Raw genomic sequence first — 53,663 nt, 5'->3', positions numbered from 1 at the left:
AAGACCCAGGTCAACGCTGCACCAATGCTGTAGCATTTGCTGTTTTCACAAAAACTCTCAATTAGCTTCAATTTTGCATGCCATCAAGTCAACCACAACATTTAGCTTCATAATAACAAAAATATAAAGAAATAAATGAAAAGGACTCAATTTGGGAATGAAAAGAAATTATTGTAACTAAAAAGTCCTAAAAAGAGCGCGTTATATGTTAAATTCTCAACACATATCAGGTATCTTAAAATATTTTATTAAATGTTCAAACCAATTCTTTAAACTCAAAAAAAAGATTTTATTATTCTAAGAAGTGTGATTTTAAATGTTTTTTTTGTAACGAGTACTATCTCTGATCAGGTATTTCATTAAGTCAATACTTGTGTATTTTCTCTTCATACATCATTTCAAAATACCTGATTCAGCTGTTCTTCAAATTGCTATTATCACGTCACTGAAATGCACAATTCATTTTTTGTGATAATATGCTCGTTTGTATTCCAATTTAATTTCTAAACACATTGAAAATAATTCTTTGTTGATAAATACTTCGTTATTCTTTGATTGCTATATCTGTATATTTGTTCTTACAGATCTTCTTTCATTTTTTTTCTCCTTACATACGTAATCTAATTTTTGAATAACTCCTTAAATTTTCATCATGTGCATAATTGCAATATCTTTTTTATCAAACTCATGTGATCAATTGAGCCTAACTGAATACATTTTCACTAAGCTTATAATGTAATATCTTAGGAGGGACGGAGTGCTTATTAGGTAAACCTCTATGGACTATCAAAACCGATAGCCCTACCCAATAGGACAACCATACTAAATGAGCTTAACTGAAAATGGGTTTGTGTGCTGAGCTGAAAATGAAAAGGAGAGGGGTAGTTGATGTAAGCTAAAAAAAATTAAATGAGAGTTATGTACAAGATTAAAACAATATCAGAATCCTGATCCATCCATTATAATCCAGACAACCCACATAATCTATTAGTTCTCAATTCTTTCAAGACTAATATTGAAAAAAGGCAAAGCTCCTGACAACACTTGTTTAACACCCCACCAACAACTTATTTATCTCTTAAAAGACAAGTGTTTCATTAACACTTGGGCACGCAACTCATAATCTATTGGTTTCTCATTTGGAGATACTGATATTGAAAAGTAGGATATATGTCTCCCTTTCAAGTCTTTTTTTCACAAATCGAGTCTGATAAATTTGTGTAGTCCACACTGTTTATCTTATTGAGCTTATATTGAAGCATTCATTGCTTTATCTTTTCTGCACTGCACAAATTTTATAGAATATCTGTTATTCTATCATAACATTCATAGATATGTTTTTCAAGCTATCAATGATTGAATGGAAGTCCTGGTAGGATGAATGTCAAAAAGTCTCATATATAAAATACATTTGTTGTACTGAATATATTTGTTGTATTCATACCCCAATCTTTTTATAAAAGATTGAAAACGGTTTTATAAGTTGAAACTAGAACTTTTCCTAAATATCTAATCTAACAAGATTAAATAAGCGGATTTGAAAAGATTTGCTTACAAACTCTATGAATTGACGGCATATTTTCCTGATCATTTATTTCGGGGTATGATGTTAATGCTTCTCATTCTCATCATAAGGGGAATTAATTATCAAATGAATAAGTCATTTTTGAAGATAGGGGGAGTTGGTACAAAATAAATGAAAAGTGTTGATTCTTGGAGGAGTAAAGAAAATTTCTGAAGATTATTGTATTGCTATGATTAAGGGGGAGTGAATGTGAAGATTATTTCTAATTTGTTATAAAAGGGGAGATTGCTTGAAAGTTGAAAAGAAGATCTTACCAAGTTTAGGTGGAGCTTGTAAATTATTGAGAATGATTAATAAAAGGGGGAGATTGTTTGAACTTGTGAAAGTTCTGAAGAAGTTTTGAAGATTGTTTGAAAGACGAGTAAGGAAAGAGTTTTCTCAAGGGAAGATTGCTAAAGCCTTAAAAGATCAAATTTGAAGAAGTCAAGATTTCTGAATGAATTTTGAAGATCGTTGTTGTTAGAGCTAAAGTTTTAAAGATCTGAAGAATTTGTTGTTTTTGGACTTGAATCCAAAAGGGGAGATTGTTGGGTCTAAATTGTTGTATTCAAGCCCTTTGTGTTAAATGTGTTTTTACTTGCTTTGTAGTGTTAGTTTGTTCTTTGTATTGTTGGTATAAATAGTGTTAGTCTTGTTAGTTAGTTAGTTAGTTAGTTAGAAGTGTGAAAACAATTGAGAGATTCTGTGTACGTGAGAATTGTAAAAGATTAAATAAGCGGATTTGAAAAGATTTGCTTACAAACTCTATGAATTGGCGACATATTTTCCTGATCATTCATTTCGTGATATGATGTTAATGCTCCTCATTCTCATCATAAGGGGGAGTAGTTATCAAATGAATGAGTCATTTTGAAGATAAGGGGAGTTGATGCAAATCAAATGAAAAGTGTTGATTCTTGGAGGAGTAAAGAAAATTTCTGAAGATTATTACTGATTGTTGAAAATTATCGTATTGTTGTGATTAAGGAGGAGTAAATGTGAAGATTAATTCTAATTTGTTATAAAAATGGAAATTGTTTGAAAGTTGAAAAGAAGATCTTATCAAGGGGGATCTTGTAAATTTTTTAGAATGATTTATAAAAGGAGGAGATTGTTTGAAATTGTGAAAGTTCTGTAAATTTGAAGATTGTCTGAAAGACATGAAAATAAAGAGTTTTCTCAAGAGGGAGATAGCTAAAGCTTTGAAAGATCAAAATTTTGAAGATATTATGTTTCTGAATGAATTCTAAAGATCGTTGTTGTTAAAACTAAAGCTTAAAGATCTGAAGAATTTGTTGTTTTTGGACTTGAATCCAAAGGGGGAGATTGTTGGGTCTAAAAATTGTTGTATTCAAGTCCTTGTGCTTATTGTGTTTTACATGATCTATAGTGCTAGTTTGTTATTTGTATTGCTGGTATAAATAGTGTTAGTTTTGTTAGTTTGTGTGTGAATAGAGAGAGTGTGTAAACATTTGAGATTAACATTTGAAAACAGTTGAGAGATTCTATGTACGTAAGATTGAGAGAGATCAAGAACACCTTGTCATCTTTGAATATCAATGACACACCGACATACTCAAATCTATCTCTGTGTTCTTGAATCTTGATCTGAATTGATGTTATAGAATTGAAAATGGGATCTACATGATCAAATTCCAAGTTAAGTAAAGATTGGTCTAAACTATGATGGTATGGATATATCTGCTCTGAATCCCTGATGACTCTCTGTGCATCTCTTCTCACATTTACTCTTCCTCATCTTCATCTCATTTGTCTGATTTTGTCAGATCTCTCTCTCATAGATCTCATGATAATGGTGAACCTCTCAAATCGGAGTCTTTGTCAAGGCTAAAAATCCAAACTCTGAATCTGATAGTGTTCCTGTTGACTGTTTGTTCAACTCTCTTTCTTTGGAACCCCATGATACTTGCTCATCTAGACCTAAAACTCCTAAGCATTTGAAGCAACCATTGAATCGTCGCTTTACCGTTACTAAGAAAGGCAGGTCTATGGACCAACCGATCAAAGTACAAAAATCGAATGCTCATGAAAAAGGCAAGTCAAATGACAAGTCTGTCAAGAACGAGAAGCCAAAATCCAAATGATGAAACACAATTCTTTGGCTACTGAGTTCGTTCCCCGACTAGTATCCTTGAAAAAGATTCCCAAGGTTTCTACTTCTTCTCAGAAACCAATTCCTGAATCTGAAAAAGGGATTCTTGGTTTAAAATCCTCTTCATCCTCTGTCTCTTCTTCAAAATATTCTTCCTCTTTCAAAACATCTAAGAAGCATGTTAACACAGTTAAACACACACCATCAATATCGATTAAACCTATGTTCGTTTATTGTAAATGTTATAACTGTGGTGACACTTTTCATCAGGCTAAAAACTGTCCTAAGGATATAATCACTAAGCCAATAGAAAAAAGTGAAAAAAGAAAAGTCCCCTAACCCAAGTGGAGCTATTGTAAAATGGGTACCTAAAAACTGATTTATCTGTGTTTACAGGGCTTAGGACACCGACATGTATGGTACTTGGACAGTGAATGTTCAAGACACAAGACGGGAAACAAGTCCCTACTGATTAACTATGTGTCTGAACTTGGTCTTTCTGTAACCTTTGGGGATAATGGCAAAGGTATTACTAAAGGATATAGTGTACTATCTAATGGCTTGGTGACCTTCAAATGAGTAGTCTATGTCGATGGACTTAAGCACAATCTGCTAAGTTATCAGTCAATTACGTGATCTTAGCTTCATTGTAAAATTTGAAGAAAACCAATGTACTATTCTTGATTCTTCTGGCAAGAAAGTACTAACTGGTATCTGAAAGGATACTGTCTATGTGTTTGACATGGAATCACCTAGCACTACCAACACCAACATCTGTTTCTACTTTGAGGCTACTATAAGTCAAAATTGGCTATGGCATTAAAGGTTGTCCCATCTCTACCTCAAGACCATCAACAATCTTTCTGGAAAAATCTGGTAATTGGACTTCCTAAGATGTCGTATGTCAAAGAGAAGTTGTGTGTTGCTTGTGAAAAAGGCAAGCAAACTAAAGCAAGTTTCAAGTCCATGATGTGTTCTTCTATTTCTGCTCCTTTGCACATGCTTCACATGGATCTATGTGGTCCTATGAGCGTTCAAAGTTTTGATGGAAAACACTATACTCTTGTTATTGTAGATGAGTACCCAAGATATAATTGGGTTTTCTTTCTTCAACACAAGAGTGATGCAGCTGAAGAAATTATCAACTTTGTGAAACGGATAGAACTCTTGAATGCTCAACTTGTCAGATTGATTCAAAGTGACAATGACACTTAAATTAAAAACATTGTTCTTGAAAGCTTCTTTGATGACAAAGGTATTTCTAAAAATTTCTCAGAAGTTCGGATTCCACAACAAAATGGAGTTGATGAAAGAAGAAATTGTACATTATGTGAAGTTGCACGTTCAATGCTAAGTGAAACAAGTTTTCTGACCTACTTTTGAGCTGAAGCTATCAATAATGCTTACATTACTCAAAATAGGTCTATAATTGTGAAAAGACACAATAAGACTGCTTATGAAGTGTTCCATGGTAGAAAGCCAAACATCAGCTTTCCTTCATGTGTTTGGAAGTGCATGTTATATTCTCAATGATAGAGATTAGTTGGGAAAGTTTGATCTTAAATCTGATGAAGCCATCTTTGATGGATACTCACCCTTCTCTAAAGCCTATCGAGTGTACAATATGTGTCGTCAATGCATAGATGAATCTGTTAATGTCATATTTAATGAATCTGGATCGGTGCCTACAACATCATCATTTCAAAGTGATGATCTTGAGCTTAGCCAGTGGTTGGAATCTCACTCCTCTATTAATTCAACTCAAATTGGTGGACTTCTACAATTTAATGGAGATGATGTTCTACCTGTTGAGGAATATGAGAATGAAGATATATAATTCAATATGTAGGACCAGGAGTGGCAAAGTCCTATAGCACCTGTCCGGGAGCTGCACTTCTGCCTGGGCCGTGAATTCGTGAGCTGCTCCTTAGAGATTGTTGGGTCAACGACCTTGGGCCTGGTCAAATCCCATTTTTAAAGAGCCTTTTGTCTTATTAAGTGGCTCCCACTTAGCAAACTCCCTTAGCCTATAAATAGAAGGCTTAAGGCTTGAGTTTAACTTACCAATTCACCAATTTACACACTTTTACTTACTTTCTTAATTGCTTATTTCTCAAATCTTTGAGTTATAAACATTTGCTCTCTAGAATATTATTTTCGGTTTCATGATTTCGGTTTTCTTGCTTCCAACCAAGAACTGACTTTTGTGAAGTGAAGTTGTGATTACGTTTTCAAGTTTTAATTCAAGTGCTCGTATTTAATATTCATCTCATTTCTGTTCTTATTTCCAAGTTACGTTACATTTTCTGATTTTTGTTATAAGTTACGAATTAGTCGATCTCTGTTGCTTTACTTTGGATTTCATCATTTGTGGCTCACGACTAATTTACGTAGACTAAATAATCTGTTTTTAAGAGTTTTCTTTGTAACGAAACTTGTTTTGCAAGTTTTGTTACTTGTCTTCTAAGCTTCCTCAAAATCAAACTCTATTTTCAAGGTTTTCATTAGTCATCTCTCTATCTAATCAAGTACTTGTCATCCATCATGTCTTAGTTTAATATTAATTAATAATATTTAGTTATTAATTATTACATTTCAGTCTTTATATTTCAGTCTTTTACATTTCAGTCCTTTACATTTCAGTCTTTACTTTACTGCAATTTACATTTCTGTCATTTAATTTCCAGCAATTTACTTTAAGTCATTTATATTTCAGTCATTTAATTTCCAGTACTTTAAATTCCAGTATTTCCATTTCCTGTAATTTACTTTCTGTAATTTACTTTCTGTAATTTACTTTTCTGCAACTTACTTTCTGCAATTTACTTTTCCGTATCAGTATTTATTTTTCAGTCCTTACATCCTTCAAGAGAAGAAACCGAGCGATGATGGGCTAACGCCTTAGCTTGGGGTGTAACGGGAAATTAAGACCAAAGCCGATGTGAAAGTACAAAGGTGTCTTATTAGCATTATAGTCTACTATTTATTTCAGGTGCTTAATATTTCATTTGATGATTACATTAAAATTAACTGACAACTAATTTTGTGTATAAAATTGTATTGACTTTCAAAACCTGAGGTAATAGGAGAAGGCTATAAATAGCTTTAGTGTCTGACAAATGTTATACTCCTACGGTATAGGATGGTAACACTGTGTTATGCTAGGATTCACGACGTCTAACATAAATGATATCGTACCGATAGCACGTTGACCGGTGTGTGGTCTTGGGCCGTCTGACCCGATAGTTGATATTGTGACAGTTATATAAAATCATTTATTGATTTTAGATAATTGTGACAGGAATGCTATGTCACYTTTTTGCTGAATCATTTGTTTAATGTCTTAATCAACTGTTGCACYCTGTGCTTCTTTTTAAGATTGATATTTTCCTAGTTGTTAATTAAACCTCCCAACTTTAGATAAATCAAATCCCTCGTTTCGCCATCTGAAATTAGGTTTTATAAACTAAACTTTTGAAGAACTTTACAAGCTATCTTTGTGGGAACGATATCTGGTACTTATACCATTATTACTTGTTACGAGACGACAATAGTTCAAGGTGTATACTTACGCCGAGTTCTATTTTTGTGTTGAAATCTAAGGTTGAATAAACCGACGAGCATCCTGCCACTAAGTAGACTAAAGATCACCCAGTAGAGCAAATTATTGGTGATCAACAAGCAGGTGTCCAAACACGTCATGGTGTTGGTAACATTTGTTTGTTTGTCAAATTTCTATCTCTCATCGACCTTAAAAAGATTGAAGAAGCACTTGATGATCCTAGCTGGATCAGTGCCATGCAAGAAGAATTGTTGCATTTCGAGCATAACAAAGTTTGGAGACTGGTTTAGCGACCGGCCAACAAAACATTTATTGGCACAAAGTAGGTCTTCAGAAAAAAAAAATGGATGAGAACAGAAAGGTGACTCAAAACAAGGCATGACTCATTGCCCAAAGATACAAGCAAGAGGAAGACATTGATTATGATGAGACATTTGCTCTAGTAGCAAGGTTGGAAGCTATCTGAATCTTCTTTGCCTATGTTGCATACAAGAACTTCAGAGTTTTCCAAATGGATGTAACAAGTGCTTTCCTGAATGGAAAACTCATTGAAGAAGTCTATGTGAAGCAACCTCCAGGCTTTGATGATCCTAAACATCCAGGGTATGTTTATAAGTTAGACAAGGCCTTGTATGGTCTTAAACAGGCTCCTCGTGCGTGGTTGTAAAGTTGATAAAAATAGTACAACTGGTAGCTGCCAGTTGTTGGGTGAAAAGTTAGTCAGTTGGACTAGCAAGAAGCAACACTTTGTGTCCATTTCAACAATTGAAGTTGAATATATTGTTGCAGGTAGCTCTTGTGCACAAGTCTTATGAATAAAAATCAGTTAGCTAATGACAATCATTTGTTTTTATAAACTCCTATTTTCTGTACAATTCAAGTGTCATTGCTATCCCAACAATCCAATTCTTCTCTCTTGTACAAAACACATTGATATTCGATATCACTTTATCAGAGATCATGTGATGAAAGGTGATGTTGAACTTCATTTTATTCCCACAGATTATCAACTCGCTGACTTGTTTACCAAGCCTCTTGATGAAGCTAGGTTTAATTTTTTAAGAGTTGGGAATGTTAAATGTTGATAATTGAAATTTTGAGTATTCACTGGCTGATTTTAGTAGCTTGTGTGTCCTCTGTACATTTTATGTTGTCTCATTACCATTTCCAAAATAGTTTGTGTCTGGCTTTGTGTGAGCATCGTTGTTCTTTACAAATATTGATTTCATGGTTGTTCTTTACAAATGTTGGTGTCTGAAAATGATGAGTTTTAAACTCGTTTGATTTTTGAAATCGTATTTCTATTCTCTTTCTAAAAGATACTGTGTGAAATATTGTTAAACTTCATTTTTTTAAAACAACGGATCTATTTTAAAAAGGAGTGGTTTTACAAATTGTAAATGGTGCTCTGTAAAACTGTCTAAACAGAGGAAATATCCTTCTCAAAAGAGAAAGAACCTAGGTGGTAAAAAAAACTCGTTTTTGAACTGACTGATTTTCAAAAATGAAAAATATGATTTTTATAAACCTTTGGTTTTTAATGGTGTAAGATAATGATTTTCAAAAAGTTCATTTATGAAAAAGATAATCGGTTAAGTGGGAAATAATATTTGGCTTTGACATGATTTATTTTCAAAATTGTATTTAGACTGCTCGGCCCGAAACTCTCGCGAAACTCCCAATTCAGCCTAATACATACACCTCTCACCGACCGACACAAACACCAAGTCGAACTCTCTTTCCACTCTCGCCGAAATATGTCTATCACTCTCTTGATATCTTAAACCAAATTAATCCTCCATATTGGTTCCCCCTATTTCCCCAATACCTCTAGACGAAACACCCATATCAGCCTCTCTCCTCTCATACTCACTCATCAAACACATGCATCTGAATACACTCCATATCACCTCGCTCACCGATTCCCTCTCTTTCTTGTTCGGCCCCTCAACCCAAATACCTTCCTCACCACTCACCCGCCGCCACTAACTAATTTTTCTTCACACTCATCTCTACTCTCTCACCGAACACACACTCTCCATCCCCTCTATTCGGACTCTCTCCAAATTCACATTAATTTGAAAATCACTAAGCCAAACCACAAATCGTTTTCTCTCTTGTTCGATTTCCCATCTCATTTATCTCTCTTCTCCCATTGATCCTCCCTCATACACCGATCTCCCTCTAACTGAACCACCTCTCCTCACCAACCCTCTCATATCTTCGCTCACTTACCTCTTTCTACCCTCTCACCAATCTCATTCTCTTTTACCCTCACATCGACCTCGCTCTCTCACCGACTAATCTCTCCTTGTTCGGTTTCCCTCTTCCTCACAAAACTTTTGTTCAATCTACCCTTCTCACCGAAGCCCCCCAACTCGAACACCCTATAGACTGAACCCACCCCTCCCCAACTCTCTTTTTGACACTCTATTTCTCTCTTCGCCTAATCTCTAACCTCATCTAGCCGTCAGCCTCAACCCGAAAATTTTTCGCGGCCCTTCCTCTCTTCCCCGTACATCCCTCAGCCTCCTTCCCCTACCTCTCTATTCGACTTCACCTCTCGCCTATTTCTCACTGCCCAAATCTCTTTCTCTAACTTACAATTATCAAACCGTCTTCCCTCTTCCCCACCCCACATCGATTTAAGTCAGTCTCCCTCCCCTTTTCGGTTTCCCTCATCACACCGCATCTCATTCGGCCCTCCCCTCATCCCACAAACCGAAACCATTTGATCCAAATTTGATCAATTCATCTACCCATTCATCGATTTCTAACTCCCAACCCCTCTATTTTTCCTATTCCCCAATATCTTTTGACAAGACTTGTCATTTTGGTTGACACAATTGACTTTTTGGGTTAGACACCTTTCGGTAACTAGAGTTTAGCCTTACAATCCCTTCTTTCGCTACCATTCATTCTTTTACCCTATATATTTGTTGGTCCCAGTCGAGTCTACAAGAGTATTAGAGAAACAGTTTGTAGAAGGGAGGATGAATATAAACACATAAAACTTTCGTATTTAAAAATATATTTTGATAAAGAAAGATCAATACATATTTTTTGCAAATTGTTTGCGGAAATAGAAAAGGCAAAGATAACTTATCTAAAACAATCTAAGATTACATACAAATATACTTAGCAAATAGAAAAGATTTGCCGAAAAGATAAAGACGGAAGATGTTCTTCTTGGGTAAGAACTTTAAAATTCTTGATAGAGATTCTAACTTGTTTGAAAATAAGCGTATGTGTTCTTTAGATAGATGTGTGATCTCTCTTGTAAGAAGAGAGCACTTGGCTATTTATACCCATTGCATTAAATGCAAATCAGAAGGGTTGGAACACGCGTCAAGCTTTAAGAGAAAAGCTTGTTCTTTGCAACAGTGAATAGTACATTTTTCTATTCATGAGAAAACATCATTTTGTAGAGTTGATGGGCACTAGAGTCGACTAGTCGGCTCCGTGCAATACTATACTCTTAAAAGGGTATGGGTTTGTTCTTTGTGTATGGAAGGACAAGACAAAAACAATCTTGCATGGGAAGCTTCATTTGATCGTTGAATGCTGGAATAACGCTGGAGGTCTCTTCAGCATTCACTGAGGCTTGTGCAGTCTTCACACATATGTTGACCATATTGTAATCATGGAATACTGCTTCGGATCACGAACGCGCCAGTCACTAATCTTCAGTTTCAGTCTTCGACATTCATTGAAGGTTCTTTGGTGTGAGTTTTGTCTTCTTGAAGTATCGTTGTCACTGTAGGATTTACAATGCGTGTTTTAGCGATCACTGAACAGACTCAGTGATGATCGTTGAAACTAAAAAGACAGAAACACTAATACTTCGAAAGGTATAAGGGATTATCATCAAATCAATGAGAGAGAGGATAAACAATATTCACCCTTCTTTATTAATTTTCACCAATCCTCAAACCCTCCTCCCAACTACTGTGTGTTTTCAAGATAACCGTGTCTTCTAAAGTTTCAACACCCTCTAAGGCTTCAAAGAGTGTGAAATATGTTCCTCTCAATATTTTTGGTGTTACCTTTCACCATGCAACTATGTGGCATTGTTAGACCACAACGGCAAGTATCCCGATTTCTACATCATTACAAAATTCTTACGTAAGTGCCCTCTCCACACAGCTTTAACCTCATCTCCGAAGATGAGGAAGTTTCTTTTAGACCCTTTTTGGGCCATCTGTGTATATGATGGCACTACCAAAGTAGTGCATGCTTCTGTTCTCTCCACCAAGGATGTGTCATTTACTGTTGATTTAAGACGAGTGTTGGATCTTCCTACATACTCCTCTTATGATGAGATTGTTTCTGTTGATGATCTTCATAATATGACTTATGTTATGGGCTTGTACAAGACCCTACTGTCAAGAGTTAAGGCACTCTTTATCTAAAGAATATGGGTGGTATTTGGAACTTCTTTTTCTCACATGTTATTCAATGATTGAGCTCCAAGACTGGAGGCATAGATCAGTTGCCTACTTCAGTCACCCATCTTGCTCATGCACTCATATTTCAGATAAAGATTGACTTTGTTGGTTACTTCTTTGTGGAGCTCATAAAGAAGATGGGTATTTCCAAGAGTTGTACAATTCCTTTTATCCATTTTCCCTTCATGTTGATTGTTGATAAAATTGGGTCACTTATGCCAACCGATGACAATTCATACGACCTTAAAGTTTCCCAAGTCAGCTTTTGGACTTTAAAGAAGGAATCTTCACCTACTGATCTTTCTTTTCTCCCAGCTATGGTCTTTTTCCCCCTCTATCCATTCGGTTTAGGGAGAGTACTCGGTAACCACAGCAGCTGGGGCATATCCTCATGTTGCACCGGCCACCCAGCACTCCTCTAAGTCGGTGGCCCCTTCTCTCTCTTCTTCAGCTACTGCCTCTAAAGAGGCCACCTCCTCAGTCAAGAGACAGCTGGGAGATAGCTTTTTCCCCTCACCCTTCATATCTGCTTCTGAGGCTACGACTCTGAAAGAGCCTTCGAAGTCTCACTTCGCCTCTCACCTCTCTTAAATAAAGCGGAGGCACTCTAGATTATCCACTTTTGGCTATTCCTCTAAGAAGACCAAGAAGCCTAAAAGGGCTAAAAACACATCTCCAACCATTGACTCTCAACAATGCAAGGTTGTTGAAGTTGGTCCTACTGAGCCTAAGACATATGTTATGCACCCCTAGATCCTAAATTCCCTCTCAATAGGACATTGTTGTACAATTGGGGATCACACATCACTCCACCTCGGCGTCTCTACACGCCCTTGGTGATGAATTGGATACCTCTTCTTTTCGAAGTCCTTCGTCTCCTCCATGTACTCACGGCTTATCACCCAAGATCGACGATCTCGATGATCTTGCATGGATGAATAACCTTTCAGCTACAGCTAACAATGACATCCCCTTTCCTCACTATTTACTTATGGATGTGGGTGGTGAGCCTTACTAGCCTATTACCTCAACTAATATGGTAATCGGCGAGCCACCTCTCGCAGGTGTCGATTATACAGACACTAAGCCTCACGTCGGTGTCGCTGATACAAATATTGAGCCTCCCACCGATATTTTTGATATAGACGTCCAGCCTTAGCTTGACGTTCAGTTATACTTACAGACCAATTTTTTATAAGATTGAAAACAATTTCATACGTTGAAATTGGTTGTTATCTTCCCATTCCCTTAATCTGAAAAGATAAAAGAAATGGATTTGAAAAGATCTACTTACAATTTCATGAATTGACGGCTTTCGCGGAAAATTTCATTCATTCTTGTGTATGATGTAATGATTCTCATTTCATCATAAGGTGGAGTATGAAATAATGAATGAAATGTCCAATTCCGAACATTATAAGGGGAATTTGTTGTAAAGATCAAGGGGGAGTAACATCAAAATTGACAAAAGACTCAAAAGGAGTGCGACTAGAGATGATTACAAAAGATTATTCCGATGCTACAATGTCTGAGAGATATTGAATGTGAAGATCAATTTTACAACAGTTTACTGAAGATAGAATGCTTAAAACTACAAAGTTCAAATGAGACTCAAAGCGTGCAAATTCTTTCAAGTCTGAATACAAATTGGGAGAATGTTATGACTGAATATCAATGTAAAATTGTATTCGTCTTGAAAGTTAATTTTGTCTATAATTGTATTAAAAGTCACCGTGATTGACTTTTCTTAGACAGTTTGACTGTGACTTTGTCTTTATGTTTGACCATATATAAAGGGTAATTTCTTGTAATTTGAGAATGAGCCTTATTGTAATATTCAGATACGTACTATCAGTTTGACCATTCTTGAAGAGTTTACTTTCTCTCTCTACTTGTTCTTCATGATCTTGAACATATTATGAAGTCTGTCATGGTTGATTTGATGATTATTTGAAGATTGATCATATTTGGGACTAATAAAATTTCATCAGTAAGCCATTTTAGATATTTTTTTATTTGAAAAATCACTTACAGCAAATATTTTATTTTTAATTAAAATAAATTTCATCAATAATCTTTTTTAAATGTAATTTTTTTTTGTAAATGTAAGTATTTTTTTGGTTTATTTATTTCATTTTATAGATGTGAGAACTTTTTTGGTTTAAAAAAATATTTAGAGACTTAATCGTTCAAAATATGAAAGTCTATTGGCTTTTTTAGATTTTTTCCATTATTTTACCATATTAACCAGTTATATAGGTCATAAGGATGTATCTAACAAATTTTGAAATGTCCAAGAAGTTATTTAATAAGTTTTGGAATGTCCAATGACATATTTGTTCCAAAAAATTGTCTAAGAATTTAATTATTCTAAACACTAAAGTTCATTGAGTTTTTTTAGACTTTTCTCTATAAAATTCTCTAAAACTTGATGGTAAGAGAGAAATGATTATTTTATTCAATTCCACCAATGAATGGTTGTTTGTTTACCTCTTAATAATTTCATTAAAAGACAGTCTCTGAATCGTTAAGGGATAAATATTGTTTGACCAAAAAAAGTCTACCTCTTAATGGTTCTAAAACTCTCTGAATGATTTTGTATATTGAGTCTCCCTTAACCATTAAGCGCTCTAATTTCATTGTAAACAATTACAAACAATTATATTTCATTTTGCACTATATCATAAGAGTCTCTTAATCATTCTGCACCATATTATCAGAGTCTCTTAATCATTTGCACAAAATCATTCAACAACTACCGAACAACATCTAAAATTGAGTTAAAAAATGTATTAGAATGATAAATTAGAGAATATTATAATAATATAATTTACGTTAAAATCTTAAAAAATAAATATTTTGTCGGAAATGAATTTAATTCTTATTAGTAAATTTATATTAAAAAATTACAGAAAACCGTAGAGATTTTGAGCATTGCATTTGTGGTATTTTTAAATCACCTGTTTAGCAAAATAAAAGAAAACAGAAGGGGGAGAAAATCGAATCAATCCAACAAAAGGGCATAAACCGAAACCCCTGTTGTTGATTTGAACATAGCGCAGTCGTCATCGGCATCTCTGCGACGAGGAAACTTCTTACCTTTTGGTAACCAATTCAACACCTTCCCTCGCTCTCAACATCTTCACAATCTAGCATCAGTATCTGCTAATAAGTGAAAAACCCTTTGCTCATCAGCTATGGCGGCGGCGGTGGTGGTGGCGGCGGCGGCTACATGGCAACCTCAAGAAGGAGGGTTCAAGGAGATCTGTGGACTACTAGAGCAACAAATTTCTCCTTCTTCTGATAAATCTCAGATATGGCAGCAACTCCAGCACTATTCTCAGTTCCCCGATTTCAATAATTACCTCGCCTTTATCTTGGCCCATGCCGAGGTAATTCTGGTTTTTTAATGGTTTTTTTTTTGATATAAAAAGGGTCAGGGCTATGTTGAGGGGTTTGATTAGGTTCATTATTGCTAAGTTATATTACTTTGCTCCCAGTTCATCATAGAGAGCTCACACTATGTAAGGTCCCGTTGAAATAAGGTGGGGTTCTTGCTTGTTATGATCATCTGTAGCTGATGGTTTTTTTCATCAATATTTCCTGATTGATTGGCCTTAGGTGCATTGCAGTGCAGATTACAGTTCCCAACCAATATGTTTTTTAAGTAAATTAGTATACTATAGACCTCTAGCTGAATTCTTTAAGACACCATCTTAAACCTATTGAGCTGTGTTCGTTGAGGAAGAGGCAGGTAGACCTTTGAATGCACAATTGGATCAGGAGATTTGTATCAAAGAGGAGATTTGTAGGAGGGTGTTTACCAAGGTTGACATGGGAAAGCAGGGAAGAGAGCTTTGAGTGAGTGGAATAAACTAAATTTAGCAATACGATAGATGTCTAAGGATGGCATTCATGTTTGGGAACCCTAGATGGCTTGTCTCTGTATTTCCTATTGGCTTTTACAGTCTTATAGTTTCTTCATCCTTCCCATGCTGGCTTTGGATTAAGGGTTGTTGTTTTACGCTATAAATTAAAATAAAGTGATGTTGAGAAAAGCATTCATGGAAGCTGCACATATTTGAAATATTTTTCTCAGTGTTGATAGTGTTAGAAAAGCAGCACTGAAGTTTAGAAATTGGAAATTTGGAAGTGATTATTATTTTTTCTTTCAAAGGTACATCTAGATGCCAAATTTTTCTGAAACCCTGAATCTATCTGCCCACGTCTAAGGTTGTATTGCTCTCCATGGACAGTTTTGTTGATCATAGCTGTAAGAAACTAACTATGAGTCATTGATAGCTGTTGGCTAAGGGTCTATCAGTTGACATTTCCATTTTCACTTTCAGTTCTTGTGCTTATTTGAAATTACTAGGTGAGCCATAGAGCCATTGTAATACTTTATGCTGAAAAGGTCACAATGGCCGAAATTCAGAAACTAAAATCAACAATCAAACATATGGTGTAAATTAGTAGACACTATGCATTTGATTTTTCACTCTATAGATATAAATGATAATCTTATTATCGCTTTTCGGTTGCAATTTAAGTTTCCCGGTTTGATTAGTCTTAATTGGCAGTTCAACATTTGTTTTTGCATGATAGAAACTGTTAGTTACCTGGAGTTGGTCACACTTACTGACTACGTGCAGTTGTTGAAGGCAAGTTGTAATGGAATTTCTTTTAAGATTCTAGATAAACGGTTAAACTTAATTGCTCACTAAGGATTTATTAGTTCGAAACATAAACTAGATAGCTGTTTCTTTTATTTTGTATGCCTAGTACTTAGTAGAGAAGTCTAAGGTGTTTGTAGCTAATAACGAACTTGTGATAACAACTTTCCATTAACCAATAAACTATGTACAACCTGTATTTTACTTGTCCAATAGCAACTCATGTTTTAACAAGAAACTTCACTTCTTTGTCAACCTATTTTTTTTCCCTCTTTGGTGTAGTGACATACATAGTAGTACCCTTGTATCCAGTTATTGTTTTTGAAGGCTTTGGTGAAGTAAAGAATTAATTTTTGTGGAGGGTGGAATTTTGTGCTCCCTGTTATTGTGGAGGCACAAATGCTAATCTAGATATACTGTAAGAAATATAGTAGTAACTAAAGAATCAGTTTGCGAAACTTTTTTTAACCATCAAATAACCTCCTCGGGGTTCTTATACTTTCTTCGAATAGGAAATACAATGCTCATTGAACTGCATTTAAAACTAATATCCTTTCACGTGGATTTTGAGGCATTTAAGAAACAGTTGCTTGTTTTTGGCAAATGCAACAATTTATGCATTATAGAGAATACCTGATAATTTTCTTTAAATTTGTCATCTTTTTTCATATCATTTGATTGGTTTAATATTAATGGTGTTTATTGTCTTTGTTTATAAGAGTGGCTAGGTGAAGATGAAGTTCTTTGATATGCATGTTCTTTGGGTTGATATGACATGTACAATTTTCAGGGTAAGCCGGTGGAGGTTCGGCAAGCAGCTGGATTGCTTCTGAAAAATAATCTTAAAACCGCATTCAAATCCATGCCTCCAGCAAATCAGGAATACATAAAAGCTGAGTTGTTACCATGTTTAGGAGCAGCAGATAGACAGATCAGGTCTACTTCTGGAACTATCATTAGCGTTCTTGTTCAGCTTGGGGGTGTTTTAGGATGGCCTGAGTTGTTGCATTCCCTTGTCAAGTGCTTGGAAAGTAATGACCTAACTCATATGGAAGGTGCTATGGATGCTTTGTCTAAGGTATTTCTTGTTATGCCTGACTTCATTTGATCCTTCACATATACATAATACTTCCGTTCCTTGATATTTGTTATCTTAAGGAAGATGTTTCTTTCTTAAAGGTTTTCGACATTTTATCCTTGCTTCTTTTGTTTCATTATGTACCGTGTGTGTTTTCTCATGCTTGCATGCAAAAAGTGGAATTTATTATTGAAGCGTGATACGGTTGTAATGACTGTTATTATTGTAATCTGTTATATTAGTTAAGATGTTTTTTCCTTGAAGATTTTCTATATTTGATCCTTGTTTTTTTGATTAATTATGTACCTTGTGTGGTTTCTCATGCTTGCATGTGAAAAAGTGGAATGATTATCTTTTATTATTATGGAGTGATTTGATCACGACTTTGTTATGATTGCAATTTGAGAATAAAATGGTAAGGTGAAAAATAAAAAGCGGTTGTACAAAAGGAGATAGCATTATTAGGAACCATACAAATGGTTTCAAGTAAATAGAATTCAAGTCAATATTTTACCATGGGATAAGACTGTGGATGTATACAAATATAAACTAATAAATAAGTGATGGTTGTGATATCTTTGACAATCATGCATGCTCAAGTCAACTATAAGTATTTATCATGACCATGATCCACTTGCTACATATAAATATATCTAGGGTTTTTGAGAGGTTTAATATGATGTCAACAAATAAGTAATACTTGTGGATATGCATTGTTGTGTAAAAGAGGCTTTCCTGCCATACCCATAAAATGGTCACATCAAGTGATTTTTTGCTAGTGTTGGTGTGGTCATGCAAAGGAGGGTTCTTTTCTGTGTATCATAATACGATCTCACTAGGCTGTCTGAAAGGATCTATAACTTACATAGAAAACATGCTATTGCTTATTTGTACCATGTCACGTGACATGTGTATTGTTTGTTATTAAATCAAATTTGAACCAAAGCAACTCTTGTATGATGAGACTTCCACCACTGAACCTCGTGATTAGTGGCAAGATTAATAAACCCACTTACTTTTTCTTACTCCATTTTTGTGAATCCCTCTATGTTGTAGTATCCTTGATTTGAGTATAGAATCTTATGAAATTGAGGTGCCACAATACAAAGCGATCTTACTAATTAGGTTAGGGAGTAGACCTGAATTCACTCACTAAATATTAATGTTGGGCTTTGTCACTGTAAAATAAATCAACTTTCTCACAATGTAGTAAACATCTTAGGACCTGTAGAATTTTAATCTTTGCGGTAGACCTGACATTTTGAGCCATGAGCCAATTGGTTTGTTTACATGTAAGTTGCCACCCATACAAGAGATCAATAACTATTGCCGTTGACATATAAGTTTCTACTTATAGATTTGTACATCTCAATGCACATCAAGTTCTGCAAAGATCTATCACCACAGTTTGGTTTCAAGAAACATTTCTGGGTTAGCTATATTCTAGGTATCAAAATTCTAATCGTAGTGTATACTCCATACAAAGATAGAGCAATGCTTTTCCATGCCCATTTCTAGAGAAGATAAAGTGACTTGACACTTGTTTATACACCAAATATGCATACATGAACCATCCAAGAGTTTTTTTTTGAATTTTTAGGGCAACTTGTCAAAAAGCTTATTATAGAAAAACTCTACCTAACAATCTTGTATTGAGGATGCCCTACTATAAAGTAATCTGTTAAACTGCAAGAGTTGGTCATTTGATTTGTATTTCCACTTTGTGAAAACCTAGAGAAAGACATTCTTCATATCTTATTGATACGGATGATAAACTAGGTTCTTAATCTTGTCGCTATAGTGGTGTCATAGAGCTGGTATAGTGGTTCGCAGTTGTCGGGAGTAGCGGTGTGGAATTGCAATGTTGCTAATAGCTGTGCTATTTGCCAAATCTGACCACAATTTTTAGTTGCAATGGCGGTGCTAAATTGCCATACATTGTTGTGAGAAACATTATTGGTTATCCCACTTCCATTTTCAATGATCGAGCTGACAATACGGTGGACATAGTGTTATTGTCTACCTTTCTTGATTTCCCGATAGTGAAATTATATAATATGTTAAGTAATGTATACATATATAACTACTTTAGACCTTTATACCCGCTATATCAAACCACAGTCCTGACCATGATTTCAAATTTTGACCATTGTAACAACATAGATGATAAATGGGGGATCAATGCAAATGCAAAAGGGGGCACTTTTGTCCACTAAGGGGAATGTTACCATATGTCTAAGGATATCCCTTGGAACAAACTTGTCTACTCCAGTCATCAAGTTCATTGCAACTATCAAAACTACAATATCTAGTTCTTGTTTTGTTGATGTGCATCCACTTTCTCATGCATAACTTCTTATCACCTTACTCTATATTCATAGTTGCCAATTTGTGAATCATATTAAAAGCTATTATTGGTTTCATGATTTATGTCTAATCACGGGCTTGCTTCTACATTTTCAAAGAATATGTATGAATATAGAACACAGAAGGTAAGCATTATACGGATGTAGAGTTGCGATGTATTAACCAAGAGGAGTGGTCTTTTTATATTCATTCTTTACAACTTCACTAACATAGCCATTGATAGCTTATGAATCAATAGACGCTACATAAAATTCCACAAAATAACTACAAACATAATTAAGTTTAGAGTAAATTTCATGTTGATCCTTGTGGTTTACTCAAAATTTGGATGCCATCCTTATTTTAAAATAAGTACACTCGGTGTCCACGTGGTTCGTATTTCGTTACGAGCTGGGTCCCTCAACTTAACTCTATTGAATCCGTTAAATCAGGGTCATTTCGGCCATTTTACCCCATCTTTTCAAGTGTCCTACAACCAATATTGCGTCGCTATTGTGCTGCAATTAACAACATAGATCAAGAAGCTCCGTAGGGTTGTAATAAATTGGAGAGGAGGGGTAAAATCAGGGGAGATGCGTGGAATGTAGGGATTGGCATGAAATGCACGGGATGTGAATATGAAATATGATAATCGTTGACAAATTTATTTAAGAGCCCATTATAGGTTTTATTTATATATGTTTTGGGCCTCCTTGAGGTTATTTCACCTTTATAGTACTCAACTTCTTAGGGGATACTATCCCCGATAGGAGCTCTTTGCATATCTCTGTCATTTTCTTACTTATTTACCCTTTATCGCAAGTCAGTCATACATATATACACATACATACATACATATATATATATATACACACACACACATACATGTATAGAGGAAGGTTCAAATGAGAACGCTAACTATTTAAGAGAACAAGAAAAACGTCGTTAATGTACAAAATCACATGTGAATTTACATTAAATGGAAGCGGACGACTTTTGAGGCCACTTAAGTCGCAGCGCAAAGTCGCCCGGATCATGTATGCTTTGTTACATGAATCATATATGATTTTGTACATTAACGACCTTTTTCTTGTTTTCTCAAATAGTTAGCATTCTCGTTTAAACCTGCCCCTATATATATACATACATATAGAGGCATATTCTTTTGTTAACCAATGCATTGGTGTCAACTTTACAAACTCATCTGAGCCGTTTATTTTTTTGATCAATGGTTATGATTAAATGAAAGATTAAAAATTGATTAAAAAGGAAACATATTAAATGGAATTAAGTCAAGTGTAGTTTTGAAACAAATTATGTCGTATTTTTGGAAGATAATTATAACTCCATTTATCCCTAAAATAAGTGGATTTCATTTAGGTTTCATATTTGGTATGTCACTTTTGGAGATCTGTATTATATATGTGTGTGTGTTTAACATGCTGGTAGTAGTCATGTAGCCTGACTTATTCTTTTAGAGGATTCACATTTAAATCTAAAGGTTGATAGTCTTACACATCGAAATTACCATAAAATACAGATTTGTGAGGATATTCCTCAAGTGTTGGATGCGGAAAATCCTGGATCATCAGAAAGGCCCATTGATATATTTCTCCCAAGATTACTCCAGGTAACACTTTGTTCTTGTTATTATGATTATTCATCTTTTCTCTTCTTCCCCAACTAGTTTGTGACAAACAGCTTCTTGTACTTTCTCTTCGTTCTCTCATGTGTGCTTGCTTGCAGTTGATGAGGTCCAGTTTAGGTCTTTAATTTTTTTTTTAGTTACTCCATCTTGTATGTCTGAACATTTGTTCTTGATCACCATCTCATGGTCTTAAGTGATGTTTTCTCTGTACAGTTATTTCAGTCACCACATGCGTCTCTGAGAAAGCTTGCATTGGGTTCTGTAAATCAGTACATTATGTTGATGCCACCAGTGAGTATGATTTGAGCATTTTATCTTTCTACTAACTGTACTAGCCACTGTAGAAGATACTAAGCGATAGACACTTCAACTTTTTACAGGTTTTGTATATGTCTATGGATAATTACCTGCAAGGTTTGTTTGTTCTCGCCAATGATCCATCATCAGAAGTACGGAAATTGGTAAATATTTCCACCTCTTGTCCAAATGTGGCATCTGAATTTTGGAACTTTGTTCGGTTTTTTCTTCTCAGATCCTTTTACTTCGTTTGAACAATCTGTTAATGCTAGATCCACAAGTTCCTAACCTACTCCAAAAGTTTGTGTTTTTTGTTAATTACTCTGTCTGGTACACTTGATTCTTGTTGGCATTAGAGGGTGTTTTTGCCAGGATAATGTCTGAACTGTTACAAAGTATATATTTCTGGGTTCTCGATTGGAGTGAGCATGGAGGGATGCTGTTTACCTCTTGAGCTGCTTTTAACTTTTATTAAGAAGTGTTTTTATTATATTTTTTATTTTTAACTGTTATCTTGTCAATCATCAGTTGTCACATAGTTTGTCACTTTTCTCATTCTTTGATACTGAGATGGTGTGAACTAACAATTGCTTGTCTTTTTAGATATTGTACTATTTGTATTTTCAATGGAAATCTGTGTGATGATCTGCAGTTTTGTGGAACATTTAAACTTCTCTTTTATTCTTTTTTATGGTTTTGGATTGAATCGAAATTATATTCTTGCAAAGTGCTGCTTTTCATCATTAATAATAACTACTCGCATGGTGGATAGGTTTGTTCGGCTTTTGTTCAGCTAATTGAAGTTCGTCCTTCTTTCCTCGAGGTGGGATTTTGATTTCATTTTCTTTATTTCTCATTCATTATTTTCACATCTTTCTGCTTTCTTGTTCATCAGTGTTCCAACACACATTGGGTTTTTCATCATGTATAATTTCGTGATCACTTTTCTTTGCTTATCTCATACTATACCACTTGATTTTGTCCTTTGCAGCCACATTTGCGTAATGTAATTGAATACATGCTACAAGTGAACAAGGATCCTGATGAGGAAGTCTCTCTTGAAGCCTGCGAATTTTGGTAACCGTTGCCTGTAGCTCTATATCCGATTCTTGAGCAACTTGCTTGTAGCTGTTTGATAGTCTTTTCCTGATTCACATGTCTAATTTCTCTGAACAAATGGCGATCATCAATAAGGGTAGGTAGTTTTTCATTTTCTTCACATTGGCATGGTATTAAAAGCAACTGTTGCGGGGATGTCTGTACATGAGGAAAATGATGACTGCAGAACGTTCTTTGCATTATGGTGAAATTGTATATAAGCTAATGAGAGGGTCTCATTGAGCTTTCAACAGTATGATAATGGTTATCAGGTCAATGAAAGCCGGTACTGATTAAGCATTATTAGCCCGTTCTTAGTTTAGGCTTGTATAAGTAAGGACTGTGTTCACGTTTTCATGGAGATTAAAGGCTTTGTATGAATGTTTTGTAGGCTATAGACATCATCTTATGAATTACCTAACTCTTAGATAGTGTGAGCTTGTAGGTGGCTAAACCATGTTGCTAATGGAGTTATGCTTTATTACAACAGAGCATCTTGATTTTATTTGATATTACTGGAGCTATTCTGTAGGTAGAAGGGAATATTTGGGGGTAAAAAGTGACAGCGCCAATGCCATTATGTATTGTCATTTATGTGGTCAAGTTAAACTAATACTCTGTCGGAAGTTGAATTTATCCATTATTAGTTACATACTCATTAAACTGTAACATATGTCAGCAAGCCCACGGAAAGCTAAACAACGTAGATTACTTCTACGCTTGCTAGTGGATTTCAGTGTGGCACAAATGTTAGGCATTTATATCACTTCATGATCCCTGCCTAGCAATCCTTATATAGTTGCTACCCTTTTGCCAAGTTAACAAGGAACTCAATTATATTAGTGCTAGTCTGATGTATAGCCAATATCATTTTTCTTCTTGAATACACATTAAGCCGCCACATTTTATTTTTCGATTGTTTTTTTTGCTTTATTCTTTTTGTTTTCTTTAAAATGTTTTTTTTTTCTTTTATTTTCTTCCATTTCGTTTTTATCATTATTCTTTTTGTTGTGTATTATTTTTGCATATCATTTTTTTTGGATTTTATTCTGTTTAACCAATTTTTTTTCAGTTTCCTCTATAGAGTATGTATCAAATACAAATGACTTTTTATGTTTTATTATTTTTTGTCTATATTAATGATTGTTCTTGTAACAACTATTTCATTTTTATAGCAATGTATTGGTTGGCTTCAGTATATTCATATTATTATTAAATTACGTGTTGAAGGTATTCATTATTTATCTTTTAGCATTATCAAACAGTAATTTGGTTAATACAGTTTAGATGGTTAGGGTGGTAAATTTCTGTTATAGAACACTTGCCACATAGCAGCTTCCACTAAACACCAATTCCATAGTTTTAACAATTGTTCGGTTTGTTTTATGGGACACCTCCTAAGATGACTCGGTGGCTGCTAGAATCAATGATGGTGATCGTAATTGACTTCAGCAATTGTTAAAAACTGCTTCGAATTTTTTAACACAATAAACCTTCTTGGGTTACAATTTCCATTCTTTGTGAGTCTTGTTCTGCTAATTCATGCCTGCAACTTGATGAGGAATTTTTAGGATGAACATTTATCCATGTGGATAAAGTGTTGCTGAGCTAAAGTCGGAAAACTAGATAAAAAATTTAGGAATATGAAGTTGCTGATTTTGTCAATTAGCTTTAGGAGAATGACTCCTCATATCTGTTCTATGTAATGGTGGACTTGGTACGGTACCAAGTCTTTTACTCCAATACCGTGTACCAATCAATTATAATTGGTACGCAAAATCCTATACTGTGTACCAACTTAACTGGTACCGATTTATTTTGGTTGGTACATGTTGGTAATGGTTTTGTACCAATTTCAAGTTAAATATATGAAAACTTGTCATTTTCTTCAAATTTTGAGTGACAGTTTTGAGTTCCAGGTAACATGTAATGTTTAAGGGTTTTAATTGCAATGAACAAAATTTGCAAACATGCAATTGTTCAAACAAAAAAGTTAAAGGTACAATGTTCAGTATTCAATACATAAAAAATACAAAAACTAATAAATAATTAAATAAGTTGGTACCATGGTACTACCGTGGTACACGACTTCCAATACCATGTACCAACCTAGTTCGCATATTTGGTACGGTTCTACCAACTGACTGTATCAATTAAGTTGGTACCGGTTTAATTGGTACGTTGGTACATATGTTGGCTGGTTTGGTTTGGTACAGAATTGCCACCCCTAGTTCTATGTGTTTTAATAAACTTTTTCTTGTTAAATATATACCTGTTTACAGTTGCATTTTAAATTATCTTTGTAAATAAACATTTCGATCAGACTAACCTCTTTCTGAGGAATAAAAGAAAAGATTTGAAGAACCTGAAAAGTGGTACTTGAGTGTTTCTTTTGTTTATGTCTGACAACTTATCATATCTTTCTAGTTAAAATGCCAAGTGTTCTATCAAAATTTGGTTCGTAGTAAATTTCCATCATTAGGGCAGGATTAGAAAACATAGTCTGAAGCAATATTGTGAGGGTTTAAAATGGTAACCAAATTCTGATATTACCTATCTGTACGTACCAATACATCAGTATGATGAAGTGTTTGTTGAGAAAAGGGTGCTATTCATTTTTTGTTGAAAAAGGAACTTGATGCTGAGATCTTCGAATCTATTTTATTTTTATCTTTTCGATGCCACCATTCTTAAATCTTCAAATTGTCAGGTCTGCATATTGTGAAGCTCCATTGCCACCTGAGAACTTAAGAGCATTCTTGCCTCGTTTGATTCCAGTATGTTAGTCTTTTCTATTTTTTCGTTCTGCATTAGTTTACGTGGTATTTGGAAAAGCTTCTTCTTTGGGGTTTCATGTGTATATGGTTAATTGGTAGGTTTTGTTGTCAAACATGGCTTATGCTGAGGATGATGAGTCATTACTTGACGCAGAGGTCAACTCCTTTTCAAGTCTTGTAGTTCAACTGTTTTTTTTTGGTTTGGAATAGAGGACTATTTTTTGGTAGATTATAACTTAGATTCATAATTGCAGGAGGATGGCTCTCTTCCCGACCGAGACCAGGTTCTGATTTCTGTCTCCATTTATAACTCTTTAGGATCCTTATACATATGATCCTTGAACAATTCTCTTATTTATATTAGCTTCACAGGATTTGAAGCCACGTTTCCATTCATCACGTTTCCATGGATCAGAGGATGCTGAAGATGATGTATGTTTCTGACCCCTTTTTCACTAAGAGTTATATTTCTTTGACAAATAATCTCTATCAGCTGATGTGTTAGCTTGGAGAATAGTCCTTATCCTGGTAAGGGTTGTTATTAATGGCACTTTTCTGGTTCCTTTTCTTGGTTATACTTTGCAATTATAGGATGATGACATAGTAAATATATGGAACCTCCGGAAATGTAGTGCTGCTGCTTTGGATATAATCTCTAATGTGTTTGGAGATGAGATTCTTCCAACTTTAATGCCTTTTGTCCAGGTAATTGTTTTATTCGTTTTTGTAAGGTTTTGACTCTGAGGATATTCTCTACCAGTTACTAAACCTAGTTTGTTGTTACATTTTGTATACTGATGTGATTGCCAACTCTGGTCAGAGTTGAATTGTTCGAGTTGGATCTTGCGTGAAGGATGCAACTAGTTCATCCATATCTTCTTATTCCTCTTATGTTTTCTTGCTTATGTGTCCAAGACCAGTGGGTTTTTTTATCCCAAACTAGTTGGGGTAGGCTAAAGTTTGAACCTAAAAGAATTTATGGAGCAGTGAAACAGAATAGAAAACATGAAGTGGTGACTCCTGAGGGTTCAGCCTTCAGTACATGAATAGTGTCCTTCACTGTGTTCCTATCGAAGGGAAACTTCTGTATTATATTCTACATGCTGCAATTACACTTAATTACTTACCCATGTTATCTGACCTCGACCTCTTCTACAACCTCCTCTCCTAACCTCTGCATTTTTAGGTATGTGTTGGCAATGACTAAACCATCTAAAGTGATGCAACTGTTCCTACTCCAACCTCTTCCCATATATTTCTATTTATAATCCTATACCTTGTTGTATGCCCGTACGTCCACCTCAACATTCTAATTGCTGCAAAGTTCATCTTACACATGTTTTCCTTTCTTGGCCTAACATGTGTCTTTAAGATCTTGTCAGGTCTTACCATCAGCCAACAGAGCCCATGGAGTTTTCAGTAACACATGAATCACAGCTTGCTACCATCTCAAAGCTTTTAGCTCTTTTGCTATGATTAACTAATCTCTTAATTTCTTCATTGTTTGGTAACTGAGCCAATATCCCCAACTACATCCTGTCTGGAGATGCCATATATTTGCTTTGATCCCGAAGGAAAGAAGGAAAGAGAAAACAACTTCATCCTCTTTTTGACCTAAAAACGAAACTCAGCAATTTTTGGTTAACCATGGGGTTGATCAGTCTTGTGTTTATTCCTATAACTCAGGAATCTGAAAATGAAAATAGATGTACTGGATTGATCTTTAACTGAGCTATTTTGCAATTGGCTTACTTTTTGTCATGGAAATCATATAAAAGTTATGGTCTGTGCAGTCTAAATTATCCACATCAGATGATGCAAGTTGGAAAGAGAGGGAGGCTGCAGTTTTAGCTCTTGGTGCCATAGCCGAGGGTTGCATTAATGGTCTATATCCTCATCTTTCGGAGGTAAGCTCTATAGTTAAGATGTTGATAAGCTTGAGATTATAGAAACAATTGCATGATGTTGAATACCTAGGCAAACCCATACTGGTATTATTTGTAATAAAGTTTTGGATGCTTCTCAAGGACCTATTAAAGCTACAACTGAAATGTGTAGTGCAATATAAAAATGTGTCTTTCAAAAATGCTTTATCGCAACCTTAGGTTTGCATGTAATAAGAGTTGACTGTTTTTCTTGACACATTGAGCAATCAAATTTTCTTACTTCATATTTGTAACTCTCTTCCACAAAAGTGCAACGATACTATTGCCACAACTTAGGTGCTTCTCTATCCATTTATATATATATATATATATATATATATATATAGGGAAGGTTCAAACTAGAACGATACCATTTCACTAGAACGCGAGAATACCTGAAACAGGCAACCATCTCATGTGATAAACTAGTGATACACACATGATGGACATGGGCGCAAGTCGCCCACACACTATTTCATCCCCATACACTATCACATGTGATGGCTGCCTGCTTCATGTGTTCCCATGAAATGGTACTATTCTAGTTTGAACCTCCATCTATGTATATATAGTCCAAGATTTAATTTAATATTTTAAAGATGTTTGAAAATTGATTTGTTTGAGTGGACCAAATAGTTTCTTAATGCATGCTTGAAAGAAATGTTGCACTTTTGTGGGATTGGAGTTTTTGCTGGGAAAAAATGGAAAAAAACCCCAATATTCTTTGCTTAAGTAGAAATGTTTCTTTTTGTCTTATTTTTGTAATATCTGAGTGCTCTTGAAGTTGAAAGATTGACAATACTTGAAATTTCTTCTTGCAGATTGTAGCCTTCCTCATCCCCCTTTTGGATGATAAGTTTCCTTTGATACGAAGTATTTCGTGTTGGACACTTTCGCGTTTTAGCAAATTTATTGTCCAGGTATAATGATGATTCATTCTTACACACTTAGAGTATCACTTGCTTTTGTGAAAGCACATTATTTTCGAAGTTCTCTGAATGTGGAATATCAAATTTGTAATGCGAGTTATTTTATTTTCAATTTGTCATATGGAGTTTTAGAGACAGTACTCTGGACACATTAGTTGTAGGAAGCATCTGCTGAATCCAGGTGAACAAGGTGAAGCTTAATCATGGAAGCAACTAATCTGCTATTTAAATCTTCTTCCTCTTATACAAGATTATAAGGTCCTTCCCTTGTATACAAGTCTCTGCTAATTTTTCTCTATGTTCTGACTGACACCCCCTTACTGGTAGCAGTGCTACAGCAGTCAGGTTGCCAAAAGTTGAAACAAAGGGATGAAGGCAGGTCAGCCTGCCCAAACATAAACCAGAATAAATAGCGTCTACTTCAACTAGTCTGGACATGTTTTTTAGTGCCGTTTTTAGAAGGTATACATAGACGATTGCCGTGTCTTGTGGCTTAGGAAGATTTTACGAGGTTTATGGTTGGAGGATCTGATTATGTAACCTTAAGCACCCAAATTCCATTCATTGTTATTTTAGGTGCTTGAGAAATTTAGTATTGTCTTCGGTACGTGTGACTATTTTGATTTGCTTCAGACACAGTAGATATTTTTTAGTCATTTATAACTAGTGGATCGAGTTAAGAGGGTATCAAATGAGTATTTTCTACCATTCTACAAGAATTTTTAATGGACTTGGAAAGTGTCAAAAGTATCTTTCTGGGCACTGAGGTGGCACATAAGTACATCATTCTATGAGGGCGGATGCATTTCCATGATATTTTTGCTGAGGTAGGATTGAGAGCCCTCTTGTATAATTCCCAATATAGAAGCGAACAGTTGGAAATGTGATCCATATCACAGAAAAGGCTTGATTTTGTTTTTTTTTGGTGAAAGCAGGAAGATACTGTCTTTCTAGTACTGCAGTGTGGAATCTGTATATTGTGCTATGTTGTGTTCGAATTCTGAATTCATACAAGATTGGTGTGTAGTTCAGGACTTTGGTGATTTTTCATGTGGCTTAATGCATATGTTAAGGTTGTTCACATATGTACTATATTGTTCTGCTGTCTGGAAATGATACAGTATATTTATCAGCCCTTCCACTTACATGTTGTATATGCTGTTTATTATGATTTGCCACTTTGGTTACGTGAGAATCGGTTATTTGGTTTTCCATTTCAGGGCATTGCTCATCGGGAGGGACATGAGCAGTTTGAAAAAGTTCTCACAGGTCTTTTGAGAAGAATTTTAGATAATAACAAGCGGGTTCAGGAGGCTGCTTGCTCAGCTTTTGCAACTCTTGAAGAGGTTGTTAAGGATGCAGTGAGTCATAAATTAGTTTGTCCGAAAATGACATGTATAACTAAATGCATTTAGTACAGGAAGCCGCTGAAGAGTTGGAACCACGCTTGGAGATCATTTTACAGCACCTAATGTGCGCATTCGGGAAATACCAGGTTAAAATCTGCTGTTGGCTTGTGTTGATCGTGCATATGGAATACACTTTTCTAGTCTTCTCATCTCCCTCTAACTCTTATTTGATGTTTCTTGCTTGATGTTATGTAGAGGCGGAATCTCAGAATTGTTTATGATGCTATTGGTACTTTGGCAGATGCAGTTGGAGGGGAATTGAATCAGGTAATAATCACTGTAGTAGTGTCTTGTTTATTTGTGATCTTTTACAGTCTTGCCTGTAGTATATATTTTCTTTTACTTCATTGCTTCATAAATTTAAAGCTTTAAAGTATTCCGTTTATGTGATAAAATCATCGTGATTTGCAGCCTAAACATCTTGAAATTTTGATGCCACCGTTGATTGCAAAGTGGCAGCAGCTTTCAAATACAGACAAAGACCTTTTCCCACTTTTGGAGTGCTTTACATCCATAGCACAGGTATTATTCCTGTTTCCTGTCAATTCTCCTCACCAGCTATGGTATCTACCTTGGGATGTCAACTATATGGATATGGGGCAGAGGGCCACTCCCTCGTGTTTGTTCCAGCCCTACTTCTCTGCTACTGCACATCTGCCCCACCCTTGACTACCTCAACCCATATCTGTCCCAACTCTGGCTTGTTTTAATAAATTTTTAGCACTTCTCTTTACATTTGAAATACAATTTGTATAGAGTGTCAATTGAAAAATACTAATCAAACTGGAAAAACAAAATGAATAAAACAACAAAAATATTTTAAGTTTATACGCAAAACAAATTATGTATGTATGCGTATGTTGAAAACCTAAACAATACTAGTTGAGACTAAACCTAAATCTTATATTAGGTTTTCAACATCAAAATACAAAATATAAATGCAAATGCGGAAGGACACAAACACACACATACATATGTATACATATATTATCCATATATAATCTTTTATACGGCAATATGTGTAAGAAGTGGTTCTTCCCTATACCTCACATCCATCTTGAATCTGAATTAGGTTCTAAAGTTTATTCCCATATCTGCCAGGCTGTCCCCACCCCCACTTTCATCCCATATCCACCCCCTGTGTGGTGGGATGCAGCAGGACCCTGCAAAATCCTGCCCCGTTGCTATCACTTCATCTACCAATTTCATACACATGTACTACTTTGAGTATGATCTGGGTTGAGCTGTGGCAACTGGTTAATGATGATGAGTAAAATACCTAACATGTCGGTTTGCAATTTAGATAAGTCTTCCTGAATGCATTGAGTAGGAGCCTCAAGTATTTTGTTCTGCTAGAGAGTTGCGGACATGTAAATAAGCAAACATTAGCAAGGAGATTTGAAGACAACGGGTTTGAATTCTGAGACCCATTTAATGTGTACGAAGAATTGGGAGCTAGGGAGATCAAGAATCAGTTACCACTTTAACCCCACCCACCCCAGAAACAAAATTCTTCCGTAACTAGTAAGTTTGACCAGGTTCTCATGCAAATTGTTAACCGTTTTCACATGGTTGCAGATACCATTCAAGTTCTCCTCAGTTCCTGTTTGCATCTTCAGTCAATACAAATTTAAATGTAGAGTAGGGGTGGGAAAAGGAATTGGAGGGACAAATAGTTGGTCGTAAGAGTACCTTACAACTGAAAGGTGCTCATCTGTTCTAGCTGGAAACCAAGAAAAAACGAAAGTTTGAGTTGGTACTTTTAGTAGCACTTCTCTACTTCTGTTTCAGAATACAGTAAACTAGAGCCAACGTAACTTGTGTTGTTCATGACCATGTACATGGAATAGCATACCCAGACTTCTTCAAGTGGTTTGAGTTGGATAAGTTTCTTATCGACTTCCCTATTTCAGAAACATCTATATCTTCTGTTACATCTATAATCCATGACTGCCATTGAATTCCCTATGTATCATGTATCCTCGGTCGAAGGAGGCAAGGAAGAGGGATAGGACAAGGAGGATGTGGGATGAGCAATTGAGGTTAGAGATGGCGATTTACTGGCTTTAGACATTCCAAGGACATGATATCTTATAGGAGCGTTAGGAGACACGACTAGGGTGGGGAACTAAGGGTGTGGATTTGTGGCTAGAGTAGACGGTAGGTAGGGAGCCGGAGAGGTAGAGGGTAGGAGATAGGGTTAGTAAGTTGGGGTGTCTGGTTTCCCACACAGAAAACTGCTGCTACTAACAAGCAACCATGCATGCGGAGGAACTTGCCGTTGAAGTCTGTAACTGAAGGATGTCTATGCTGATTCGTGTATCTGGTCAATTTACCTTGTTAGTTAATAATTAACTTTCTAATGGCGATCTTACTTATTGTTAAGCCTCCTTTTACATTGAAACAACATATTTTGAGGATTCTTTGGCCCCGGTCACTATATGACTAAATTGGTTCTAGTTGCTCTTCGGGACGAAGTGGAAAACGGGAGGGGATTCTCAATCTTGTTAGAAGAAAGACAGTGTTCTGAAAATGGTTGAGCATCGGTAGGTTGTCAAGTGACATGGTGTCTAATCACATAAGTGGGGATTAAGCAGGCACTTAAGCTGAACCATAAGCTGTTCATTTCAGTATATAAAAATGATTATCGGAGAGAGTGGTATTTTTGTTGCAGTATTACGTTGGTTTTGTACTAATATTTTTGGTCTCTTTCTTCTGCATTTGAATATTGTTTTAGTTTTTTCTGTGATTCAAGTACATTCATGTACATTTGAGTACATGCTTTCATCTATTTTTATCAAGTAGGATGGGCAACTGCCAGGTCATGATTGCTAGGTAATAACAGGTTTCATTTTCTTACAGGCATTGGGTAGTGGATTCTCACAATTTTCTCAACCTGTTTTCCAGAGATGCCTAGACATTATCCAGAGCCAACAGCTTGCCAAGGTTGTGGATATAAGAATTTCTCTCTTTTATGAATCATTCATGTCATATACAGTTGATAGTTTATATATTTGTATGTCCTTTGGGGTATTATGATATTTCCTGAAAGTACACATGACATAGCATTCATTCGCAATGTATTCATTGATACATCTTTCACATGTGGCCTTTAGTTGTATTTTTTTACCTGAAAGGGGCACATTGTTTTGATAAGATGGGTCATATAACTAACTAGCTTGCCATTGCTGTGACAGTAAACGCTATTATTCATTTTACCACTGATTGTTTCATCTGTTTGATTTTCCACCTTACATTTTTGTGAAACATTGTAACATCTCAAATTGAAAGTCATTACCATGGTTGAATTGGTACTTATATTATACTAGTGAATTTTATACGGCTCATTTTATTGTTAGGTTAGATTTTAGCCTTGCATACGTTGTCTGTGAACTTTCACTTGATAAGCAGCTTCTCTGAGTTTGATGTACTCTTGCAGGTTGATCCAGTTTCAGCTGGGGCTCAGTTTGACAAAGAATTTGTTGTTTGTTCATTGGATCTTCTCTCCGGACTTGCTGAAGGTCTTGGTAGTGGGATAGAGAGTCTGGTATTCACTTTTTGTTGACTTGTTGCAATAATGAGTAATTTATTGCATTGTGTATGGCATATATGATGGTAGCTTGTTTGCTGTTTGCTTTAGTGCTTGAAACACCATTTGCTTCTATTTTTCAAATAAATGTCTAAAATTCTTATGTTGAGATATGTATTCAGATGTTGGCTTGTTTATAGCTATTCCACATATCTGGTCATGTAGCACTTTGTGCGAGTGATATGTTGCACTATACTAGTTCTAGGCTGGTTGTGGTGGCTAGAAAAGGATTATAGTTTCACGTGGTTAGTACATGTTTCTGAACATAAAATGCACTCCATGGTTATAAGCTAAAGTTCTAGATATGTTTTTGAAAAATATGGTTATTGATTTTTACAATCTGATGTAGTATGCTATGTAGCTTCGTAGTTCTTTTTAAGGCTTGTATTATATTTCAATTCTTTTTGCAAGATGGATAGGACAATAAAACCTTCATCTGGGTTCATTTGTATCCTTAAATGGTTGGAACATTTCACCACCCACTAATTAGAACTGTTTGTTTCTGAGGATGCACGTTCTGCTTTGTTTCCATAATTTTTTTAATACAATTCTGAAATTACTAAATGTTGTTTGTAAAAAATACTTGCAGGATTGAATTTTATCATTTGAAATGATAAGCATTGCCATGTTTCTTCCACAGGTTTCACAAAGTAATTTAAGGGATCTCCTTCTGCAATGTTGCATGGATGATGGCACTGATATCCGTCAAAGTGCATTTGCATTGCTTGGAGACCTTGCAAGGGTATGTTGGGAATATATAAGCTGTTCTTATTAAAGCCTAGTTGCAAACTATAATTTATATTTACCTTTGTTTCATATGTAAGGCAATTAATTCATTGTGATATGTATTTACCTTTAGATTTTTATTTGGGATTCTCTTTGTTTGACCCATAGTCTCTATCTGTTACTTATTTTTGTAATAGTTACTGAAATAAGCATGCTTTTCATGTTACCAGTGCCTGACCCCACATATAGACCCTGGCGCAAAAACATTAATTTTAGCCCCTTGCTTTGTGTCTCTTGTCAATCGAAGGGGTCGGTGCCATTTCTCTACAACAGTAGGCGGTTTCCCTCTCCTTGGATAGTCATCTGATTCATGGCAGACAAGTGGTGTACCTTGTTACCTGCAGTACTCCAGGCCTTGACTTTCACCCTTCACCTGGTCGTCTGTGCCACCTAGACCTGTCGCTTCACCCTTGTGGCTTGAAGTTATTCGCATTGCTTGAATGAATCGTTTACAACTGTTGGTGAGAATAGTGGCATGTCTGTCTCCTGTAGAACTCACATGGTTCCCATTTAATGTTACGAAGCTCCATTGGCAAAGAGAACAGCATGGCAATGACAGCCTACAGCAGCTTTCATGATTGTGCTTTTCTCGGTGGAGTGTTGCCGTTGTGATTCGACTTAACAGAATTTGTGCATCTGTCACCACTCTTTTTGACTAGGAGCAAAGAGCGGAGGATTGATTTTATTTGTAGGTTTTGATTTACTTTTTCTAATATTTTTGTCTGGATGGTTTGAGGAGCATTGTGCCTCAAGTTGGTTTCATGGGCGTGATAAAAATTTGTGGAGATTGTGGGAGAAGATTTATTTTAGGTTTTGGTAGACAATTTGTTGGAGCAGGACTACTTGCAACTGTTCTGGTATTCAACTCGATTTTAGATGCAAGTCGTGCAGGATAAAACCGGAAATTTGCAGTTTCTAGATCTGCGACTGATGTCGCCAGATTATAGATCTCATATTTGTGAAGTTGTTCATGTTCAATATACGTTCTCTAACTTGGGTAATTTTAGTATATTACAATGGTCATAAATTTTTGCTATTCGTTTTTGGTCTTGATTAGGGTTTATGTTTGTCCTTCCCTTTGGCATGCTTTGTACAACATTAATCATTGTCTCAGCTAATATCATAAGAATGATTTTTGAGAACCTTAAGTTTGAATCTTAATGGTCTGTTACTTGGAAGTTTTTAAAAGTTGCACTTGTTGAGATCAAGAGGACGCAATCACTCGTGCCCAGTGGAGTGACTGCTGGCTTGTCCTGAAATCTATTAGTTATATCACATTGCCAAGTAATCTACTTGTTGGTGTTTTTTGGATCAGGTTTGTCCAATTCATTTGCGCCCTCGCTTACCTGAATTTCTTGATATCGCTGCTAAGCAACTGGTATGATGACCTTTAAGCTCCTTTTTTCTGTGTATTTGTTTCTTAGCATTCTTATAATTGATACTGTTGTACACGTCTTGCAGAATACACCCAAGCTGAAGGAAACCATCTCTGTGGCAAATAATGCATGCTGGGCTATTGGGGAATTAGCAATTAAGGTACTTTCTCTTTAGTATGATACATTTGTGAAGCTTCATGTGCAGCCATTGAAGTTGCCTAATTTGTATATCTAGGAAAATATGCTTCTTAAGTTTTCACTTTTATTTGAGTTTTTTTTATAAATGAATGCCTCTATTCACATTTGTATTTCAAATGCTTCAGGTTAATCAAGAAATTTCTCCGGTGGTGATGACAGTAATTTCATGTTTAGTTCCAATCCTTCAACATGCAGAGGTGAATTGTGTGCTTTCTGGACCATGCGTTTAGTTTGTTTTTATTTTCAAGTTCTTTCTCATTTTTGTTCTATACATTTCTGTTTATTTACTCAATTGTACCATCTTTTTCTTGATTCTGAGCAGGGGCTTAATAAGTCACTCATTGAAAATAGTGCCATCACCTTGGGTAGACTTGCCTCGGTCTGTCCTGAGCTTGTATCACCCCACATGGAGCATTTCATGCAATCATGGTGTATTGCTTTAGCTATGTAAGTGGTTGTGTTCTTCATTGCATACAGTGAACTGTCCATCTATTTGTTGTTTTAAACCAACGGTAAAATAAAACGACGCAAGCCTATGAGGATGAAGATACATCTTCAATTTAAACTAAACAAAAGAAATCAGGAGGAATACTATCTGAGGGTTGGGTTCCTGTGAGAATGGAAGTTATGGTGATAAGGGCAAAAAGGGATCTCCACCCTTGGATCAATCCTAATTGAAGATCAACACTAATGCGGTGCACTGAGATGCACCAAATCAATTCCCGTGATAAGTTCAATTCATGGGGTGGGGGTGAGATTAAAAGTGATCAAGGATTCAGATCCCTTCTTACGCTTCTCGCTTTAACTCTTATTCTCACACGATTCTTTGTTTGCTATCCGATACCAATTATGTTGATAAAGTATATATTACACTAGATGAGCTTGGTTGGAGCTTATTCATGGAAATAGTGTTTAAATAAATCGTTGAATGGAGCTAGGTGGTAAAGTGCCTATTGCTTAATCACCTAAGCATGGATTATTTTGACATTTAAGCAGAACCATAAGCGATAAACCTTGATATATGGAAAGTAGTTATTTTAAATACATAAAAAGTATATGAATTAGAATTTCGATGGTGTATCATTTTGTACAATTACTTTTCTAGTCAAAGGATCTGAAAGGTTTACTCTGGGTTGAGAAAAATCAATTGATGAACACTAGTTTAGAAATTTCAAATATTCTTAGTATAGTTCAGAAATTTCAAATATTCTTAGTATTTTGGAACACTTAAAATCATGAGATATATATTGTCTTGAACAAAAGGCTCTTTTGATAGCTCGAAGTAAAACTCATCAAGCAGGAAGTCATTTTCATCTCTGTGATGATCGTTACTCTCATTCAGAAAGTCGATGCCACCCACTGGTTACCATCTTTAGTGGGTTGAACTCTTTTTCCTAGTTCATATGTTTTCGGGATCGTTCAAAATCAATAGTACTTACGTTGTATTCAACATATGTCACATCACTTATGCATATATAGGAAAAATATTGAAATCTATATTTCTATAAAACAACAACCAATCCTAATGCTGGCTGTTGGGAGGAGTGCTCCCAACCATCGATCGTAGGCTTTTGTTGTAAAGTTTAAGATACTTTCTTCTTGATTCTTATTATTGAGCTTCTCTAACTTCTTTGCTAATGATACTGCAGTCCAATTTTTAACCTATTATAGGATCTATCACTTCTATAAACTGTGTCAGTGTCTGTCATGTTCACTTTGATAGGATCCCGATCCATTGCCCATGTATTGGAGTGACAACTGTCTGTTGCTCACTGGTATAAATGCACTTGCTATACTGGGACAATGTGAGGTGTTCGGTCTTTTGCTATTGTACGACTCTAGTCCTTGGTTGTGCTTTGTGAGTTGAGAAACAATGAACTCAAATAACAACACCTTGACAGTTGAGCAAGTATTACTCCAAAGTGACTTGAGAAAATTAAATATATGGAATACTTGGTACCATTCTTGAAGTTTATCATCTGTTGGCTTAAAACAATATAATTGCTTTATGTCAACAGGATACGGGATGATATTGAAAAAGAGGATGCTTTTCGGGGTCTCTGTGCAATGGTATGGACCTGCTATTGTCGAGTTTTTTTGCTTGGCTTTTCAAGCAGAAACTTATGTCCGGTCTTTGCAGGTTAAGGCGAATCCATCTGGGGCTTTGAGTTCACTTGTTTTCTTATGTAGAGCTATTGCTAGCTGGCATGTAAGTTTCTTTTTTTTTCCCTTTCTTATTACAACCATAGCTTTATGGCAAAATAGACAAACACGTCATTGTACTTTTTCTTATATCATTTAGATGTTTATGTTCTCACAATCGAAGTGAATTGTGAGTTGAGACAAGAGGACGTGAAAGAACAATCTGATGGAGGAAATTAAACCGTTGGAACTATTATGAATGATTTATGTTAGTATTAGTATATGTATTTATATACCTTTTTGCTCTAGTATGTAATTGAGGAGAGTGTGATAGCTTGGTGATGTGTTCTATCTATTTTGCTTAGCTTAATAAAATAGTTATTTTGATAGAAAGAAATAGATATTTGTGTATATATATATATATATATATATTGACCTATGCTTCTGTCTTCTTTTTACAGGAAATAAGAAGCGAGGAGCTACACAATGAAGTTTCGCAAGTGCTCCTTGGTTATAAGCAGGTATATGCTGTGCTTCTTTTGTGTTGAATGTAGCATTATTTTGTTTCCATGGTTGATAAAGCTTCATGTTATATGGTCAAAATCACTTTTTACAAGCCCTGTCTTGTAGTTATTTGAGTAGAGGTCATCCCACCTTCGTTTGGATATAATGGGTTCGTTTGTTTTGGTTGGTTTATTATAATACGGTTTTTGACTGTTGACAGATGCTGAAGAATGGAGCGTGGGAGCAATGTATGTCGGCTTTGGAGCCACCTGTAAAGGAGAGGCTGTCCAAGTATAAAGTATAGTTTGTGGTACATTTTTCATGCATTCTTTCGGTCATCGGCTCTATCGTGTTGTGCATTACATCTTCATCTTTGAATGGAGGAAACCCGAATTTTTGGTTTTCACCATGGCATGGAATACTACAGCATTAGGTTGGTTGGTTACATGGATTTGGTGTACAGAACAGGGGTGTGGTTTTACGAGTGTTCTGCCCTGGCATTGCATTTCGGATTTCTTTTTCGATCATTGATTTCTGCTACATTTTAGTATTTGTGTTGGTCAATTTTCTATTGATGCTCTGGTGGATTGGTTTCTGGGTTAGTTTTCAGAACTTGTATTTTGAATGTAATTTATTGAATCAGTTCTTAATTTTGAACATCTATATCAGGTGATGCTGATTTTTTTTAGATGGTTTGGTTTTAAAATGCACTTTTTACTTGGCTTGTGTTTGTTAGTTTGATACATTAGTCATGTTTGGTAGAAACGAATGACGATGGGACATGAAAAATTACTCGATTCCGTCACAAAATAGTTTTTGAAACTTACTAGAAAACTATTTGAAGTTATTCCTCCATTATAAATAGAGGTTTCAGGATTTCATTTGGGAGGAGAATAACAATGTAGAAAGCTTAAGTTATTCCTCTTTCTATCTTATTTTTTAGATAGTTGTAGTTTTAGTTTATTTTTAAGTAATTTCCAGCACTTTTCGCCATTGTGGCTATAAGTGGCAACAATTTGTAGTTTATTTCTCAATGCGAGTAATCTTTAAGTTTTCTTCTTATATTTTTATTAACTGTTAGATTTGGTCAATTGAGTCAAGATTTTAACTCAAATGCAGACAATTCGATCACTTGTAAGTGTTGATATTAGATCTTAGACCCAGAGATGTGCAGATTCAGAAATACGACTTGACTGATGCAAGAAGATTTGAGAATTTTTTTATGACCACATAGCGATATTGGGTTTTGCATGATTCAGACTAAGTTTCAAATGTTGGTTAGGATTGGTGTTACAAAGAGATTTGAGTATCGATCTCTATACCGGTAAAACTAGGACTCTTGGAACTCAACTTAGTTGGATCGATAAGTCGGTAGTTAGCAACATTAGTGACTTTGTGGAGACATGTGATTGTTCTCTGTGGAAGTTCACTTTCAAGGGATGATGACTTTTATAGACGTTTTTGTGGCAAATGTCTTTGACCATAATGTTACTACAAATGACATAGGGAAAGCGTACACAAATACTTTTTTTTTCTTTAAATTAATTATTTTTACTTAATTGTTAAAAGCACCAAGCTTGCTCAAAGATATTTTCTTCTTCTCTAACCAAAATCATTGTATTCTCAACTCAATACTCGAAACTATGAAGTCCGAAACCTGTGGATACGATCTCGGTATTACTACCACTTTATTACTTATAGAGATCATAATGTTCGTGTGCACTTCTACATGTGGCAACAGAGGTGGCCACTCTTATGGACCAAATACTATTTCTGCTATCAAGTCAGGGTTTTCTTTGATTCTTTTTGCCCTAATGGAAGGTTTTAGTTGGGATGTCCCAAATTTTAATACTTTCGATTATTCCTAAGAACAACATCCTAATTTTTGACAAATATTTGAGATGATGACGTACCCTTCATTTTCACTTCCCTTATGAATACATTTGACCAATCAAGGGAGGGGAATTTTGATCATATTTGTGATTTTCATGTGAATTATCCTCACTGTGGCTTCACGTCCTTTGTTCCCATCTACCCACCCGAGCATGTTTTGAACAACCCAAACCATCTCACTCTTTTGAAATGTTTTCCCCAAGCTTAATGGAAAGTTTTACGATATTTCTGGAAAATTTCACATCCTCATTTGAAGTCTTGAACACTAAGATGGGAGAAGTAGTCGACGAGATGGACAATTAAAATCAAGGCTCCTTACCAAGTGAGAATGAAAAGTTAAAAATATATTAGGTAAGATGAGAGTGATGTTGAGAAAGAGTTGGATATTTTTGAGGCAAAATTTCAGCATATGAGCAAAACCTTCTTTACTTACCAATAGTTTATGGGTGCTTCAAGATGCAAAAATTCCTAAATGATGTTTGCTCATGTTGTGCAATCTTCTTTTTGTGACGACAATGCTCCCACAATGGACGATAGGGAGGATTCGTGTGATCAAAAGCTCGAATATTTTGTCTAGATCGTGTTCTTTGGGTGGGGAAGTTGTTAGACGAACCTTTGTTATGGTGGAGGCGACTATTATATTGAAACACTTTTTGAAGATTCACTCGGAGGGGAGGGGAGGGGAGGGCAGGGGAGGGGGGGGGGGTTAATCAAATCCTACATAATCATGATGCAAACTTGTCTTGTCTTCTTACTCCGAGCTCCAACTTTATGTCTTCTGTTTTACATTTGTGTGTGTGTGTAATTTGAGTATGTTCATTTTTGACTAGTATCAAAATTTTTGGGATAAGAAAAACAAATAGAAGTCTTTTTTTTGTAAGGGTGTCCGGGCCAAAGCCAGACTAATCCCCGACAAATTTGGAGGCTAAACATGGCCCCACTTAAATGTCGCCAACACTCCCCTCCCAGGGCTCGAACTTGGGTTCATGACTATGCCATGCCCAAGCCTTTACCACTAGGCTAGAAGGTCTTTGACAAATAGAAGTCTTTTGCATGTCATATCCTTAGATTTTAAGTTTCATAGTTTGAATAATCTATCCACAACTAGTAAATTTCTAGAACTAAGTAACCACTTCATCGATTTCTACATTGATCAAACTTTGAAATTTTATAAATGATATAGACCATCTTTATTAAACACTTGGTCGATACACTTTTCCTTTATTACCTTATCTAAGCCTTTGAGTTTTAACATTTCCTCAACAATGACGATTGTCTATTGTAAGTTTGGGGGGATGAAACACATGTGTTGAATATACGAGCGCGATCTTCTAGGGTAGGCATTCTTATATGCTAATTTCCTGATCCTTCGAAAAACTGGAAAGACCAAAAAAAACACACTCTGCCTCATGTGCCCTCTAATCACATAGCGAAAAAAATGAAACTGGGACATAGAAATAGTGGAGTTTGACACATTGAGGTGGAAATTTGGGCAAAACATATCAAATACATAGTAAAAACATTTTTTTGTGTAACCTGAAAAATACAAATTTTGGGGGAAGATGAAAAATATAAGGAGAGTAAAAAGCCTTAAACACTAACCCTTTAATAGGCATGGCAACAGGGCGGTGATGGGGCGGGTTTTGTAATCCCCGGGACCGACCCCGGTTTTTAGTAAGAGCCCCCGGCCCTGGCCCCAGTGCCTGGTGAGTACGAGGATTAACATCCTATCCCCGGTCATACCCTATGAAAAATACATGTTAGTTTGAGTCCACCGAGGATCCCCATCCCCGACCCCGGTTTGGGTAACATCCCCCGGCCCCGTCCCCGGTTTGAGTCTACCGGGGATCCCCGGGACCCGTTTTAGCGAGAAATCCCCGTCCCCATTCGGGTGAACCGGGTTCCCCACCGGGTCAGGGCACATCACCATTCTTACTCATCAAAGCCTTATAGATCCAAGTCTGCAAAGTAAATTATTGTAAGATGGGTGAATTATAGTTTAGCATATGGAAATCAAATTGCTATAAAAAGAATAGAGTGAAAAGATTAAGGAAATCTATGAATACTTTTAGTCAAAAGGTTTTGGAAGAAAAGAAAAAGAAAAATAAAAGGATCCTATTTGTGATACCTAATCTACTTGTGTGTTTGTAACTTCATTTGTTTTTTATTATTTCCTTTTAGTTACTTAGGGACAAGTAAAAAGTTAAAGTTTATGGGTGCGATAACTCTTATTTTGTGTGTTTTTACACATCGTTTGTGTGTGATTTTCTTCCCTTGTAGTTTGTATCTCCCATGTATATGTTCGTGGTTCTCCATTTTATTTGTTTATCCTCATTTGGAGCTGTTGAAGATAAAAAATTGTGTATTGATGGTTGGACGCATAGTTTTTGGGTTAAATGTTGGACTGTGGAAAGTGGTTACTTTGTTCGTCACTATGGTGAGTGATGTAAATCCAAGGACAACTAATATCATTTTTTGCATGTATTCTTTTGCCTATTTCAACTGCATTATGACATTCTTGAAGGTCAAACTCTAGAGACCAAGGAAGATAAAAAGAAGACAAAAGCTAAATGAGAAAATCAAGTAAAGCTAATCTTGATGCAAGGAATTGTTCATGCACCAATGCCTACGTAAAAGCTTAAATGATGGAAAACAGAATTTGAACTTTCATGAAAGAGTTGAGTAAGAAGACAAGGAGCCTTTTGGTTAAAGAAGGCTTGAGCTCATTGAAAACCTTTGTGGATAAAACCCTCCACCACCTTTTTCATTCTCCATTATAAATAGAGGCTTCAGAATTTCATTTGGGAGGAGAAATCTCTCAATGTAGAAAGCGCTAGCTGTTTCTATTTCTACCTTATTTTCTTAGATAGTTGTAGTTGTTGTTTATTTTTAAGTATGTAATTTCCAGCACTATTCGCCACAGTGGCTAGTGGCAACAGTTTGTAGTTTATTTCTCAATGCTATTAATCTTTAAGTATTCTTGTTATTATATTATGTTTTTTGCTTTAAGTATTAGCTAGGCACCCCTTTGGGTGTAGGTGTGAGCGAAATCTAAGACTAGTAAGTAACATTTTGGTGTTGCCATTTTTACTAACTCATAGACTTGGTCACTTGAGTTGAGTCTTTAGCTCAAACGCCGACACACTGATCAATTGTAAGTGTTAAAGTTTGATCTTAGACTTAGAGATGGGAGGATCCGAAAATATGGATTGAGTGATGCAAGAAGATTTGAAAAATTCTTTTATGACCACGTAGAAATACATGTTTTTGCATGATTTTGACAAAGGTTCAAATATTGGTCGGGATTAGTGTTACAAAGAGATTTGAGCATTGATTCCCATGCTGGTAGAACTACGAGTTATGGAAGTCAATGTAGTTGGATCAGCAAAACGTTTGTTGGAAAAAGTAGTGACGTTGTGGGGACATGTGTGGAAGTTCATTTTCGAGAGATAGAGACTTTTATAGATGTTTTTGTGGCAAATGTCTTTGACCATATTGTTACTAAAACTGTATAAGGAAAGCTTACACCCATACTCTTTTATTTTTATTATTTGTTTTTACTTCATTGTTAGAAGCACCAAGCTTGATCAAAAATATTTTCTTCTCTAAATGAAATCATTGTATTCACGACTTAGTACTCGAAACTCTAAAGTCCGCTCCCTGTGGATATGATCTTGGTATTACTACCACTTTATTACTTATAGCGATCATAGTGTCCGATGTGCACATGCACCGCCATTATGGCAACACAAGTGGCCACTCTTGTGGACCTATACAATTTCCACCATCAGTTATATCCCTAGAGTTTGTTTTCTTTTCGTGAAAAGTAGTAGGTTATTTTAAAAAAAAGCACAAAAAAATTTCACAGCTACGACCTGATGCATCAAACAAAAGCAGACCTAACCCGAAAAAGTAAATCTAACAATGAAATGACCCATCCATTATACACCAAGCACTTAATGCCCTATATATTTGTAGATGGATAGAGAAAATATGAAAGAAGAAGACTAGAAATGACAATTCTATCTATTTGTACAATTTGGGATACAAGTAGAGATGCACAAGCATGGGGTTGGTGTATTGACTAACCGGTTCTAGTCTAGACTGGTCTTTTTGAAGAAATTAAAAGGACTCACCATAACCGATTTGAACTTGTCCACTTAGTTTATTTTTTTTCATTATTAAATAATTTATGTTAATTGTTTTTTATGGTGTTCGGTTGACAAAACGATGCCGTTTATATTAATAAAATAAACTGGCAATTAAGATTGATTGAGTAAAATAGTAAATTTTTTAATGGTATATAAAATATAAAGTCACATTTAGATATGACCTCATACATTGCAGAGCCCTATGAGAGTGCTAAAATGAAGAACATAATGTTTTTGGATGAATGTTGTATGTTATCATATTCATGTTTAGTGTGTAAAAAGTAGTAGAAATATGTTGTCTCTCTCTCTCTCTCTCTCACACATACACATATATACACATATTCACATGAAACCATGTGAGACCAAGTGGATTTCGTAAGACCCATGAGACCGATTCGAGTTCATTAGATTAGAACCTAAAGTTGATTTTCTACGTTGACGATTAAGACATTGGTATTTTTGTAATTTATTTTCACAATCAGTGACAATGTCGTATCAGTTGTCTTTTTAGGTCCTCCAAATATCATCAACCCTTTCCAACTTCCCACTAGCGATTTCTTCTCAAACTTCTTGGTGAAACACACCAACCACCAAAGAATTCGATGACAAGAATCATCTGATACTCAGAATCTACTAAGCTATTTAGAACACGATGAAAATCATCTTCAATATTGTGTGAAACAACAATAAATAGTATTTTATCAAAATAAACCTATTTTGTCACATCAAGAAGATGAGACAATACCCATTTATCGCGTCAAACAACCAAATAAATCATTTATCGCATAACACATAAACTTGCCACACCAATATATAGAAAACCATATTTTTCTCGCATCACTAGGATGAGACAACCCCATTTTCTCACTTCACACAAATGCGATAACCCATCTCATCGCATCCATACATGCGATAAATACCTCTTGTTGCATCAATAGGATGTGATAACCCAACTTCTCGCATCAATACGACGCGACAAACACCCTTCTCGCATCACAAGGATGCGTTAAACCAAAGCCATCACATCATGAAGATGCGATAACAGTTCTTCACAAGATCAAAAATCCCAGTTTTTACATATAGTTGATTATGCCACCCTTATCCCATAATACACCTCTTCTGATTATGCCACCCTTATCCCATAATACACCTATCCTGATTATGTCACCCTTATCCCAAAATACACCTCTTCTGATTATGCCNTCTTCTGATTATGCCACCCTTATCCCATAATACACCTATCCTGATTATGTCACCCTTATCCCAAAATACACCTCTTCTGATTATGCCACCCTTATTTCAACCATTTGATATAAACATATCAAAATACAAAATTATGCTAAAAATAGTATTATAACAGTTTCAAAACACCCCATATAGAGAACCATACGGTTCCGTTTTAACACCGACAAAGGAAATATTTAAGATAAAACTCACCTTGAATTCAGAAAGGATGCAGATATGAAGATAATAATAAACATCAATTTATTCAGTTAAGAATGACATAATCAATTCTTCTTTCTTCCCTTTTGGTTTCTGTTTTGCTTCAGACTCAAACACACACAAAAAAGATTTTTACCAACTTTTTCCCTTACTTTTTCACCACCCTAATGAGATAAACAAAATAAGCATAAATAATTATGAGGCGGTGGTGGTGATAAAACATTTTAACCACATATTCAAAACAAACCCCTTAACTTTCTATCTTTAATAAAAAACAACTCCGAATTTTGTAACCGACAAACCCGATTATCACATTATCCTCCCCTAAAAAGAATTACGTCCCGGAATTTATTTAATAACTGGGGATATTTAGCTCTCATTTCAGACTCTAATTCCCAAGTAGCCTCTTGACCCTTATGAAATCGCCACTATATTTTCATCAGATTGATTTCTTTATTTCTCAATACCTTTGTCTTCCGGTCAGTGGCGGCCTCCGGGGTTTCCACATAGTTCAACTTGTTATCAATCTGAACTACAAGTAGTGGTACGACCATATTTGGTTCAACCAAACACTTTTGCAAGTTTGAAATATGGAAAGTGTTATGAATAGCGGTTGAGTTCTTGAGGTAACTCTAACTGACACACTACTGTAGCAATCCTTTTATAGATTCTGAACGGCCCAATGTACCTTGGACTGAGTTTCATTTTTTCCCCCAAATCATACAATACCCTTCCATGCAGAAACTTTCAACATCACAAAATCTCCTACCAGAAACTCAATTGGTTTTCGGCGTTTCGACATAGCTCTTTTGTCGGCCTTGAGCTGTCTTTATTCTTTATCAAATTTGATCTAACTTTTCAGTTGTTATATGAACAATCTTCGGACCAACCAACTATTTTTCTCCCACCTCATTCCAACACAACGACGTTCTATACTTTCCCATTATTCCTCAAAGTTGATGATACATGCTCTCAACATATCTTTGAGGGTCTGAAGCGTTCTTTCACTCTGCTCTTTCAGCATGAGGGTGATACGCTGGACTTAGCCGAAACTAAGATCCCATGGGCTTTTGAAAGCTCTCCCAAAACTTTGAAGTAAACTGACTGTCCCTATCTGAAATTATTGATAAAGAAACACCATGACGAGTCCCAATCCTCGATGTAGATCTTTGCAAGCCTTTCTAAAGGATAATTCTCTTTAATCGGTACAAAGTGCGCATATTTCGTCAGACAATCTACGATAACTCAAATGACATCATATCCTTTTGGAGTTCGGGGCAGTTTCATAATGAAATCCATTGTGATATGATCCCATTTCCACATAGGAATTTCCAAAGACTGTAGATTCCCATATGGTCGTTGATGTTCAATCTCTACATGTAGACACGTTGAATATCGTTCTACATATTCTGCAATATCTTTCTTCAATCCCGACCACCAATAGAGTAGTTTTAAATCTTTGTACATTTTATTGGTACCTGGATGAATTGAATGTTGAGATATGTGACTTTTGTCTAGAATTAATTCACGGTTATTCCCAAAACATGGCACCCAGTGACTATCTTGGAAACATAGAATTCCTCTATCGTTCTTTGTTAGGGTTACTAACATTCCTCCAACTCTTTCAGCTGTGATATTTTATTCTTTAATTGCTTTGTTTTGACATCTCAAGATCTCGTTAAAAAATGTTAGAGATTAAGTTTGCTCTTAACGCAGTGGCTTTAATCATCCCACTTTTCTCTTTTCTGCTAAGCACGTCAGCCACCACATTTGCCTTCTTGGGGTGATAAATAATTTCACAATCATAATTGTTCACTAATTCGATCCATCTTCTTTGTCGCATATTCAATTCCTTCTAGTTAAACAAATGTTGAATACTCTTATGATCAGTATAAGTCTGGCATTTAGTCCCGGGAAAATAATGTCTCAAAATCTTTAAAGCAAAAACGGTGGCAACAAGCTCCATATCGTGCGTAGGGTACTGTTTCTCGTGATCCTTCAATTGTATGGAAGCATATGCGATAACTTTTCCCTGCTACATCAATACACATCCCAGACCCAACTTCGAAACATTAATATAAACTACGAAATCTTTTGACCCATCTGGTAGCGATAATATTAGAGCACTGCATAATCGATCTTGTAACAACTGGAAGGCTTTAATCTGTTCTTCTACCCCTTCATAATTAACACTCTTTTTTGTCATTTTAGTCAAAATTATTGCGATCCGTGAGAAGTCTTGAATAAATTTCTGATAGTAACCCGCCAAACCCAAGAAACTACGGATCTTGGTGGGTGTTCTCGGTACTTCCCATCTTTCAATAGCCTCAAACTTTGCAGGATCAACCATTACCCATGGTTCGGAAACAATGTGACCCAGAAATTGGACTTCTTTTAACCAAAATTCACACTTAGACAACTTTTGTGTATAATTTCCCCCTCTTTAAAAATTTGAGAATCAGGCGAAGATGTTCAGCATGCTCAGCTTCTGATCATGAGTATATAAGAATATCATCGATAAATATAGTAACAAATTTATCGAGATGTTCATAACATACCCTATTCATCAAATCCATGAACGCTGCTGGAACATTAATTAATCCGAACGACATAACAAGAAACTCGTGATGCCTATATTAGTCCGAAAAGAAGTTTTAGCAATATCTTCGTCTCAGGCTTTCAATTGATGATATCCTGACCAAAAATCAATTTTGGAGAAATAAGTGGCTCCAACTAACTGATAAAATAAATCATTGATTCTTGACAAATGATATTTATTCTTTATAGTCTGTTTATTCAATTCTCGATAGTCAATACACATTCTCATCATCCCGTCTTTCTTTTTAACAAATAAAACGGGAGCACCCATGGAGATGTACTCGGTCTAATAGAACCTTTGTCAAGCAATTCTTTCAATTGGGTCATTAATTCCTTCAATTCAGATGGTGGCAAATGGTATGGTGTTTTGGCCACCCGTGTCGCCCCGGGCGTTAGATCAATTCTAAATTCAGCTGATTGATTGGGAGGTAAACTAGTCAATTCACCAGGAAATACTTCAGGATATTCACAATCTAATGAGATGAATTCCTGTTTACCTTTCTCTTTCTTTGTATCGACCACATAAGAAAGAAAACTTTGGCTTCCCTTCTGAATACACTTTTGAGCTTTCATAACATATATCATGCTTGTGTGATAATCTCGCCGATCACCATAAATCAAAATTGGCCCTTTCCCTGGTAAATCAATGTGTATCATATTTTTATTACACACAATATTCGCCTGATTTTTTGCCAACTAATCCATTCCCACCACTACATCGAATTCCCTTATCGGCATCGGAAGTAATCGGAGCGGTAACACACATCCCTCAAACTCAATTAGGCAGTCATTAAACACATAGGTAACAAATACTTGATTATTGTTAGTAGTATCAACCACTAAGGTATAGTCAAGGGGCACAAATTTCATATATAAACACACAACAAATAAAGGCGATACAAACGAATAATTTGCACCAGAATCACATAACACCTTTGCATATACCAAGTTTATGAGAAACGTACCTGTTATCACTTCAGGAATTTTCTCTGCCTCCCCCTAGACATCTAAAAAGAACGCCCTATTGCCCTATCAGATTCACCCCTTCTAATGTTGATTCCCCCAAGAGTACTTGGAGTGTTTCCACCAAGAGTTAATCTCAAATTCTTTAACTGAGGGCACTCTGGCTTGATGTGATCAGAAGATTTACAATGAAAATAATGTTGAGGCATCAGACCATTTCTAGACAAATTCCCTGGTCCCCACACCTTGTTGTGTTTTCTTTGATCAAAATTATAGTCACCTTGGTGAACACGGTGACATCTTTGACATAGTCGTTTACTGAATCGCTGAACCGGATGATTCTCTGTTTTCACAAACTTTAGTTTTCTAAACTCTGTTGAAGATCCCTCCCACTTTCTCTTTTCTAATACCTTTTCTTCCCCTTGCCTATTTTTATTTATGTTAGTTGTTTCAGCTACGTCTAATGCCAATGGGAATGCAATGAGATTAATTGCAATCACTGATTTTCGGATTGAAGGTTTTAATCCCCAAATATATCTCTCAACCTTATGAGATTCAGATGAAATGTAATGTTTAGCAAAACGAGAGTGATCAATAAATTTCTCCTTATACTTCATTACAGTTTGATTTCTCTGCTCAAACTTCAAAAATTCCTATTCCAGTTGTCTTACTGCCGCTTTAGGGTAGAATTGTTCCTTGAATCGATCCACAAACTCCATCCAAGACATAGATTGTATCATACTGGGTTTTGCCAAAGATTCAACTTCCCACTAATATAAAACATTAGATTTAAGTATAGATACAAAAAATCTGACCCTATCTTCATAAAAACATTTACTTATATTAAAAGTTGATTCGATTTCTTTTAACCAACACATCACCTTTATAGGATCTCTTTCTCCGGAAAAAGTTGGGGGTTTACATGTCAGAAACATCTTGATATCACCCCTTTTTGTATTTGAAGATTGGATTGTGGGTTAATCTCTACTCGTTCTGTTTCCACTTTGGTTGGTACTCCAAGAATAAAAGTCAAAGTATTTCTTATTTGCTCATTTCTTCAGCGAGCATATCCCGAGTAACATACTCCGGATGTTGAATTGATTCCTCATTAATGTTTTCCTGAATAGATTCACCTTTTTTGGATGAACTTCAGGATGACTACTTCTTCCTCTTCCGCATCCCCTTCCTCTGCCCCTGCTTCGGCCTCTTTGTCGACCTCGACCAACTAGTAGATTTTCAGGAACATTTTTGGGTGAACTTTCTTTTTCGTCTAGGCTTATGAGAGCAATCCTTTCATACCTTTTAGATTAAATTGCCATCTGTCAATTTGCAAAATTTAATACACAAAATCACATTCCCCAAATATGATAAGGTATCCAAGCACAAATATGTACTTGTAAATCTAAGATTACATTGGCCAGTTGTAATTTGAATTTACTTTACATATCATTCTTTTAACCCAACATATTTATTCCAAAGGTTCTACAAATGTCAAGGAACGTTAATATGCAAATAATATAGTTTAAGTCTAGGCATCATGCTGAATACCTAAATCTCTTAAACTCAGACTCTGATACCAAACTTGTAATACCCCAAATTCATATTTGTAGATAACCACATATTTCATATGTCATGAAATACAAATTTACACATTTGATCCTAATATATACAAAAGGCTACATTACAAAAGTAGCTACCAAACTTTTCCATAAATATTCAGTACAAGATTTGTATATATAACAAGTATTTAAGTAAGATAACATGACATCATCCCAAATTCCACAAGCAAGAAGTCATAAATTTCCTCATAGTTTCCCCTTCCCCTTATCTTCCGATTGAGCCCGACCAGTAATGCATTTTAAAACACCAAAATAAGGGTTAGACCATGAGGTCTAGTGAGAAATCCCTATGATTGATATTACATGGTGAAAATCACCAAAATACTTTTATAAAACCATATTTATATAAATAACAATAAATAGTGTTTTATCAAGACAAACCTCTTTTGTCACATCAAAAAGATGAGACAACACCCATTTATCGCGTCAAACAACCAAATAAGCCATTTATCGCATAACACATAAACTTGTCGCACTAACATAGATAAAACCATAATTTTCTCACATCACTAGGATGAGACAATCCCATTTCCTCGTATCACACAGATGCGATAACCCATCTCATCACATCCAACACATGCGATAAATATCTCTTGTCACATCAATATGATGCGATAACCTAACTTGTCGCTCAATAGGACGCGACAAACACCCTTCTTGCATCACAAGGATGCGATAACCCAACTTGTCGCATCAATAGGACGTGACAAACATCCTTATCGCATCACAAAGATGCGATAAAATCCTCTCATCGTATCATGAAGATGTGATAATAGTTCTTCGCATGATCAAAAATCTTAGTTTTTACATACAGTTGATTATGTCACCCTTATCCCATAATACACCTCTTCTGATTATGCATCCCTTATCCCAAGATAGACCTTTCTTAATTATGCCACTCTTATCCCAAAATACACCTCTTCTGATTATGCCACCCTTATTGTTGTTTACCCAGAATGATATAAGAACAATAAAATCTATAATAACACTGAATGAATCAAACCTGTCGGTTGTCTATTGGATAAAAATTGTTGTATATAGAAACTGTTTGCCAAAGTCAACACTCTAGTGATTAGCCGATGATTACAATGAAACACATTAATCTATTCTAGAAAATAGGGAAATTATTTATACTTTAACGCTATTTACACTTTAATCTTTTCTACTTTATTACAAACAAATCTTCTTTTTCTCGAACGGTGGCCAAAGTATGTCTCAAACCTTCTCATCATCCTCTGGTACTCTATCTTTTTGTCGATAAGATCAGAGCATTTACCATCAGGTTTTTGTCATGTGGGTTGAGCTTACGGTTCCGTCGCTAGCTCGTTGAACCACATGAACTTTTTCTCTCTGATGTTGATGGAGTATACTATCCCAAGCTCAGGATGCTTTCTAATCAGGAACAAAGGCAGGGACTCTATGCCTTCAAGACTCTCTTTGGCTTCAACAGGTTTATCTTCGGCTGATTACTTTTGATGCCCAACTACAAGTCAGTCACATACCCGATCATTACTTAATGAAGCATAAAGCACTTGATAGCTTCTAGAGCTACTTGCACGTCTTTCAGTCTGATAGTCTAGTTATGGATGTTCAGGTACATGGTCTCGAAGTCTTCAAAAGATAAGAGCCTGAAGTCAGCTTCTGAGAATTTCCTTTCCTTGCCATCAATTCTGAGAACGGTGAAGATTGGAAATCAGACGTTCATGAGTCTGTCAGTGTAGATATTCTTTATACCCACTATCTTGTGCCTTGTTTTGACCATCTCTAGCGGTTGAGCCTTAGCCTTTAGCATGTGCATGTATTCGATGACCTGAATGCTGTTAAGGGGAGTTATCTAGAGAACTCGAACCAGATTTAAGCCAATAATTCTTCTGATGAAGACTTTGAACTTGGTATCTTCAAGGAATGGGACCCTGATTCTTGTTCTCTCCCACCTCCTTACATGAGTTGTTGTTGAAGTACTCTGGCCCGAGGTTCTCTAACTTGTTCATGGTTGGGGAATCGACCAATCTCTTGGAGGTGATTATAGTAAGGCTTCATTGAGATCTTTGATGTGGTCGAAGTCCCCTTCTTCGAGAATTTCATCATCAGAGAACATGAAGAAGTTGTCAATTTCTTATTTAATTTTTCGAGGCTGAGGCGCTTCTTCATCAGATGCTAAGTCTATAACGGGGCATGGGACCTCAGCAGTAGCAGTAGTCGTTTCAGCTCTTTGACCTTTAGCATCCTCTGGCTTTTCAACCATTGTCTCTGGTTCCACCTCGACCTCTTCGGTGGAATGTTGACGATGACCTTGACTCCGAGAATGTGACGGTTTAGCACTTGGAGTTGGTCTCTGGATTTTTTGGGAGACGTCTAGGCCGGTGGTTCTCTGTCTCTTCTCTCCCTCATGATGATCGGGGTCGGCGTCCCTGTCATCATGTCTATGTTTTGAACCCATGTCTTGACTCTTGCATGTGTTCTCAAGGATCTAAATCCTCTCGTACATAACTTGAAATGATGACTTGATGGTGTCCTGTTGATCCTCTCTCTCA

General features: G+C 35.8%; 1 protein-coding gene across 4 annotated transcripts; it reads left to right on the top strand.

The window, feature by feature from the left end:
• The first annotated feature begins 14,697 nt into the window (after positions 1-14,697).
• Positions 14,698-39,150, top strand: LOC112511511 (transportin-1). Of its 4 annotated transcripts, XM_025117154.1 has the most exons (30): positions 14,698-14,792; positions 14,883-15,079; positions 17,151-17,438; positions 21,325-21,414; positions 21,646-21,723; positions 21,813-21,893; positions 22,502-22,552; positions 22,721-22,806; positions 25,538-25,604; positions 25,704-25,760; positions 25,859-25,888; positions 25,977-26,036; positions 26,196-26,309; positions 27,398-27,511; positions 28,351-28,449; positions 29,679-29,804; positions 29,879-29,953; positions 30,063-30,134; positions 30,279-30,389; positions 32,730-32,813; positions 33,307-33,414; positions 34,097-34,198; positions 35,558-35,620; positions 35,704-35,778; positions 35,942-36,013; positions 36,139-36,263; positions 37,835-37,886; positions 37,957-38,025; positions 38,420-38,479; positions 38,683-39,150. In XM_025117154.1, the coding sequence occupies exons 2-30, from the start codon at positions 14,885-14,887 to the stop codon at positions 38,764-38,766; spliced, it is 2,688 nt and encodes an 895-aa protein (XP_024972922.1). In that variant the 5' UTR covers positions 14,698-14,792; positions 14,883-14,884; the 3' UTR covers positions 38,767-39,150. The 4 variants fall into 4 exon arrangements, 3 of the variants coding, with proteins under 3 accessions (XP_024972922.1, XP_024972921.1, XP_024972923.1); XM_025117153.1 differs by having other exon boundaries at positions 14,698-15,079; XM_025117155.1 differs by lacking the exons at positions 14,698-14,792; positions 14,883-15,079 and having other exon boundaries at positions 17,214-17,296; positions 17,382-17,438.
• The last annotated feature ends 14,513 nt before the right edge of the window (positions 39,151-53,663 follow it).

This window comes from Cynara cardunculus (genome assembly GCF_001531365.2).
Source record: "Cynara cardunculus var. scolymus isolate 2C chromosome LG 4, CcrdV1, whole genome shotgun sequence".
Lineage (NCBI taxonomy): Eukaryota > Viridiplantae > Streptophyta > Magnoliopsida > Asterales > Asteraceae > Cynara > Cynara cardunculus.
Note: the sequence above shows the minus strand (reverse complement) of the source record. Positions and strands in the feature narration are given on the sequence as shown.

Coding starts and splice junctions, on each gene's coding strand:
- LOC112511511 (XM_025117154.1), top strand. CDS start 14,885: ATGGCGGCGGCGGTGGTGGTGGCGGCGGCGGCTACATGGCAACCTCAA. Junction 22,807..25,537: donor CTTGAAGCCTGCGAATTTTG/GTAACCGTTGCC, acceptor TCAAATTGTCAG/GTCTGCATATTGTGAAGCTC. Junction 36,014..36,138: donor CAATCCTTCAACATGCAGAG/GTGAATTGTGTG, acceptor GATTCTGAGCAG/GGGCTTAATAAGTCACTCAT.